General features: G+C 32.4%; 3 protein-coding genes across 4 annotated transcripts in view; all 3 read right to left on the reverse strand.

Annotated features, from left to right (window-relative positions):
* Positions 1-857, reverse strand: part of LOC108905688 — a 7,934-nt gene extending 7,077 nt beyond the window's left edge. The window contains exon 1 of the mRNA XM_023455638.1: positions 782-857. Within this exon, the coding sequence (XP_023311406.1) occupies positions 782-857 (76 nt within the window). The remainder of the gene's footprint in view (positions 1-781) is intronic.
* A 2,531-nt stretch (positions 858-3,388) lies between these two features.
* Positions 3,389-17,903, reverse strand: LOC108905712. Of its 2 annotated transcripts, none has more exons than XM_018708695.1 (6): positions 17,723-17,903; positions 9,204-9,338; positions 7,336-7,497; positions 6,675-6,950; positions 4,746-4,998; positions 3,389-4,026 (listed from the first exon to the last, which is right to left on the reverse strand). In XM_018708695.1, the coding sequence occupies exons 2-6, from the start codon at positions 9,265-9,267 to the stop codon at positions 3,582-3,584; spliced, it is 1,200 nt and encodes a 399-aa protein (XP_018564211.1). In that variant the 5' UTR covers positions 9,268-9,338; positions 17,723-17,903; the 3' UTR covers positions 3,389-3,581. The 2 variants fall into 2 exon arrangements, with proteins under 2 accessions (XP_018564211.1, XP_018564212.1); XM_018708696.1 differs by having other exon boundaries at positions 9,204-9,341.
* A 1,219-nt stretch (positions 17,904-19,122) lies between these two features.
* On the reverse strand, positions 19,123-59,537 carry LOC108905714. The gene is made up of 3 exons (XM_018708697.1): positions 59,405-59,537; positions 22,655-22,910; positions 19,123-21,690 (listed from the first exon to the last, which is right to left on the reverse strand). Exons 1-3 carry the CDS (start codon positions 59,475-59,477, stop codon positions 21,120-21,122), a joined length of 900 nt encoding a protein of 299 aa, XP_018564213.1. The 5' UTR covers positions 59,478-59,537; the 3' UTR covers positions 19,123-21,119.
* Between the last annotated feature and the right edge of the window lie 12,552 nt (positions 59,538-72,089).

Consider the following 72,089-nt stretch of genomic DNA (forward strand, 5'->3'; position numbering starts at 1 on the left):
TTTTGAGCGCTATTACTTCAGGATAAGGTAGATCAATCATAAATGAACAAAATTGTATATTACAGGGGAGTAAGATTAACAATTTTCAAAATACAGCGAGTATTCAATATTAGGAAGTTTCATCACAACGTGACAACAGCGCTTAACCTAATGTTACACAGACTTGCCCTATGGAATAACAAAAATGGAAACAACTATTATTATGAAACGTTTAGTCAACTTCAAGACAATTGTTTTCCAGTTTTTAAATAAATAAAATAAAATGTATCCATTTTGTAGTACGAAGATAGTGTTGTGCTTAAATTAAATTAAATTATGAATCCAATTTTCGCACACTCGCTAGAAAATACCCGGATTTATCCTTATTTGATGGGCAGCGGCAAAAATTCGTTCTCACAAGTCTTCGACTGTCAGATTTCAGATACCAACTGAATTGCGTATTGTTGGTTGTGGATATCTTGGTAGATACCTCTTGTTAACCGCCGCGCCGTTGTCACATTGCTCGACATGAATTTGATCGAATTTTAAATTTATTACAACGCTAATTATTTTTTTAGAATTAAGCTTAAAGAAGTTCAAAAAAGTGATATTTTATGGTATTCTTCGCAGTTATGTCAATATTCCTTAATTAATCGAACACTGATATATATTTTTTTCTCGGAAATGGTTGAGTTTAGGACCCATGTCATATAAGGTTTTTTTGTTTATTTTAATGTATTCTATCGTCTGTTAAAATTAAGACAGTCAAACTTCTAACACCCTGTATAACTAGTTTGCAAACCTTCTAAATCATGCACACTCTTGACTTGGACGATCAAGACACAAAGAACAAACAGCAACAGATGTCTGAAGTACATAACTACTCAAAAGCTAAAAATGTACATCCATGTTTTTAACAACTAAACAATAGAAGTTGTCAACGAATATTTATTCTTACATAAAATTCATATTAAGATAAATTTGTTATAAAAAGGAAATTGCTTTCGATAAGAAATAATTTCAGTTCGGTTTCGGAAAATAATGTTAACGATATACAGGTGTTATCAGAAATTATTACATCAAACCATTCTTTAAATATATTCCATATTTCTTTAAACTTAGGAGATTAATAACTAACCTATATGTATTTAATATGGATGATAAGAATTTTGACAAATAATAACTCGTTTTTGTCTAATGTAATAAAGGTATCGAAGGTCTCAAAATTAAGACAAGATTTAAATTTTGCCATTGTACTCAATTGTTTTCTCAAAGTATTTGTATTGTTGTTGCATTTCGTTATAAGGCTGTGGGTACACAATTTCGCAAGTGACCCATTTTTAAGCATTACGTCAAGAGCGCCGCCGGACGCACCAACGTTCCAGGAAGGGTCTACGGCGGGCTGGCGCCGGCGACCCGATGCGTACTCGTATACCTACGACCGACTCCACACACAGGGACTCTCCAACGAATACTCACCCCGTCAACACGTCTTTTTCTATACAACTTAGTTTTCAATAAAATACTTTATTATTACCGTTGAGAGAGCGTTTTATTCTTGCTGTACAGCGAAAGCAACCCTCAAGGCTTTACCTTATCCTCACTATTTCACCCTATTTTAGGAGATGTTTTAACGGTTTACCAAAAAATTACCAGAATTTCTTTTTGCGATTCTGTTGCTTTATCGCCATTAATTTTAAATTAACTAGAGCATAAAATTATGTAAGCATTTCCATCTCGAGATGAAATACTTTTCTCCACTCGTGAACAATTAAATATACAGACATATGTAGGTATAACAAAAATGGAAAATATAGTGGGAAACAAAATTTTATCAATACCAACTTTATTAAAAAGAAATACATTCCATTTTTTTAAATTACAAGGTTATGTATGAGATAAGAGTATTGTTAGTAAATTATAAATAGATGACAGTGTTATTAAAATAGTTGTCATAATTGGCCACGGTGGTGAGCGGATCATCAACATAAAATAATGTGAACAATGATTATAAGACATATCATTGTATCATGTGAAACACGTAAATTGTTTCTAGATGAGATCCCTTATAGATCGCATCATTAGGTATGTTTATACCCTTGTTTCACGGCGGAACAAGGCGGTGATAAAATATCTTAATCTGAAGAGAACGATCGTTTGACACCTACTAATGTAATATTTGCGTAATTAAATAATCTACTTCCAAGCTTGTCCGACATGGTAATTTCCACTTAGGGTTATATTTATTCCAGTAGGAATCAAATGTTTTATTATTTACTATGTCAAATGGTAGGTTACATGCAATCAGTATTAAGATTAAATCAAACATAAATTGAGTCTTCTGGTTTTCGCCAGTTTTTTTATACGTGTGTTGTGCACTGTTTAATACTTATTACTGTATTAATATTTATTATAAACGTTTTTGTACATATACAAGTATGTGTATACTGAATTACATTATTCTGTATATTTTTTTAGTAAAAGAAAGTATTGTTCATTGTTCGTCATTTAATTTTCCCTATGATCACATTCACTTGAAATAATAACACTTTGTTGGACAAATTTACTACTGACAAAACTGTGATGCTAACCTGAGTACTTCATAATTTATTACTCTTTGCTTTTTTTATTAATTTTATAAAAAAAAATTGAAAATCAAATATTTAAACGAAGGGAGCAGCTTAAATAGGTATTTTTAAAACCCGTTGGTTTTCTTTCCTTTCAGAAAGTTCTTTTCTATTCCAAAAAAATAATATCAACTGAATAGTTTTTATATGTTAATTATTTTATAGCTACTTACCGGTAAATTTGTTTTTTTTAGTCAGTATAGCATGAATATTTGCTGTTTTTAGCACTAAGTACGCTCGACATAATTACACACATTTATGCATCAAAAGATAACTAAAATCGTAAAAAAATCGTTCGACTACACCGACAGCTATAGTAGGATCGTATTCGATGTAAAGTAGAGCAAAAAGTTGTCAGTCTTTTATCAAAGGAAAATCGTGTCATTATTTTTAGGAGGCGTAGGATGAACCATTTCAAATTTAAAATGAAATTGAATGTTAAATCTGAAATACCGCTGCATACGCACTGTGTTCTGGTAGTAGCTGTAGTCGCCCAAGTGCATCGAGTGTACGAAGTGGTCGGTTATACGTCAAATACTAACCTGGCGAGCTTGATCATAAAACAGACAGCGCCTCCAAAAAACAAGTAAACAGTGGCGCGTACAGAGGTAAAATGCAGTACACATGTGGAAATTAAAAAACAAATTGGATTTATAATAAATTACATTTAAAATAAATAGTTTATGAGAATAAAGGAATTTTTGTAGGAACAAGGGTGCTAGACGTGAACTGATCCCTTCGTCCCTTCATAATATATAAATAAATTATTCAATTTCTAAACCCCTTAAAACCGTACTGCACTGGGTCCCTTGACAGACAATGATTTATTACTTTGCATCGAATATGATCTTACTATAGGCAGTTCGCGTGGTTGACAGACGACCCCAATGGCTAGCGGACCGATTGTGATCGCTCTAGTTATTAATAAGATATATTCTATTTCACTTTTCCCTCATCATTTACGTTTACGCTAGCTTACGGAGAAGCTATTCCACGTAGTACGCCTCTAACGTTCAGACGAGGAGTAGTATGAACAACCTCTATAAATTTACTTAAGTCACAGCAGTATGTATACCCTCGACTAGCGTCATTCCAGTTGACCGTGCCCCAACCGTACTGGTCACAGATATTATCACAAAGAATATCATCCTTTAACAACTTCTTCATAAATGGATTATTTATAACGATGATGGCAATTCCCAACTGAGTTTCAGGATCATACACGATTTTCCAAATTTCGCGCGGAACAGGAAATTTGTCTTTAGATACCAAGTAGATTGGCTTGAGGTTTCCTTTGTTATCGGGAAGAGTTAAAACTCTGTAGGTGCCTGTTAGAATCCTAAAAGTACGATTGTACCATTCTGCAGTTTTCCTGATGCTCGCTTCCACACTCTTCCAGTTGCCTCCATTGATAACTTGCCTAGAAATAGAAAAATTATATTGGAAATGAAAGAGTTTTTGATCTATTATTTTTGATTCACCGAAGCCGCAGATTTCAAATTAATATACAGGGTGTCCGGGAAATGTGAGAAATCTCTCGGGTGCAGATAGGGCTTGTACGAAAAATTTTTAAAGGAACTTGCCATCTTATTTTCCCGGACACCGTGTATATGATATAATGCTGTCCGTCATAACAGCTTTACATACCTACAAAAACAAAGAGTCACTTTTAGCATTAACGGATGTCAACTGTGAAAAAAATTAGATTAGAGAATGTTTATTTCAACAAAAACTGTTGTATGCCTTCTTGAGCTTTTTTCTAAAATGTATAGTTCATAAGTACAACAGCATTCTACTCTAAATTCTCAACAATTAGAGGTACGTAATTAAGAAAATTAATTTTTGTTAAAATTTTATATGAATGTTGCTAAAATGAGACATCTGTTCTGTATTAAAATAGAAGTTGTGTTAAATATGGCGCAGATTCAAACACTGTCTTTTTATTTATTCCTTAATTGTTACTCTTGACAATAGCAGCTATATTTTTAACATGGTCAACTATTATTCATTGCCGGAATCCAGAAAAATACAATAAAAGAGTACAATAATAAAGTTAATGCAAATGTGTGAGCTGTATTGCATTGGTAAATGTCTGCAATTCTTTTTAAGTACGCTTATAATTATAACGATGGATCTTACCATTGTGGAGTTGTATTGATTAAATAGAAAGTTGTACGTTTGGAAGTTGCGAGTAGAAAATCGGCGATAGGCGACAAATGGCCTCTTGCGAGGTATGAATTTCTGTTTATATAATACGAGGCAAACCGCGCTGAACCTAGCAGACTACTGAAAGTTGACTTTTGAAAATTTTGAGTATAAGCCAATGAAGCTGCGATGCCAGGTCCTAGCCCATCCGTGCTAAAACCAGGACGATCAGTGATCCTTGCAGAATCTGAAATATATTTTAAAGTGTAATTTGAACTATATTTGCACATTCAAAATTTCTTAGTAGATGCATGGGAAACTAATCAAATAAAAAAGAGCTATACCTACTGTATACCGTTGAAAGAAAATTAAAAATTAGGTATATGAAAATTAAAACAGATCGCGTTTATTTTGTTAAACGGTGAAAGATGTAACTCAAATTGCTCTGTAAATTTTGATCTTTGTTTACGTCATTTATGATATCTGTAACTACGAAAACAGGCAAAAACAAACAAATTTAAACTCAAAAACAATTAAAAACGAAAGGTTATTATCAGCTCGGAAAACAAAACAGATTGATTTTCAAAACTTTTTAATATGCGCGTTATATTTTTATGTGTTTTATTGTATTTTGTTTTTGTCTGCTTTTTTGGTTAGTCCGTAGGTGTATCAGTTGGGACTTGTCACAAAACAGGTGCATATACATCCGAATAAGGTTTCTGTTATGCAAGAGTGCACAACCAACGAGTACAATATTGTCGATGGTTTAATGAACATATAAATATATAATATATAATTTATTGGACCGGACGTTTTATTCCGATGAGGTGTAAGTAGGTAGGTACATTTATCTGGTTATGTAGTAAACAGTTATTAGAATTATAGAGCTTGGGCTGCAGAAAATCCGCATAATTTTATTGAAACATCGTTAAATCCTCAGAAGACAGGTATCTGAGTAGGAGTTTCAAGAAGATGGATAATAGGGCCCTTTTTTTCGGAGAAGCAATAACTGGAGACCGATCAATGCCGTAACATTTTACAATAAGCCCTGGAATTAATACATGACGATGAACTGTAGTATGGGCATGAACAAGATCGAGCTACAGCTCATACTGCAGCAGAACCTATAAGATATCTTCAGGAATTTTATAGTTATTATGGCCTGCTCAAAGCCCTGATCTCATGCCTTTAGATTTTTACCTATTTGGCCATATCAAAAATAAGATATTTAAACGCCCTCTCCACACACTTCAAGAATTGGAAGCAGCAATTGAACATGAAATAAACATAACAACAAATGAACTTGAACGCGTTTTTGAATCCATAAAATGCAGAGTAAATTTGAACATTTATTATAAATTTTGATTAATTAATTAATATAACAAGTTTTTGTTAGCCTAATAAAAAATGTTGTGTTCATGTTAGTATTGTCATTTAAATTAATTTACCTATAATTTATATTTAAATATTGAAAAAAATATAACAAAAACTTTTTGTATTTTATTAACATTATTTTCATTAGTATCTGTAAATGAAAGTGGAGTACAAAAGAGCAATTTTTTAAAGGATAACCTTCCTTAATCAAAAAATACTTTTTTAATATATGTAGAATGGAATAAAAATTCAAAATACCTTAGAGGAGTAAGTATGGTTATAATGTAGGTAAAAATGTAAAAAAATGATGTTTTTCTATTGAAAAAGAAACATATTTTGCAGATTAAAGTTAAAAGTTTGTAAAATAAATCTAAAATCTATTCAACTGGTCAATGATCTATCTGTCTTTAGGGAATTGTGTGTTAATCATTGACTTCATTGTATGTTTGGTTGCCTAACAATAGCGGTCACGTGTGACTCGGGTATTTATGAAGGTTTTTACATCATGTACGATTCACTCACGGGCTTCCTCATCAATTAGGTACTTACACTTGATTTCATTTCCATATAAATTGTGCGCAGTATAAAAAGTTACTCCATTGTCGTCATCGTAGCAGACTTCGATCAAGGTAAACCAATCATTGTTTTTTATCTGATAACCGATCTCTGTAATGTAACCCCAACCATTAGCACATATTGTCCTAGTTTTTCTAATATCTCCTCTTATATCTTTATTGCACCGCAAATCGTCAAAATATATTTTTTTCCGGAAAAGCCTCAATATATTTCCACTTATACACGTAGCGTACGTTGAATTTGAATTAGCTGAAACGTGAATTATGATATCATAAAAATTATACGTTTATAATAATGATGTAAGTGTAATTATATTTGAATGTACTGCCAGTATGATTTTCTGTCAAAAATTTCTTATTTGAGATACATTAAATGAAAAGTTACGCCCTAGGATATATTTGAAAAGCATTAGCATGAAAATAAATATTTATTAACTTAAAATTATGCCAGCTATAAGCAAAAAAAATCTAATTGAATAACAGACTAGGAGACTGACAATTGAAGGTATCACGGGTGTTATAAGATAATAATGCCCTCGGTCAGCATATAGAACGACAAAGTACACTGTCGACTTCGATGCGTTTTATTCATATAACACTCTCAATGTCTTAAGTACAATTTTTATCTTACGTACTTTCAGTCAAATAATTTTTTTTTCCAGTGCAAGCCAAAGTGACGCTCTCTCCTGTGTTTAAATGTACTTCTCCCATTTCGGGTACCACCAACTGAAAGTACGTTGTGTAATTGTGAAACACCAAAGGCAAGTATTTGTCTCTGTTTGCGTTGAGCCTGCATCCTAAAAAAAAAAAAACGAAAAAACTGTTACATCGGGTAAATTTTGAATCTTTTAAAGGAGATTGAACACTAAATATTTCTTCCAAAATTGTTGCGTCTTTTTACTTATAACTAGTATACCATTTTCGATCAGAATTAAATAAATTTTTCAGCTTGTTCATTTTCAACAAACAACTCCGGGCCACATTAGCTCTATTTTACTTCCAACACGGATAAGACGCCCATGAAAATTCATATAATTAATTGTAGCACAAATAGTTCCAACTAAAAGTTGCCTAATAGTATAAAAATGTGACATTTACATACTGATTACCTTATCGATTGTGAAAGTATTACAATACAGGGTGTTAATGAACTTATGTCAAAAATTTAAAGGGGTGAAAAAGGAGCAAAAACTGAGTTAACTGACGTCACAAACTTATATCGGAAGCTTAAGCTCACAGAGAAAAAAGCTAATTAAAATTGTGTTTAAAACTGTTTTGGAACTGCTGAAATACATGTATTTTATGGCGGCGAGTACTTACAAAAAATTCTGTAACACTTTTTACGAGTTTGTAGGTTTCTTATGAAGCCGGACTGTATTCGAAGGTCAGTTTGTAATACATTGTTGTAGTGATTGCTGTGCTGTTTTTCGAGAGTACATTTAATAGCCGTATTTCCAAGTTTTCTTTTGAAAATGGCGCATTTTTTTAGCTATAGCGAATGTTATGATATTCTCATAATTTATGGCGAAGCAAACAAAAATCCCCACAGAGCTTGTCAAGTGTTTAAAGTGCAGCCAACGGAAAAAATACACCATGACAGGTGACAGTTCAACGCGTTTTCATTGTTGACAGTTTTGCTGTGAGTCCAGGAACATCAATTCAGCGCCGTGGTCAAGAACTGGACATTCCGAGAAGCTCTCTACAGCGTATTTTCACGAAAGATTTGCATCTTCATGCTTACAAAGTTCAATTGACTCAGGAACTGACGACGCAGAGCGAAGAAAGTTCGTTGAGTGGATTTTGGAGCAAGTGTATGCTGACTTTTCGAACAAGATCGTCTTCAGCGATGATGTTCACTTTAATTTTGATGGCTTCGTTAATAATAATCGATAAAATTGTCGCATTTGGGGTTCAGGAAATCCACTAGCAATTGTTAAGAAACAAATGCATCCACAACGTGTCACTGTTTGGTGCGGATTTTGGGCTGGAAGCATCATCGAACCATTCTTCATCGGAAATGCTGTTGATCAGGCAATAACAGTTAATGGTGCTCGCTATCGCGACGTGATAATCATTTTTTTGTGACTATATTGCAAGATATTGTTGTAGATGGCATGAGGTTGCAAAAAAACGATGCCATATGCCATACAGTCCGAGAATTCAATTACTTTGATGATCAGAATTGGCGTCCCAGATCATGCAATTTAACGTCGTTGGGTTTTTTCTTTAGGGCTTTTCGATGTCCAAGGTTCATAACAACAAGGCTGACGACACCCACGCTTTGAGGGAAGAAATGGAGCTCTGTATCAACGCTGTATACTTTATGATTAATAAAAAATTACAATTGTTAATTAAAAACCTGTGTTTTCTGTCAAAATTATTTCTTGTGTGAATATTGGGTTTATTAGTTCACTATAATTTTTAAAGGAAGAAATTGTTCCGTTATTTAGCCTATTTTAAAAAACCCTAAATTAAATTTTAATAAAAGATTAATATTACAAACCTTGACAGTAAATTTCAGCGGCAAACAGACCAAAAACTAGCAGCAGACAATATTGAAAGGACATCTTGATCTTGATCTTGAACTAAAATCTTACTTCGAAGCATGTATATTGTTCATCCACTTCGTCAACAATTGCTGCTGATAAAATTTCCATAATTTAATTGTGAGAAAACATTAGGAAAAACTGGTAAAAGTTAGGAGGGACTAAATTCCTTATTTTATTACGATTATCGAACTACACTATAAAGGGCTTCGTAACTGCGTAACCATTGTATACAGTCCATACAATATCTGTTGAGATAGATTTCCAAGGAAAGAACCGAAGAGACATGTCTTCGTAACTGCAAGACACAGTATGCATTGCAAGCTGGTACGGTGAACGCCACGCCGCCAATGTCTTTCTACCTCGGGTACCGAATGCGTTTAATTCCACGAAACTCACGCAGGGGTCTTCTTGGAATTCTATCTCAACAAATATCGTACGGACTGTCGCTGTAGATATGTTACAAAATTTTCTGATAAATTAGAATTTGTTGAGGTTATATGATATTCCTATATATACTAAATGTTTTGTAGTTATAATGCTATTCTTAAACTTCCATTGACATATCGATTCGACAGAACTCCCTCTGAGTTACCTTTACTCGCAAGATAAAGCAAATATATATTCGTTCGGAAGACAGTTATTTGTTATATTACGTGTGCAATATGGTTTCCTCGCTTCGTCGACGTGGTCCTAACGCAGCGGCAGTCCAGGTGATGGGGCCGCAAACCGTATTAGAACACAAAATAACATTAATCGACAGAAGAACACCAATGTTACGTTACATGCATTGTCACAGAAAAATATCTGCAATTAGTACATAATTTTGTTCGCCGAGATTGAAATGGATATTTCTAAATAGATTCTTTTTTTAAAAATGCAAAGCCCTAAGCGTAGTCTAAAGCAAAAAAAATGTATTACATATCTTAAAAAGTTACAATATTTGTGAACCATACGAACACAAAAGATGTGCAGGCATAAAGTAAAAACTAAATGTCTAAAAAAAGCATATATTGTTATAAATCTTAATGATATTTTAACACATTTTTCTATTTCCTTATAATTCAAAATAATTAGATAAAATGGGAGCACTGAAATTAAAATAAAATATTTTGGCAACAAAATATATTTAACCCCTAAAGATGTAAATATATTTGAAAAGGTTTCTGCCTTATTTATTTTTCTGTGAAATCTGAAAACATAGGGAAATAAATGCTACACATTTTTCTTTAAGTTTTGTAAAAATGTTACAAATTGAAGAACATTGCATCATAGACATTATTACAAAAATATTAATGGCAGCCAAAAAAATGTGACACTTGGTAAAATATTTAAAATTTATGTTTTCATCTCTAGCTTCTTTCCTCACTAGAAACTAAATATGCATCTTCACATGAAAAACATCAGATGAAATACGTTCCAACCACTCTCCTATAGGTCAAACTAAAGGTTCTTAAAAATTGAGCATACTATACATTTTTGCACTATTAAAAAAGACTCTTAAAGAGAACTTTTCAGCAATATACAAACTCTGTATGAATTAAAAAATCTATATCGTTTTGGTTTGAATTGCATATGGAATTTGTACACTCAAATAAATATCAATATAGTACAATAATTAATTGTAAAAGTGTTGGCAAGCATAATAAAGGTAATTGACTAATTGGTCCATTGATAAATTGACCAATGATCGTTTCAATAAGCAGAAGTATTTGGTACTTCTGTATTTGGTATTTTCAAGTATTAATAGAGTGTTCCTTTAGAAAGAAAACATTTCGTGTTCTATAGGACATATCATGTTCGATGAGCTTGTCCTAGTTGCAATATTGATGTATGTGACTATCCCAATAGTATGTTACTATTATCTACTTGTACTAGATGGGTTAAAGAAGAGATGGTTTATTTCTGCGAATCCAATGGATTCATTTCTATGGAAGTACCGTGAATGTTTGGTACATTCAACCGCAGTACTAAAAGGAGATGAATTTTTTAATCGAATTCATTTCCAGAATCGTTTAGGAACTTAGTAACAAAGTGAAAGTGAAGAGTATTAAAGACACTATCTATGTCTATCCCAGACTATTTTCCCTAGTTGTCTCAAAATATCTAAAGTTATACCTTAAAAAAAATGATACCAACAATCCATCAAATTACAGACCTATATCGATCATCCCCTGTTTTGCAAAAATTTACGAAATAATATTGAAAAACCAACTTCTTGTATATCTAGAAAATAGCAATCTCTTCAGTCCCAATCAATACGATTTCAAAAGTAATATGACAACTACACTTGCAATAGACAAATTGACTACATTCACAAACAGTGGGTTTGATGAGGGTAAGTATGTGTGTTCGATATTTGTTGACCTCACCAAAGCCTTCAATTGCATCTGTCGCAATATTCTTACTGATAAATTACAATTTTATGGTTGTACTCGCGAAAGCATATCACTTATTCAGTCGTACTTCTGCCATAGACAACAATACGTGGCTCATAACAACTACAAATCAAAAACATTAAATTTGAATTACGGGGTGCCTCAAGGTTCTGTTCTGGGACCACTATTATTCCTATTATATATATAAATGATTTCCCAGCTTCTATAAGAAACGACGCTTTCGCAATTCTTTTCGCTGATGACACTAACTTATCCATAGCCAATAATGTTTTGGATGATCTGATGGTTCATTTCAAATAACTTATACCTAAAAACATCTAAGACCGAAAACTGACAGATTCGTACAGCAAATGTTACATGAATACTTGACATTATTTTTTACCCCATCTAAATACTCCCGGATAAATGCCGAGAAGCCCTGGAACAATACGGCTAAGATTATCCGTCAGGAGAGTAGTTTGTTTCCCACAATTTTGACCATCCAAGTAGATAAACCTCTGTCTGGTGATTCTTCTGACGAATGATCTTAGCTACTGCAATACTAGTCGGGGTATATGTATAATAGCCCGTGAAGTAGTAGTTCCCCACAATATCATTAATTAAGAAGATATTCTTTTTTGAATTATATTTTCATGTTTCTTTTTTAATGTTCGTTCAGTTCTCGACGAAATAAACAATGTGAAATATCCATGATTTAAAAAAACCTGGTTATAGGTAAGAACTGAAAATGTACTCCATCTTAAATCATAAAAAACATGTCCAAATATCACATTTTTTGGAGAAGCATCCGGCCTAAAAATATCACCCTATACGGACGGAACTAATTTGAAGTTGGCGGAAGGATACATTTGTCATAGAGTCCCCAGCGGGCCATGATCGGGTCGGATGAAGTTATGAGAGCCCGAGTGCACTAGATCACCTCTTGCCGGGCTAAGCGAGGACAGTGGGAAGTCCACGCATCCTGCGAGGCTACGCTCCGCAGGAATTACGATCCTTGGCGGAATTTATAAATCTATAAATTGGAAAATAAACGGGTACAATTTTGCTACAACAGTTTTTCATTGAGTTTATGATAATATAGATGTTTTTAAGCAGCCTTCAAACAACTTGCAGTTGACGTTTCGAGAGGCATATAGCTCTCTTCTTCAGAAGGATCCATTAAACTGAAAATTAAATCCTCTGGCTGACATTTTATTTGCCATGTGCACCGATCTATGGCGTTCTGGTACTTGACTTGTGTTGTTCCAGACTTTGATTTTTGGACATGAGCTGTCTCCAAGTTTCAGGTAGATTTAGCGACTCATCTCCATTGAAATTATCTCAATTCTTCCGAATTTCTATTGCCGACCTGTAGCATATTAACCAAAATATTGTCCCTCTCACCAAAATCCTTGTGTTAGTTAGGACATTCAGAAACGGCAGGATGCTAGTTTCTTCCACCTCCATGGTGGTGCTGAAGTCTGGATGTATTGAGGAATCCATCAAAACCCACTAGGACATCATCTGGATCTAGATGAATTGATCTTGTCAATCAAATCTCCAGCGTTTTGATATAGTGTGGCATGTACCGAGCTGGTGGATGAGTGAGTGATTCAACTGCGTGGACTATTGCCCAGAGTAATACGTTTGGCTTGTGGATCTTTGGAAGGCAATAATATCGGAGTGTCATTAAATCACTCGGAATATGGCCCCTATGTAGCTTCTGAGGAATGTGAGTTGCTCGAATGGTTGTCGCCATCTCTTTCTCAGCTTTCTTGATAGGGATCTTCTCCGGATCCTGCAGGAAGGTGTCCACTTTGGATATGTACTCTTGTGTCCAATTCGTATTTTCTTCGGCGGTTGGAAGTATCAAATTTTTATCAGTTCCTTGATCGTTAGAACTTTTGGTTTGAGAGCTTGACAATTCATATGTATGCTGCTTCTTATCTTTGTTCTTCCATAACTCCTTGGAGGAGGTGTCGAGTTATGGGTTTCAAGGTGCTGATGATTTCCTCTTTAGAAATATTGTGGGTGCCTTTGATATAGAGGTTGAGACTTCTCTAGATTTGTTGGTGTGTGGTGGTTCTTCGAGAAGCATTTTCTCAACTTGTCAACTTCAACTTCATGTAATGGAAAACAGTCGAATATCGAGTATGATTTTAAATCTGAATGCCTTCCACCACAAAAAAAAATAAAAATTAGTGTAGAAGTGTAGAAGACGAACATCACTAAAATAAACGAATCTGAACCCATTTCGCCGAAGATTATTTCTGATGCTTGAAATGAACATGAACTACCTTCTTTGCGTTCGGCTGTGCCGAAAACATGCGTAAAAAATATGAGTCCTATAAAAATTATTACATAATACAAGAGACGTGCGAGCACACGTCGAACTCTGCAAGAAGTTCGTAGGGAGCGGCAACGCGCCCCACAAATGAGAGTCAGCCCGCAATAAACTTATAAATCGCGTTTTATGGCTTTATGGTCTCTCCACGCAGAACTAAATTGGGCAGAGAGGAACCCTCGCGCTTAAGCAAGGTATTCAAATCACAGTTTTACAAATTCTCGCAGCTTGTTTGCGTGCCCGCCGTTATCAAGTGGGCCTTGTAAACGGTCCGGGCCGCGTTACGCGCGGATATCATGATTTATGTGCCGCGGTTGGGGGGGAATTTTTATGACGAATTGAGTGGATATATTTTTTTCGTTGTAACATCCGATTTACTCAATTGGAATGCTACAAGTTTCGTAACAGAATTTTACCTTGAAATAGGCTATTGTTTACGCCGAAATCTTCGTAAACAACAGGCATTCCCAGGGTTCTCGCTTCCGACGGCTTTGCAGATGGGTGAATGGGGTTGTCGGACGCCTTTCTCATAGAACCATCCACTACGAATGGTCGGGGAATACCTAGACACGCTAGTGGGTCTGTCTCCATTTGAATAGGCTGTTCTGTTAAGAAGTTGGCAAACTCTACTGCTTTTTAAGCTGGGCTTTAGCCCTTAGGGTATTTACCACAGACATGGAAAGTCGTGAGTAAATTGGATGGTTAGGCGGCTGGTCTAATTCGAACGGTGAGCTCTCAGCATATTTTTTACAATGTTCTGAATGGACAAGAGATTTATTTTTGTAAGTGTATACAATATATGTCACTATGTAGTTAAAGTTTGACTTCCATCTTCGAATCCGGAAAAAGTACTTTTGATTTTGGGTCTTATTACCTCGTAAATAAGCAAGGATGACTTCAAAATAATGAAAGGCAATGAATACACTTCAATTCAGATTCTGTACTCACTCTGGCTAAAGACCCTCTCTGGTTACAGAACTGCGAGATACCAAAGTCGACGTTCGATCAAAGGTCAGGGTGGCTCCGCGAATTCTCGGGTACTACTGTTCGGTTTGGATCCTGATATCTCTGAACTCGGAACATGGCTGTTGATTTGACTGAGGTAACTCGGTCGCATGCCCCAACTCGAATTTCATGGCACTCCTCTCGTTTTCGCGAAAATTTGTAAACGAGTAACATTTTGGTGTTAGACAATCAGCTGTATCGAACATGAGGTCCTGATGGTCATGGCAAAGCTTATGGAATCTTCTTTGCAGGGAAATTCAGCTCAAAATCATTTTGTAGTATTTTACAGTCGGATTGAAAGTCCACTTTAAAGTAATGTTTCGTGTCGTCTACATACAGTAAGCACAATTTCAATAGCAGTCTAAGTAAGTAAATGTGTAAAGAGTGGTCCCAAGGTAGAGCCCTACGGCACTATAGATTTTATGTTATAGATTTGTTATTTCACTAAAGTACGATTTGAAGAGGCTTAAAAGAGTGATAAAGATAAACCAGCATTATTTTGTTACATTGCGATAATTAGCAAGTGAGAAATTTTAGTTCTAGTGACTTCACTGCAAGATAATGCGTTATTGTCAAATAAAACGGCGTTTTCTTTTATTTTATTAAATACACTTTCTCAAAAGTGTTGCGCAAAGTATATAAAATGCATTTTTGGTTTTTGGATCATTTTATTTAAACAAGAAGAAATTTATAATTCCGAGAAACGTAAACAATTCCAGCTTATGATTCGTGTCACTTGAGTGAGCCTATTGCTCAGTGAAAAATTATGTAGCCCAGTGACTGATATACAGGCTGTTTCAGAAAGACCTCCCGTAAATACAGGGGATGATAGTACGACAAAAAAAATAAGAATTGTTTGTCTTATGAACTATATGTCTATCTCCTCTTGTTTTCGAGATACAGAAACACAAAATAAAATTTTTTAAATAGAATAGTCACTAAAATCACTAAAATTTTGATATAAAGTTAAGTAGAGTTCAAAATATTACTAGGAATGTATGCGTTGTTTATGAGACATCCTCGATAAGCTTTGACATAAGCCTACTTTGAGAAAAGTCACTTATACACCGTAATAATATAAGAGTTTAATTAAAAGCCTTTCTTTCTCGAAAACCGTCCACATTAGGAAGTTCTAACAAGAGTACATTATTTTTAGAAAATAAAATTGTTCATTAGAAATTGGAGCCTAAATAGTAAAAAACCTAACCTTAAAAAAAATAGAACTTAAAATGTAATAGGAATGTACCATACAACTAGCGCCCTCTATGAAATATCCAAAAAATAATTAGACTAGAGTATTTAGCTTATTTAAAAAACCCTAAATACCAAATTTCATAAAAATATTTCGCACCGTTTGGGAATTTTCGTAAAAATTCTATTTAAAAAATTGTATTCTGTCGCTCTGTATCTTGAAAACAAGAGGAGATAGACATAGTTCATAAAACAAAAAAATTTTTGTCGTATTTTCACCCCCTGTATATGTCTTTCTGAAAGAGCCTGTATAAGATGATAACTCGCTTTTTCAGCAAAATTTCTACGCCTCTAACTTTAAAAGAACTGAGTTAAAAAGATTTTTTTATTATTCATCCTATTTGTAAGAATAAGATATTGTCGTTTCTATGTTTACATTTTGAAGTTATTCGGTTTTTTATAAAATAAAGCGATATGTGAACAAAAAATTGTATAAATAAAATTGTATAACTCGAAAATGAAACGCATTACGTAAAATGACAAGAACATTTTTTCAAAGTAAATATTCAAAAATATTTGTCAGAATCGTAGGAATTAAAATTTTTTCTAAATTCTCTACCTTCGCAACAAAGTATTTCAGAAAAAAATATATGGGGCTGTGAATCCCCCATTATTACCATGAATTCCACGTGCTCTCCAAGTTTGTTCGTTCATTTTTGTTGCCCCTGTATATACCTACGTTTATGTATTATAAAATCGTATAATATTTGTTATTTTAATAATAAAAAAATCGAATTTTCTCTCAAAATATGCACAGGCCATCTACCTTTGAGTAGAAAAACTAACTGTGTGGGTTCATAAACAGTCTTTGTATAGCCTGCACGTGCTTGTTATCTTACCAATTTTAATCGAAAGAGGTCGCCTCCTGAATCAAACGTTTTTAATTATCTATTTTTAATCCAGTGAATCATGATTCGTTGTAGCTATTTATCAATTATTTGCATTTTCTAAAACTTGGCAAGAAGAATTACTGTCCAGGTGTAAAAATAAATTATTATCTTATTTATTCAGTTATTTACAATATTCCAGAACAATAATACAGCTATTAAAATTAAAAAAAATTAAAATTCAGTACCAAATATCAGCATTGTAAAATTGACTTAATATATCTAAGATTACAGTTAGTCATCTGATTTAAGTGAATTATAACTGGAACATATATCGTACAAAGGAAAATATTTAAGTATCTTTATTTGTCCGCGGTGAAATAAATTATTAGGTATCTACTTCGAGTGTGCAGCGACGGAGCATACAAATTTTATCTTTTCTTATATATGAGGACAGTCAATTTTGTTATTTAAAAGTTATTTATATTATATCATAATAAAAACACACAGGAATGACATTTTCCTCTGTTTTCTAGATTTGAAACGTTAAACCTTTTAAGAAGATCTCCTTAAGGAAAACCTCTAAGTGTGTGGGATATCTTAATAAATAGTATAAATAAAACTCTTTACATTATATATGACATTTACAAAAAAATATTTGAAAATCTTACCTCTGCTATATGTAGATCAAACGCATGCACTTTTCACAGTAGTGTATGAATGAACATTCGCGTATATTAAGTATGTTTATTTAAACATTAGATACGAAAGATACAGTACAGAAGTCAGAGCAGTTAGTTAATTTCATTAACATTAGTCAGCATGAGTTTGCCTGCAATTTACTAATTTCTTTATTCATTGTTATCTTAGCATTTTCTAACAATGATCATTATTAAAAAGAAAATTTAGCCACCTTTTGAAAGTTCATTGAATATTCGGAATTTCTATTCGGTGTTACTAAAAAAAAAAACAGAATTCTTATTATGCGTATAGAACAGGATTTCTAGTTTTCGTAGTGGAATATAGTGAAATTTCAGATCCGCCCAATAGATGGAGCGTGGAGATGAAGTTTAATTTTAGCATTAGTGAAATATATAGTTTACAAGGTGTTAATCTAATAAAATTAATTCCTAAATTACTTAAAAGTCATATAATCTTTTTGATAAGAAATATCTAAAGAAATAATTTCATAAATAAGTTACTAATTAATATAAAGGGCCTAGCCGGATAAAATAATGAAAATTGCCCCGGAGTGTATCGAGACGAAAAAAATACTGGCATGTTCAGCATGAAAAATGGTAGTTCTATGAAAATTTTCAGCCCAGCAAATGCAAACCTTACCTCAAAAAAAATTAATTTGTGCTTTTCCGTATTTTAGCCATATCTCGGCTCACCAAATTTAACGTTTTTGTTTTTAAATTAAACATTTTGTTTGGCCCTACAAGGTGATATTCCCTCTAACCCACTAAAAATGTGGATTTTTTTTCTCTTTTATATTTATTGAAAAAGTATTCTGAATGTTTTTCATGTTTTTAAAGTCGATGGAACGTGAAAATGAATCACAATGACAACGATAAGACATTTTAAAGGGCAAGACAAATCTTCCTCGACTGTGCTGCATAACAGCTGGGTTTCTTCGTTTCTTGTTAATCAATTTGGAAAAAGGTACGTCTCTAGTCATTCTACTAAAGAAACGATCTTGTCTCAAATAAAACTTGATGAAAACAAAGAAAATACCTTGGCCATTGATGAACTCAAAGATGGAGTCGGAAGAAAATTTCATTTCTAAAAATTAACATCAGGTGAAATAATGGATTTTCCAGAATTGGCCGAGGAAGACCAAAATTCAAATCGAAGTAGTCTCTGAAATAATTCTAATGGGCCGTCACAGTGAGACACCCTGTATGTACCAGCAAAACCGTGAAGGCAATTTTCTGATATACTATTCCATACATAACCCTAATCAATAAAAAAATTATAAATTTTAATTAAAACCTTTTGTATCAAATTCTTTGTATGTTCTCCAAATGGATAGGAACTGAAACAGCTTTTAAAAAAATATACGTTTATTTATGTCTATAATGTTACAATTTCGCTACAACAACATTATATTTCCTAACTAGACTGGTAACTTTTTAACTTAAACATAACTCTTAATCTATCTTTCAGTCATTTAAAATATACCTAGTATATTTCTAAAGTATGACATTATAATCGAAATACTTAACTAAATGTTTCCCTAGAATGTGGATATTTTGGTAAATTTCGACTTTAAGAAAAAAATTTGTTAATTGTACCTACTATCTAATTTAAAATCCATGTTTTACATCCATTTTTTAGAGAAGACAATTAGTTATTTAAACATCTAATGCTAATAATTTACTAAAATGCATAATTGAACATTATTTATCGGTACTTAGGGCAGTGACAATTATGCCTTGTTTTAACTGATGAGAACAATACAACTAACTAGGGAAATATGTTTTGTTTTCTGATAAATTAATAATAACTTGTCAAGTAACCACAATAAATTTAAAAGGGATAAGATTATTGAAGAATTAAATCAAAGAAAACAAAGCAAAATGCAACCGTTGATGTCTTTTTTTTAACATTCTTTATTACAAAATATCTGCTTATTCATTACTTTTAGCGTGGCTGCATTTGCTACACATGTGAATTATAATACTGAGAGGTTACAAATAACTGCAAAATCACAACAAAATCGATTGTTTTTATCATTTTTATTTATATAAGGATGACGCATGTGTAGATTTTACGGGGAGAAAGATTATTGTTATTTCAAAATTTTTAAGCGCAGAAAATGTACGAAAATGTACAATTTTAAGTAGATACAAAAATTATAAATTTAAAAGTAAAATATTCTGTTTATTGTGGAAAGCTTCTTTTGTAATATTAACGCAAGGAGATACCAAAATTCAGTACCTACTAAGCAATACTTGGGAAACAATTGCTCAAAACAATGTCGAAACTGTCCATTGCAGGCACTGAATTTATAACATGATTTACAAATTACTTTTTAACAAAAAATTATCTAGTCACCCATGATTGACCACAAGCCACTGTGACTGAAACAATATCTTTTGGTGGAATTCGATTTAAATATATATTTCTACTTCCTCTTCCTCAATTATTTTTTTCTTCGATAACGGAGAATGTGTAAATTACATGAATTGGTAATGAAAGTAAATCTGATAACATTCTAGTGTCTTTCACAGAAAGAACAAAACCTGTATGAATCCAAAATTATTACCAATTTCATTAGGTATAGTCGATGGAGATGGTGAAGGGGGTGAGGTCTTCAATTAAAATATATTTTTTTAATGTCACTAATTTTTTAGACATTTTTTTAATCCAGCATACCAACCTGTCACCCAAGGAAATCGGATCATAAAAAAGTCAGATTGAATGAAGAAGCCAAAAAGCAGCCAAAAATGTTAAAGAACATGGATGAAACATGAATGAAGAAGCTGAAGGTCTATGTTAAAAGAAGAAGGTGATGACAATGATGATGGTGATAATGACAATGATGATGACAATGGTAGAAGGAAGATGAAGAAAGCTCTTTTTTCCAATAGTGCTACATATTTGGGCAGATACAATTTGTAGTACGTATGTCACAGTGGCAGGTGTATGTTTGAATACGTTAAAAATTAATGTTGTCAAACAACTTTAAAATCTGTGTATTCAGATTAAAAAAATTATGTAACCTTTATTTTTGAACAGAGTATTGCTCGAATCTGTTTCTACCTTAGTAATGTATGTAATGAATTGTTCCAGGTTTTCGTTGATTGTCAAAACATAACTCATCTAAAATAACGTTTTGTAAGATATTACCTAATTGTCTTTGGAAAGCACCACATAATGAGAGGTCTATTTACTATACACTGAATTGCCTACTCCACTAGTTGTACTTACTAGCAACCCTACCAACATTATTTAAAACAGCAACAACACAGAAGAAAATAACAATCCTTGGACAGAACCTGTCACATCTAGTTCCGTCGAATTATCAGAGAGCTAGTCCAAAAACTAAAAAAAAAACTACTATTAACTAAGCGCAAGCAGAGGTTCGCTTAATTCTTTGGTAAGATTCTCCTTCTTCGCCAACTTAGCTCTGTGTTTCTTTTCTGGGGGCAGCAGAGCTAACTTCCTTTTGGACTTGGACATCTTCTTCTCTGGCTCAGGCTCAGTTGTGGTATCGGATTCCAAATCCAACAGAGCTAGGCTCTCTATAATATTATTAGGCTTGTTGTGTATGGGTTTATTCATAGGAGCCGGTTCCTCAGTACCATTCTTGTTCACGTACACAACGACGTACTGGGAGTACTGCCTATCGGAAGGAGTATTGATGTCGGCGAAGTCCTTGAAGTTCGCGAACTGCTCGTGCTTGTACGGCTTGGGGTTTGGACGTCCTCCGTAGAACGAAGGCCTGCCGTGCCCGTTGTGGAAGAACTCGCTGAAGTCGCTATAGGCCGTTTGTTCAGCTTGTTCGGCGTCGTTCTCGTTGTAAAAAGTGCCTCCTTTTATCACGCCGAAATTGCCGGATCCTAGGAGGTCGTGGGTCTTTGGGGCGGGGTTCGAGGCGGATTGGTGGTAACCTTCCTTGAAGCCGGCAAACCTGAAGATAAAAAACAAGATAAAATATCTAAGTAAACTGTAAACGCTGTAAGAACTTCAAATAGGGACCAGAATAGTTCCTTGCAGTACTCAAAAAATCTGTTTAATAAAACAGTGAAAACGATTTAAAAAAAAAAATTAGTCTAGTCTGGGAATGGTTCTACTAAGAATCTGGTGTACGTATCCTTAATCAGCATCACTGGAAACCTCTTTATCTCAAATGTCATTAATTTATAACGGTTTTTCAGGAAAAATCGGAAATGCCTGAAGATAAATATTCAATTACTGACATCGGTGATTATATTTGGCAAATAATAGAGTTTGTCAGTCGGTCTAAAGATGTGATAATATTAGGTTGTCTGAGATTATAAAAGCAAGTTATATGCAGATTCTATCATTTACCAATCACAATGGAATAAGAGGTAGAGGAGTTAAACTCAAAGAAACTATAACGAAGATGCAGTAGGCATCCAATAATGAAATTGGAAGAAAGACCTCGAGCAAGATGTGTTCAAAACTTGTGTAATGGTACGTGAATTGACAGATACCAATACAATCTGGCTAGGTTTTGTTCAAGTACGTACAACGTCTTTCCTGGGACCATAGTCAGCTTTTGGCATTCTTTATGGAAGAAGAACATTGCAAATATTGGAACTCAGTACCACGAAGGCCCGTGCTAGTGCAAATTTTGACCGTTTCCCCGCAAAAGTTATCTAATGAAAAGCTAAGTATAAACTGGACCACAGCTCGAAAAAACTCAACACTACGATTGAAAATGAGCCTCACTTTTGACTTTGGAAATAAATAAATAGACAGTGAGAAACACAACAGACCATTATTGGTCCCAGTACTTCAAAACTGTTTGGAGAACCGACCCACGAGAAAGTACAAGAATAAAGATACTTATCTTTACACCTCTGACATAGTATTCAATTTCCTTTTACTAATTCTACTCAATTTATTACCTAACAGGAGCTTCAAACACTTGCTGGAAGGGTGGTTGGGCTCTTTGACTGTATGCTCCTTCCTGGTACTCTAAGAATGGTCTCGAATGACCCAGAGACTGGCTGAATGCAGGGTAGAAGCTGTTCTCGCTCTCCTGTTGCTCTTTCTGCTCTTGCACGGTGGACCCTTGTGGTTGATGGTCCATATCCTCCATGTACATGTCGCTGTCATCTTCTGTGTATGATGACTGTTGGGGAGATGAATTGATGTTTGATCCTGAAAAAAGAAATATAAATGTAAGAGTTAAATGAAGTAAGTTTTTATTATATACATAGTTAATTTAATGTAATATACATTTTTAATTTTATTTATAGCCAGGAGGAACAGATGACATTACCTGCGATGGGTATTAAAAGAATACGGATATGCCTAATTGAATATGTATTTTTGTATTTTTTAATACATTATCTTATTGCTATGCTACATACTAATAAGTAGGTATATTGGGTGATTAGAAAAACTTTTATCTTACTTTCCTCTAAAATGTTTTAGATATCTGAATAATTGTGATAATATGTATGTAACAACGTACAAAAAGCTTGGAGGCTATAGACAAAGTAATATACCTTTATTATCGAAAACAACTTAAATCGGGATTAATTTTTTTATTTGAAAGTCAACGATGAGTAGTGGAATTGTTTTTTAATTATAAATAAGTTTTTTAGTACAGAAAAGTACCAAAAATAAAAAAATTGCAAGTAGGGAGAAAAATTCTAGTTTTCCAAACTCCCATATTATTAAAAAGTAATAATATTTATTAGCAAATTAACCACAGCTAAATACGTTGATCATAAAAACTGCAAGGTTATACGGAGTATGAGTAAAAATAATGCTTAATTGATTTATATTCCATATTTATGACATTACAACAATGTTATACAATATCCAGTGGACAAGGACATGCTAAATCCTTTAGTATCTATTAAAACGTAAGGCTTAGGTTAAGGATATTGCTTAAATTGCAGCATAAACAACATTAACAGTAATTTTAAATACGTGCCTAATGAAGTATTTATATCTACATAGAAACATAGAGGTAGTTGTTGCAAGATATCTACGTAATTAATAAAACAGACTTTTTATGACTTATCTGTTAATCTAAACTTTGCTGAATCAGGAAATATTAGCCAATTATTTTACGTTTTACGGTATAAATAACAGCTAATATTTATGTGCAATAAAGTATTTGTATCATATTTTCTGTTTAGAAACGTTTAATAATCAAGTCTTACATTTATTACCAAACTTAATATGGAAATATGACTATTTAAGGAATAGTCTCAATATTAAAAAAAGTAATAGAACTACTTCAGGATATATTTAGTGTGAAGTCGTACCCAATATCCTGATAAATATAAAACTACTACTGTTTAGCCAATGTTACATCCAAAACGCCACAACATTTTATACTTATTTCTTCTAGTTCGAATATACACCAGGTCGGATCTGTTTTGAGGTGGATGTGAGAGGGGGCAAACAAATTTTTTCTGGATTACCTTCAGTGCAACTCACATAATAAAACCAAAACCAATTAACGGAATTTAAGTTTTTTAAAAAAAGAAGCGTCTTTCTGCGTACTTTAAGATGATAATTTTTGAATAAAACTAAATTGCAAATTAATAAATGTAACCTAACTGTTTAAAAATAAAAAAAGGGTTAACTTAAAAAATTTACTGTCACTGACTTAATCAACCAATTTCAATTTTTCAAAAACCATTTGAAAGCCTGAGCGTTCTTTTCTATGTGAAAAATTTTTCAAGTATCTAGATGCTTTATTTGAAGCTGTACAACATTTTGAAAATTCGAAAACATTTTTCTAAATGTTTTTAAAAAAATTATTTTGCGAAAACTGTAGAACCGATTTTAATCAAATTTTATGTGCTATTTTATTATACTCTAAAGTTTTTTATAATTTTAAAAAATTATCTATAAATCTTGATTATTTTGCCTTTTTTCATCAATTCTTGCTATTTTGCAACATCGGTAATAAACTTAAAAACATTTTTAACTTACAGTATATTGTGCAAAATTCAATTATAAAACTTTTTTCCTTCTCAATATTCTTCCAAAATGCATAGGTTCCAAGATATAAGTAAAAAAATCAGATAAAATAGATACTTTTTTAAATTTTTGCGATTTTAAAAATGTTCCGGACCTCGCCCAGACCTAGGGATCTACGCTTTTATTATGTGAGTTGTACTGAAGGTATTCCAACAAAAATTAACTTGCCCTCTGTTACATTCAAGAAGTGTGATATTTTGACAGATTCGCCCTGTTCTAATATGACAAGAAGTGCTCGTACTTTCGAGTGTACCTACATTTGTTCAAGGTGCCTTAACAAAACACAACTTTCATCATGTTGTCACTTTAAAAAACGTTTCGTGGATATTTACTATTATAATAAAATAACTAAACTATTACTACTATTTGTTTGTCAAGATTTCATGATTTTAAAATTCAAATTTTTTTATAGTCTTCGCTTTGCAAATCGAAAGCAATAATCTCCAAATTCCCTCAGGTAATTGATCCAACATAAGCAAAAACTGCTACAAAAATATATAATAATAGAATTTAATCAATTAATATTGTTATCAATCACGGTTTCATCACCCAATTTCTCATTTTTGTCGCTTCAGTAAAAAAGGAATCAATTAACTCAGAATTAGAGAATTATTTGGACTGTTTGTACTTCATGCACTAGTTGTGTGGCTCGTCCTAGTTTCGCAAGCTACTCTATTACGTATTCAAAAGGAAGAGTTATTGTTTTAAATTAACGTTACAGCAATAAAAACTTGAAACACAATACGATGTTGCGAGACTGGCATAGTGGCTTCACATGTTCATCTAAACGTAAACAATTTTTAACACTACCAAAGTGCGATAGTGTCGATTAATTTTTCATGCATTTTTAAGGACGCTAAATGAATAATACCCTACGACTTCTTCCAAGTATACTTGAGGCAAAAAATATTGCAGAAACTGAATGTGATGCTAAAATCAACCGAAACTGGTTTCATATAAAAATTTGGAGCATACGTGGATGTAACATTTACTACAATATTTTCTGTGGGCGGTTCAAACTGCTTACAAATATTTTACATTAATAACTGACAAGAGAGAGTATCAGAATCGCACAAGTGGAAACATACATGAATATTTGAAAGTAAATAGATCGTAAGACAAAAAAATTATAGATCTCAGCCGCCTATTGCTAGTTTTTTACGAGCAAAACTCGATCAATGCCACTTTCACTATTTACATTACATTGCAATGAGTGATGCTGTAGAATATGCAGTTCTGAAAGTTTCATATGAAAACAAAACTACAATACTATTTTTTTAGCTACAAACTAAAGACATAATGACATATAAAGACTGTTTTCGAGGAAATTGTTATATCAGTAATGAATACAAACATTGAAAGTATTTCATTTTCCACAGAAATGTTGATAAAATCAGTAAAGATTTAATCAAACATTTTTTCGGTAAAAAATATCTTGTACACTTTTTTCGAGAAAGAAATAATTTTCGAGATATTTTCAACTAGGTAGGTTTAATTTTTTTTTTTCAACGTACACCATGTAAGACGATAAACAATATTTTTTTCTTAAGGTCAACGTTTCTTAAACTAGTTTTACTGAACAAAATCAGTTATTTAACGTGACAGAATGAAAATAAATCGACACGCAGCATTAAGAATTAATTACATTTCTTCATAATTAGCTAGGCTAGCGGTTTTTTCTTGTGATTACTAGAGAGATCAACGCATATAAAAAAAAACCGTCCACAAATTCGCTCGAAAATTGATACTTAGACACGGAATACTTTACAGCTCGACTGTTTACTTTTCCATTTTTACCGGCGTTGCTAAATTGATTCACTTTCTCAATCTAGTTGGTTGCGACAGCTAAAAGCCAATTTCATTTGGTCTAATGGCAAGCCGGTGTTGCTATTTATTACGAGATAAAAAAGACAGGCATTGTCTGGTGAAAATACTATTAAAAATTAATTATTTGTGACAGTTGCAAGTCTGCTCTTTAGAAAAGCATATTGATTGGGCGGGAAACTTAAGAGGGTAAATATTGCTGATATCTGAAGCGACATAAGATTAGTTCATCCTTGTTTCCCGTCGAGAATGTTTGTTTGAGCAAAATTATTACAAAACTGAGGTGTATGGGCGAAAACCGACGTGTTTGGCACTTGGAAATCGCACTGTACCAATTGTGAAGTCTTAAATGTACACTGATTCTTGAGATCAAAAGCTTTGAATTACTTTTAATGTTTGAAGAATCGCAGGTAGGGGAAATCACTACTCTTCTTTTATTTATTATACTCTTTGTCAAAGGAATCAATTCTGAAAGTTAATGGCATCTCAATGTAGTTTCATTCAGGTACTAATATCTTCTGGAAAAATAACTTAATATTTACAGTTTTTGAATTATGAAACATAGACAAGAAATAAGATATTTTTGCACGGAAAAAGTGTTTATTTCTATCAAATTAGTTACATTTTTTTACAAAAATATTTCAAAATAATCCAATTAAGCTGTAACATATACATGCACATGTTTGGGATGAAAACAAATGAAATCCGTATCATGTCCCAACTGCGACCAATTTTACATTACATAATTCGTAAGTCAAACATTGTCTGTGGTTTTTTCAATTTTTTTCGTAGTCACGCTCTTATTACAAAATTATTTTCTGGTTTCGCTTTAATAGTTCCTAATTGTGCCTTAGAATTAGCTGCAGAAAATGATATGTAAATTTAGCACGGCTTTTACTTTTCTTGTTACTCTTTGCGGCTTTTGGATATGAACGTGGTGGAAACTGATATATTCAAAATAATTGTTTGATGCAGAAATAGAGACATTAATTCATTGTTATTAATAGAATAGATAAAATACAAAGTATACTTAGAAGTAATGAGGAAAATTGTAGAGGAATACTAAGACTTGAACAACATTTAAAAATAACACAATCGCCAGTGAAATTAGTTTACTGTTATAGAATGATCATCTCCAAATGACAATTCAAATGTTCTCCAAATTTTAACAGCGTCAGTTCTCTCCTACAGTAACTTTAGTACAGAAATGTATGTAAGTTAGTGTTCTAATGCAGAAGAGATTTTCCCTTTATGCCTCCTCATTAACAATTTTTCTTGCTTCGCATTTAACTTGGTTACTATCTTCACTATAGAGCACTTGAAACGTTTTTCTAAAAGCTAAATAGCTTCATCTCGCTTTTCCGAAAACTTTATATGTCAGCATTCGTGTTTTCTCCTTCTGCTTTCTCATTTCTCTTGTTTTGCTTCCTCATCTACATTTACCTCCATTATAAAGTAACACGAGTATTTTTCTAAATTTAGCCATCTAGCCAAGACTTTTACAGGTTAAAAAGTATGTCCTAAGCGAAAATTAAGTTAATTGTTTCCAATTTTCTTTATGCCTTCTTCTTTCGAATTTTTCTTGCTAAACATTCATCTACAGCATAAGCTAACAGTAGCAACTTAAATATTTTTTTGGTTTGACAGCTTCACTTCACTGTTCAGAAGCTTTCTTCGTCGCTTCATATCCTCCTTAGTCGTTGTCTTAAATGTAGCAGCATCAGTTCACTTTGATAATATATTATTATGGAAACGTAATTGTATATAATTTGTAGAAGCTGTCGAGAGGAAACGGTGCTAATTATTCCCATTTTCTCTTTGTGTTTTTTTTTTCATTTTCCTCTCCTTACTCTTTTTGGTTCTTTCTTTGTATCCTCTTCTATCACTGTGCTTATTATTATATCCAACATCTGGCAGCTTCAGTTAACTTTTACCAAAACTTTATTTAAATTTGTGGAAGATATCTTAAATGAAAACTATATTTCTGCCATCTTATTTTCTTTTTTCTTGCTTCATATCCATATCTGTCTTCATTACAAAGCAATTCAAGTAATGTTTTCCTAAGATTAGCAGGTTCAGCGTTTACAAAAAATTTATTTCAACTAGTAGCTTCAGTTTTTTTTTCAAATAGTTTGTGTAAAAATTGAGCTAATTCTTCAGTGTCTTCTTTCTGTCATTTTATTTTATGATTGTCTGGCTTGTATCCACGTCTATCATTATCTTCATTGTAGAGTATCACAAATCTAGCAATATCAGTTTCTTTTTACGATAACTTTATTATTGTACGTAGAAATTTGTCTTCACAAATAATTATATATTAACCACAAAGATTTGTCTGAGTGTGTCTATCCATACATAAATCATTTGTTAACTTTCACATCCTGGTAAACATCTTCGACGGCTTCAAAAATTTTACAAAATTGCCGTCATTATTTCCTTCGACAAACGCGTTGTGTAATTGAGCCGGTGCAAAACCAAACTGTTATTGTTTCCAGGTTGAGGTATGCGTTCGTAGAAAGTTTGTTGTTATTGGTATGTTATCGATATTGCATAACTGGAGAATCATTGTAATTAACCCGTGCTGTGCCCCGATATAATTTTTTATTTATTACAGATAATTCGTATTGCAATCGTTGCACCAAAAGATTTTGGTCACCTTGAAAATTCCTTAAAATTTTTCAATGGGCACTAAACTATCCGAAAAAAAAGTTTCTATGAAATAGTTTTGCCTGGGTAACCACCACTCAACAGATTTTGAGATTATAAAACAAAATATCGAAAGAAAATATTGTCTTTGGACCATTTTTCCTTTTAGGAGCTTCGATACGAGTATATTGGCCCACTTCTCCCATATCTTCTGCTCTTTTCCGAGGTTGTCCATTTCTGTTTTGTTAATTTCTCAATTTTTCCCCCAGGACCTTGATTTTCCTTATTCAATTTTTCGTCGTTCTTTCTTGTGTTTTCTTGTCTTCGGTTTTCTCAGTTATTTTCCTTAAAAAACGGATTCTTATAAACTCAATACAAATGCAATATTATTGTTAACATATTTTTCCGTTTTCGCGGTGTTGATTACTGAGTTTGATTCTCTATTTCTGTAGACAATTTATTGTTTTTATCTTCCAGTTATTTATCCACAATGAATGACTCGTGAAGTGCTTTGTCCAGCAATAAAATTTTTATTATATCGAGGTTGACATTTTAATTTCCTTTTTACGTCGGGTGTTAAATTTACCACAACCGTAATTAAACGATTTCAAAATGCTTTAGTCTGTTATTTACTTTCACACTGTTACTGTTACACATATATTACTTGTACCAGTAAATTATTTTGTACTTCCTTAAATATTATAAAATATGTATGACGGCTCATATGCTCATTAAAATAAATAAGAAATGGTACCTCATTTCTTATGCACTTTGAGAATAAGGTAGTAAAACAGGAACTTGTGTGGAGGAGGGGTTGATATATTATTACAATGATCGTTATCCACTTTGTCTCGTTATCTGTGTAAATGATTACAATCAAAAGAAATACTTCCCAGAGTTTGTTAAATACGTATTCCCATTATACTATGTGTACCGTTTTTGGAACAGATTGCTGAACGACCGCTCACAGACGATATTCACTTTTACTTTCTTCCGTGTGAAGCTCTCTCTGTCTCTTTCGCATCTCAGCCGTCATATGCCAGCCGTTATGTATGTATGACACGCATGAAAAGTGAAATTCTTCTTAAGGAAGGCGTTTCAAATTCGACAGTCGTTCGGATTTGGTTGATTTTACAATTCCAATTGAAGATAGACCGTTCACTGTGCTGTTATATCAATTAACATACAACAACTGTTTCCTTCGAGTTTATGTAACTGCAAATTGAAATAAATTAAAATATGTAGCACAGTGTTCTATGTCTCCTGATGTATGGAATCACAGTGATACGATTTTTAGGTGAATTGCCAACAACTTATTGCAATTTTTATGTATCATTTTGAAGCAAAGGTGTATTTCTTAAATTTTTTCACATGTCGGAAATTAAATAATATACGAAAATAATAAGAAATAAACATACAAAATATTTATAAATTGACGTAAGCTTTAGAAATATACGTTTAACGCAGTTGCAAGTGAAATTAGAAATAATCATTTTGAAATAAGAAAACATGGAGTTTTTTTTTAAGAAAAAGAGCAGGTTATGTTTACAATCTAATGAGTAGAAAACCAACGGTAATCAAAAGTTTTCTGATTTTTTTTTTTTTTCAAATAATTATGCCAACAATTTTAACCTATGTTTACATACTTCTTACTTTTAATTTATTTATTTGTAATTGTTATTGTATATCAACTTTGTCTAAATTTAGTTTTCCTCAATCTAGTAACTGACTAACTGATCCATTAACTGATTGACTGTAAAAAAATACTGTTAAATCATTATTGTGCTATTTACCTCAAAATCTGAGAAAAACGAAAATTTGGCAAGAAATTTTTTTCATAAATACGTAGTCTTAACAATGTAGGCACAAATATTTTTATAAAAGAAGCAAAGATAGAAGTTACGCTTCAACAAAGTGACTTACCCCATATCTACGGCACTGACAATTGATAGTCAAAACAAGTTGTAAGTAGCTACAAAACGTAGATATTATTACTCTATATACTTTCATGAAGCCATCATTGCACATTCCTGTGATTTATACTGGGTGCTAGAAGCTTAACAGACGATAGAATACATTAATATAAACAAAAAAAAAACCTATATGACGTTGGTCCCAAACTCAACCATTTCCGAGAAGAAAATTATCAACATCTTCAACTTGATGTACAAAAGTTCGATTAATTAAGGAATATTGACATAAACGCGTGCATAGAATGCCATAAAATACACTGTTTATAACTTTTTTAACTTCTTTATGCTATTCTAAAAAATAATTAACCTTGTAATAAATTTAAAATTCGATCAAATTCATATCGAACAATGTGACAACGGTGAAGCAGATAATCCGAGGTACTAAGCTGTCCAGCAATACGCAATTTAGTTGGTATCTGGAATTGGACAGTGTCTGAGTGTTTTTTGCGTACCACTATTTCCACATCCCTTATAGTAGACCCTGAAAACGTGTTTATTTGTAGATGATAACTTTCTCAAAATATCAAATCCTTCATCTGCTACAAATTCTTCAGGTCAACTTTTTAATAATTGCCTTGGCAATTTTTTAATCCGAAATATAATAATACCAGTCGTTATTTTATACAACAATTTCTTCGAATATTTGCCACATTATTTAATGATTTTACAGCATAGTACAACTTTCCTTCAATAGCGAACATTTTTCCTTTTATTACAAAATTCCACAGAATATTTCAAGGCGAAGTGTTGGAATTTGAAGTAATAAACAATACTCAATTACTTTAATGATACCCAAGGGTCAACGAAAATTGTTCATGACTGAGAGAGGACAAGCTCGTATATGAAGATGATTATATTCTACCTATTTAACTACTTACACTGGCAATCTCATGATCATTACCAAGCTCTTGTCTTGGGACGTAATCGTTTGATTTCGACATAGGAATGTTTGTTTCTATGCGAAGGCGTTAACATTTGCCGTTTAGACTTGCTTTGTCATCAATGCTTTAGGTATTTAACATATTCATTTTACGGCGACAAACGAACGTACAAAGGAAACAGGAGAAAATGTAAAATGAAAAACATACCTCCTCAAATGTTCAGGCATAATGCATAATGCATTTTTTTATTAAATTTAAAATGAATTATTATAATGAAACATCGGCACAACCAGAGTTATTTCCAGTGCATTCAATTTTTTATAGTTTAAAACATTTCACTTGGTAAATTTCGCCTTTCCCATTTTTTTTTTTTGGGTGCGCCTCTGCATTGAAAGTATAGAATCTGTAATTACATTTTATCAACTCTTTTATTAGCGATTATTCTAAGCATATTAGTACCTACACACATGTTTTAAACAATAAGAATGCTATTTGCATTTAGTAATAATAAATATGTACCTACGTATATTTTATCATACTAATTGACGATAAATTTAATATTGGAAAGGGTATATCTTCCACTACCTGTGTCCTACTTTTGTATGTGGTCTTGAAATATTTAAATTATTTAGAACCTCTTGAAGATATCTCCAGTATCTTATATTATAATAAGGTTAAACGAGCCACTGTATTCATTCTTACTTTCGATTTTTTATTTGAAAATGCTGGAAATAATCTGTATCTATTATTTCATAAGTTCAGAGTAAGAACGCGACTATCCGACCCGATGATCTGCTATAGATGAACAATACTCTGGAGTAACTTCTTTGGTAATTGCGATGTTACGATAGATATTCTTCTTACAATTGCAAAATGCAAAACAAATGGAAGGTATATCGAATTATCGTAATTACTTCTTACCTTTGCACGCACACCTTTCGTAACAACATAATGGAAAAGAAGATAAGATTGATTTTTATTTAAAATCAGTAATTAAGGTACTAACAGCTACACATTGTTGTTTTATTGTCTTATATTTTCCATATTACATTTGATGATGCCTAACTAGAACATATCTTCATGTATTTAAAAAAAAAACGAGTTCAGGACTTTCAAGTTAAACTAGCGAGTAATTTTTAAATACCTTGTATATTTAATAAATATTTTATGGAAACAAAAAAAACAAAAATAGAAGTTTTTCGTATAAGACTTTTCTATTACAATTATTGTCAGGAAGCTGTAGTTTAATTTTTATAGATTATACACGCCACACCGTGTATACGTATTAACAAAAGGAAAATTGTTCATCATGAAAGAAGTTATAAAAATACTTTTATCCAACTATCTCTAAACTACCGATTAAGAAGATTTATATTATTTTTTATATTTATATTTATAAAATTAAAAAAATTACTCTGTGATTCTCTTGTTTTAAGTCATACAAATTACTGTGACTTCGTTTATGGACCCTGCCTCTCTGTTTCTGATTCTAATCGCCTGCAAAAGTTACAAAATTCGTGCTTACGCCTTGTATATGGAATAAGAAAATTTGATAGAATTTCACATACATTAGAAAAAGCCGAATGGTTGAATATGTCAAATCGTAGAAAATTACATGTATTAACATTATTTCATAAAATTATAGTAAAAAGAAGCCCCCTTTATCTTTGAAAAAAAATTACATATCGTACAAATATTCACAGTACAAACACTCGTCAAAAAACTGTTATAGATATTCCTAAATATAAAACTCAACTATTTAAAAACTCCTATTCATATCAGATATCAAAAGAATATAATAACATTCCTGTCTCCCTAAAAGACATTTCTTTAGCCTCATATAAGAAAAAAATATTTAAAATTATATTCAATGACCAGTGCTCAAAGTTAAGTGTATAATATTAAGTTTATATATCTAAATTTAAGTTAAGATTTTTTGCACAGGTTTGGTTGTTGTTTTTCTTAGATATTATACATAAAGGCATTGTATATTTTTTAAATGTTTTATATACAGGGTGGTCCGAATTTTATGCAGGAAACTTCGAGGGCAGATAGACCTTTTTAAAATAGTAGGTGTTTGCCTTATAAACATAGGTCTGGAACGGCCTCGTTTTAGAGATACAGGGTGTTGAAGTTGTTAAAAAATATATATTTTTTGTTTATATCTCCGGAATCCATCGACCGATTTCAATAAAATTTAGTACAGATAATGTACGATAGTAGGCCTTCTATTTCCTAAAATATGAGCTCTACAGATTCAACCAGTGGTGTACAACTGGACAGGGTCACCCCCATTTTTATAAGAATAACCTACGCCACTGTTTTTCTTGCAAGCTATTGTAACGAATTTATATTATAATATACAAAATACGTAAAAAAGGTAACTTGAATTTTTTCCCTAAAGTTCACCGTTCTCAAGTTATTCATACCAATACAATCCCCCTGGGGCAAACACTTCTAACCATAATATTACAAGAATATTTATGTTTATGCTTAAAAGTAAGTGCAATTTGTAAGCACATCAACAAAATTCTTTACACTCATCGCTTTCATATTTTTGGATTAAAATAATATTTGGAAAATCACGACAAAGGAATGAAAGGCACAGAAATGAAATTTTAAAAGCATTTGACGATGATCCTCGGCTAAATAAGTACACGAAAATTTGAATAGTTCTATGTAAGGATGGCAGAAATCCGTACCATTTACACTGTGCAAAATTTACTTCCAGGAGATGCAGAGAGACGCCTGAATTTTTATCAGTGGTTGTTTGAATTCTTACTAGAAATACTTTGGACCGATGAGGCTACGTTCATAAGGCGAGGGGTAGCGAATTTTCACAATCTGGTTATTTGGTCACAAGAAAATCCTCATGAAATTCGGAGTCATTGCTAAACTTTCTAAAAAATCATCTATTTGAATTATTAGAGGATGTTCCATTAAATATACGACAAAATAGCATACAAATGTACTGCGTATTTTAGGAGAATAATACAAGAATGGCTTAATGAAAATTATATGAGATGATGGATAGGTAGAAGACCAAATGCCAATGTCAACCATAATGGTGCAGAGGGTCCAGTGTCTTGGCCAGCCAGATCGCCAAATCTAAACTCTCTGGACTTCTATGTTTGGGGTGACCTACCTGAAAAGTTTACTCTACTCCAATAGATACTAGACCACAACTACTGCAGCGAATTGAAGACGGGTGTAATGAATTAAAAGAAAACCATGATAACATGATACTAGCTTCAATTAGTTCCATTATTGGAAGATGTCAGAAATGTATCGATGTGGGTGGTTCGCATTGCTGTAAATACGTAACGTTAATTTTGTTTCTTGTTTAGTTGCTATTGCTTGGTAAATGTTTTATTATTATTATTTTGATTTAAATTGTTCTTATTTGTAAAGATAATGCCCCAGGGAAAACTAAAATACACCAGGAACACTACCTCACAAGTGATGTGGAAAGAATTTTGTTGATGTGCTTACAAATTGCACTTACTTTTAAGCATAAACATAAACATTTTTGTAATATTATGGTTTGAAGTGTCTGCCACAAGGGGATTGTATTTGTATGAATAACTTGAAACTGGTGAACCTCAGGGAAAAAATTCAAGTCACAAGTCACCTTTTTTATGTATTTAGTGCATTAGAATATAAATCCCTTACAATAACTTGTAAAAAATACAGTGGCGTAGGTTTTTTTTATAAAAAGGGGGTGACCCCTGTCCAGTTGTACACCACTGGTTAAACCTTTAGAGCTCATATTTTAGGGAATGCAAGGCCTACTATCGTACATTATTTGTACCATATTTTATTGAGATCGGTTAATAGATTCCTCAGATTTAAACAAAACATATATATTTTTTTAACACCCTGTATCTGTAAGACGAGGCCGTTCCAGACCTATGTTTATAAGGCAAACTCCTATTATTTTAAAGAGATCAATCTGTCCTCGAAGTTTCCTGCATAAAATTCGGACCACCCTGTATACTATTTCTATTTTGGGTATAGATTGGGAAAAATGTAAAAAAATACAAATTTTATTTTTCTAGGTCTTTGAGGAAGAACAGCTTCAACTGATCAATGACCTATTGACTACACTAATTATAGAATTATAATTTGTGATTTTGGTCAATTATTATTATTTACAGGTGCCAGAAAACAAATTATCTTTCTTTATCTAAATAGTCTGGAAACTTCAAAGGTAGGTACTATGAAAAACGACCTACATTTAAAGCATCACATGGAGTGGAACATCGTTACTCGTGACTTCCCATTCCAACACTGTGGAGTCCACCAGACCTAGTCATGCGGCATGAATCGTGATCCGATAAATGAATTGCGAATGGCAAACAAAATTAGATCGTCTTGTAAGCCTTCAAGTCGGATGCAGCTGCATTTTCCTCTAGAGAACTGGACCTTTCACCCGTCGCTTTCAACTAATTGCAGCGCCCATCGGTAGAGGCGCCAATTGATCCGAATCAATTGTAGAGTGAACTTAAAAATTTGGGGCACGGCGTGCTGGATGTGTCACTTGCTTTTGACTGGCGGCCTTGGTTCGTGTTTGATGATAGGTATTGCAATAGGCTGGCGTTGAAATCATGTCTAGATATGGTTCGTTTCGGAAAAATAAGAAAACAAATTCTAAATACATAATAAAAACACAAATGCACAGGAATTATTTCACTTCCGTGCCGTCCTCAAATGGCATTCCCTTTCAATGCTTCCTTGAGCTGTTCTATCGAATGACTTACGTGGAAATAAGTCTGGACCGTGTGGAGGACGTCAAGGCAACTAGATCCAGTTTTTAAGGAGTTGTGATAATTGCATTGGATTTAATGTTGTCGTTAAGGACCACACGTTTCGGTATGATTGACCAAATATTTAACTATTGTAAAATATTTCTACCATTGGAAATTGAACTAATCATTTCATTGAACCAAATACCAGTATAAACTACTTTTGGAATTCGTACATGTTCTTCACACTCATCATTTAATATTTTTCGTAGTGTCGAAGAAATTTAAGATTCCTAGTTGCGTTGAATAACTTGTGCTGATCATCATTTGGTGTGTTAGTGACTCTATATTTTTAAACTCCCAAGAAATATGCGAAATTGCGATTAATATTCTATACAGTCAAATGCTACTACACTCTTTGAAATTCGAGATGGTACAATATCGATTTTCATTCATTCCTAGAACCATTTGCATGGTCAGAACTTTACAGATGACAATGAAGCAATTGGGATGCAAGATGTTGCAAAGCTGCCCCTAAAGGAGCATCCGCAAGCTTATGGGTAGGAAGATGAAGTTATCAATGTTACAAAGCAGGTGCACTACATCAAAACAACACAAACAATTTCTGTTAGCATTCTTGTAACAACATTATTAAATAATTCCTATTATTTAATAAGTGTTCTTTGTATTTTGCATCAGTGTAGTCAATATATAATTTATGTTTAAAATTATTTATTCCTTATTGCAGCTTGTCTGCGTTTAACAACACGACGAGTAGCATTATCTTCATGTAAATGTGACACAATACGACATTTGGTAAGTATAGAATTACCAACTTCTGTTCTGAAATGCTTTGTGGCTTCTTTCCAGGAACTGATTAAGCAAGTGGTAGCAATTACAGGTAATAAATAGACAATTGTGTATACTCAAACGTAAATCTTGTGAATGCAATAACTTGTCGAAGAGAATCACACAGTTATAGATCGTACTCCTACGAGCAACTCTACACTTCCTAGTCTGAACATCTAGGCATTTTCGCCATAGTGTGAAAGATTAATAGCTACCAGAAGCGTGGATTTAGAAACCACGTGAAGCTATTAAAAACGCGGCGTTTCCTATATCTTCGGAAAGTTGCGGATTATGCGGCTAACGGTTGCATCATAATATTTATTGAGTTGTATCGACCGTAAACAAATGATTTCTAATGTGGATTAGATTCCGCTTATCTCGTTTAGAAATACAGATTTGAATATAAATTGGATTTGTCGCAAGTACACATTTACATAGCAATAATTTTGTGCGTGTTTAAGAAACATCCTGCCCCAATATTTGGTGAAATTATTAGTTTTTCGTATATTGCAATAATGTGTTACGTGTTTCTGTACTTGTGTAACAAAAAATATGTATAGTTTTCTTGGTGAAATCATAGATGGGTAAGCATTCATATTTAATTATATTCTAAATTTAAGTTCGCCGTTTGTATTCACGTTTCACGAGTCGCAGCCTAGTCTATTAAAGCAGCCAAGGAATTAAATCTACTTTACTATATTAAGTAAATAACTTACACAGTACACAGGAATCGCCATATTGTTCCTGTTTAAATCCATAAAAATAACTATTTATTATTCGAGATGGAAAAATTTACAATAACTCCGCCAGAAATTATTGAATCAGCAAAACAAATAGAGTGTAATTTATTACCAGAAAAATTGAGAAAGATATATCAGCAAACATATAAAAAATTTATTGATTATCCTGTTGAGAATAACATTATCTCTTTTAGAAAATGTACTATTCGTATATTTTTCTGAATTAAGCAAAAGTATGAAGTTTTCTTCATTATTGTCAATATATGAGATGCTCAGAGCAGTCTAAAGGACTGAGATCGGGGCTGTTATCTGAACAAGATTGCTAATAATATTTTTATAGTATTTGTTGACGGGACTCTTCCTACAAAACACATTTGCCGTTTTTCCTGCCGAAATCTTGCAGCGTTATTGCAATCTTTTACGTTATTAAATACAAAATATTCAATAAAAAATATGTGATGCGCTACATTGTTGTTTTTCTTCTTCTTCTTCTAGTGGTTGGTCCTAATAAGTCCCATAGCACTGCGGCCTAATTAGGCCTATTGTGCGTCCCACTACTAGTCTTATTCAGCAAGTAGATTTGTCCTTTACAAAGTCCAAAAGTTTCCTTGCTAACACTTCTCTCAATTCCTTGGGTTCCAAATAGAGTTTCCCAAAGAGCGCCATTCTGCTACGTGCAAATCCCGGGCACTCGCCCAGGATATGCAGAGAAGTTTCATCCGCCGATTCACATCCTCGGCAGACCGGACTGTCTACAAGCTTTAGCTTGTGTAGATGTTTCCTAAAGTGACAGTGTCCCGTTATGAGTCCTGTCATTCTCCTGAGCCGGATTCTGTTCAAGCTCAGTAAATCATTCTCTCTTTCCTTCGAAGGATATTCCATGAGCTCCTTAGAATGGCTATGTCCTGGCCTTGAAGTCAAGTATTTCCTGTGTTCTATCTCAGTCCATTTGCCCTGACCACACTGGGCGATATGCCACAGAAGGGCTCCGGGCCAATGAACTCTGTCTCGGATCCCTTCCTAGCAAGTTCATCCGCTTGTGCCCTGGCACCCAACACAGTCTGACTGTATTGTTGGTGGCCAGTTCAGTCAGCATTTGTAAACAATCCCACACCAGTTTTGAACTTATCTTGTGTGCGCCTAAAGCTTTAATTACAGCTTGACTATCGGATAATATATATATGAGTTTACGTTTATAACCTCTACGTAAATTCTCTGTCAGACACGCCATTATTGCGAAAATTTCTGCTTGGAATACGGTGGGATACTCTCCCAGACTGTAGCTTGCACTCCATCTGGGTCTGAGTCCATATATTCCTGCAGCCGTCCCTCTGGTCATTTTGGAGCTATCTGTAAACCATACTAGGATCGACCTTTCCTCCCATTTGCTTTGATCCTCTATCCGAGTCTCAAATGGCTTGTGGAAGTGAAACCTTGGAACCATCTTGTCACATACCATCCAAAAAGTTGGTTCCGACATAGATGTGTCTATGATCCTGGAATAGGAACTACCCCTCCAGTCGTTGTTATTCTTGAGTCGATATGCTGCTAGCCGCGCTTCTCTTTCCACCACTATATGCAGCGGTGGAAGGTTTAGCATGATTAATTGTTAGTTTTAATTGTTTTTTAGAATAATTGAAAAAGTTAACTGTAATTGATTTAGTTGCAAGACATAATTAACATAGATTAATAAATAAATTAATTGCAATTAATAGTTCAATTGCAGTTAATTTTAACTGCAATTAAATTAATCGGACTATCTTTTTAAATCAATTAATTAATTGATTGAAAATTTAATTGATTAATGCCCAACACTGCCTCCCACTAAATACTCAATAAGAACCGTAAATTGAATGATATATCGCACTCGCATCCTTTCACATAATTCACTTTTACTTTCATAGAGAAAAGTGATACGATAGTTAATAACTGTCAAGCCTTTCGGACAAATTTTTTACTGCGTTTTACGCTGGCTTTCTACAGATAAATACGACTACTTATAGAATATTATAATAAGCATCCGCATTGCTGAGGAAAAAATCAGGTATAGCATAGCAAACAATAATTAATTTCATCGAAATAAGCGGGTATACCAGGAATAACTTGAGGGGGATTTCACTTTCAGGTCGATAGCTTCCAGCACGTATGCAAAATATTCATGAGAGTCTCGTAACCAATATTTATACACAGGCCGTCAAACTTCTACAGGGTGTTTCTTGCTCAAAATTAACACAACACACGTTCCAGTGAACTAGAGATCAATTCCGACTTGTTAGGAAGGTAAAAGATGACCTTTTAACACAATGTTTTGTTTTCAATATCTTGTAAACCAGTTGAAAAAGACAATGTAATGAAAGACTAAGGCAAATTAAAAATATATTGCTCTTGAAAAATGTTGTTTTTGAGTAAAATTGAAAAGTATGTCATTATTAGAGTGAGTATATTGCAGATTCTTTATTAGCTTATTCGATAGTAGATATTGGAAAATCTGTCACATTTTTTTGTAATTCAAGATTAAAATTATTTATTCTGTCATTTACTTTTGTTCGAAACATTGAGTGATCTATTAGTCTGTTAACTATTAACCAAATATAGGTAACTTTTACCTTTTACTTCGCAACATATTGCCCTTTGTTTTAACTAATGTCTGTCTTCTTTGTCATGATCTGCGACAAGGAATTTATGGAAAAGCATTATCTCGACAGTACTGCAGGTGCGTTTGCATAGAATGACTACAATCAAATACATCACTTTCATTTGTTTCCGCAACAATTGAAGGAATTCCGCAGCCGTCTTAAATCACAGTTCCTTTCGTCAGTGCTATCTATGCATAGCAAATGTATTGGAGGTTGAGATTAATCTATGCTTAGTAAACGTGTAATGACGAACACGCTCCTATTGTCTACGACATTGCTTTTTAATGGGACTCCATTTTATTGTGGTAATTCACAATGCAAATCAGTTTATAACGGCTTTCATCGTGGTAGTATAAACAGGTCGTTATGTACTTCATAAGAAACAAAAGCGTAAACAGGAAAAGATTCGCAGTGAAACTTCAAACCATAGAGTGGTGAATTAAGAGAAAATTTTTTAATAATACGGCATCGGCATATAGAAACACAATATACTTCCTGATCCCCAGTGATAGTAGTGATGCCACTAACGAAATTCTAAGAAAATCAAAGTTTATTGTCTAATAATTGTCACATTTTCAGAGCTGTCAGAGAGTAAACATCTTCACATCATTCGTTTTATTGTGCAAAAGGGTAATGCTTCTGCAAACTTCAAAGGAAGTGGCTGCTTTTCGAAGACGCCAGGTGAGGCTGAGCCTCATCAAGAAAAAGAAGCCTCCTCAAAATATTTTAAGGAATTAATACTCAATCAGTAATTATTTATTTTGTAATACATAATAGTACAGTTTACTACCTTTAAATGTTCGAGAAGCAGACACTGATAAATTTTTAATCTGCTAGAAACTATTTTGATAATTTATCTCAATTGAATAAAACGATCGACTTATTACCTGATACTATTATTTGTGTTATAGCGAAAAAATATGTATATGAAACTGAGCTGGCTCTCTAGCACATTGTACTATATCTACACAACGCTAAAAAAATAAGGATAGCAGTAGGATTGGCAACTGGACATTGCAGACTTTACATTAAGCAATATTAGGCTGGTGGAAGACAGCCTTTGACAGACAATCAAGTTTGTCAGAAGGAAGAGGAGATCGCTACCATGCGAGAGCAAAATAATAGCAAATATGTGCTATCTACTATTTGGAAGAAAAATGTAGGACGCTGGAAGCAATGCGAAAAAGACACTGTCGCAGCAGCTCTGGAGTCTGATTAAACACTAAGATTGACTGGGAAAGTCTAAGATCGTGGTCACAGTGGAAAAAGGTGTTGTATCCACTTCATTTACTTACTGTCTTACAATCTCGTAATAATGACTAATGTCTGACAATTTGCTTTGATGAAAATTATAAAACCATGTGGTACACCATGACATTTTGCTCATTTTTTTATCAACTCTTGCTGCATTGTAGCAGTTAATCTTTTTTAATCGGAAATTCTATTGTATTACGTTTCATTAAAAAATCTGTAACCTGTATTAACCTGCCATTTGTTCTCTGGCATATGTAAAAGTTGATTTGCATTTTAGATCAATATCAATAAATTACACCCAGCTTGATGTATTTGGTAGGTTTCATTTCACGACTTTCTTTATTCAGCATGATGTCTCTCATAGTAGGGCTATTAAATAAGTTATTTATTGTATAATGTTTTAAGTAGCATTTTATTTTTAGCGTTTAATATTCTTAAGTGGATAAAACACCAATGCAATATAACGTTTTATCCATAATCACATCAGAATGATATTTGTGGAGTCAGAATTATTGGAATTTAATAAAAAAATATTCGCACGACTTGATATTTCTTATTAATACTCAATGAAAGATGGTAGGTCTTGTTATAACTACTGGTTGCTATGGTACGTTATTTATTATCAAATATTTAATAATCAGTTCTATCTGAATTTGGTAAAAGTGCAAGAAAGTAATTGTGTTCCTGTGGCTGTTTTTGAAGAAGCTCAAGAAGCAATTTTCCATTTATTGCCAGCGAAATCCAAGAAACATTATGAAAACGTGTTCGCCGAATTTAACGAATGGAGGGAAAAAACCGGTAATAAAAAAGTAATGACAATAAATGAAGAAGTCATGCTATCGTATTTATTAAATTTGAAGAAAAAATATGCAATTTCATCTATACAGTCGAAGTATTCGATGTTGAAAGCTACTATAAAGGTCTACAAAAATATAGATATTGGAAAATATAATTGCTTATTTGAAGAGAGAATCGACAAGATACAAGGCAAAAAAAAGCTGCAATATTGGAAGGGGCACGTATTGAAGAATTTTTTACTAGGGCTTCCGATAAAGAATATTTAATGATTAAGGTAATATCTCTTTACCTTTAACATGTTGTTAGGGGTGTGGTGAACTTTGAATTATTTTGCACTAATAATGGGGTTTTCTGGTGCACGTCGATGCTGCGAATTGACACATTTTAAAAATTAGTGACGTATAGGACGTTGAGAGTTACTTACTTATTTCAGTACCTGACACCAAGACGGGCATTTCAAGAAAATTTGCAATTATAGAAGAAGGATTTTGCGTGAATACTATTGAAATATGCAGAAAATTTATTTCTCTGCGCCCAATTCGCCTAACACAAGACAGATTCTTTTTAAGATACATATTTTACATGCGGGAGCAATGTTTCTTTTTAAATCATCACTCAAACAATTTGTAGAATGAATAGAAATATGTAGTATTGAACAATCTTCTCTTCAATGACATAAAATCAAAGTGTTGTAAAATATTTTAGGAAATTAGTAGAACAAGGTGGGTACCCAATACTAAATATTTCGTAATTTTTACGTTCTAACCACAGAGGAAATACTTAGAACAATGTAGGCTAGGTAATGACGAAAGATCTTAATTGTTATCACAAAACTGCAACCACAGTTTTGGTATTACTTTTTTTATCAAACTTGGCGTTCTACGTTAGAATATAAAAGGTATTGTTTGCATTTTCAAGCTTTCGATATTATAATTAGGAAGGACAGGTTTCTGGTAATTTAAAACCAGAACCTATGATCTATTTCTATAAAAATGGGTTTATCGATCTTTTAATTGTTGAAACAATTAAGGACATCAACTAAAGTTTAACTCCTTGACTTGAAAAACAAAATATGACTGAAACCACGCATAACAAAATAACAACTTGAATAAAAAAAATATGTGGCGCTATACCTGTTCCTAATTCTAATCTTTGAACAAATTGATCCGTGTAGTAATGACAAATAAAATGTGTAGTACCATTCAACGTTAAATATAAAACTACTGACCGAAATGAAATATTGTGGCAGAGTGAATTGTAATAAATTAAACGAAACCGGAAACAAGTATTATATAATTTATTCGCATCCATTTAATTCCTTGAACTGGTCTGGGCGTGTGTATTACATAGGTAGAGTTAAATGTCACCTCGGTAGGCCACAGGTTAGACATGTGTTCGTCTACACATTTCTAAAATATATGGAAATGCAAGTAACGTAAAAAATGCATGATTTGCACCGTGCCTACTTCATCAGAATATTTATTTTTAGACACTTCCTATCCGTATGGTTATAAAAAACTGGTCGGTGGTATGCGGTTCTATCTGAAGAGCAGAAACATTTTTCAAACAAGCCTTTTATCATTGAAGATAACAGCTGTCTATTAATAACTTAGTAATTAATATTATTTCTCTAACAATACTGTCGTATCCCTGACATTTTGAGGTAAGTGTACTCATTGTATTACCTAAACACAGAAACAAAACGACGTTGTATGTATCATAGTTGATAGTTAATAAAAGAAATTTTAAAAATCTTGTTGAATATAGAAATTGTTGTTAAGTTAGGCAGTAGGAAAGCATTAATATAGTTTTATCACTTGCAACGAATATTTTTTTGTGAAATTTGATACAAATCCAATTGAGAAATTCAGTGGCGTAGTCAAATTTTAAATAAAAATATCGCTAGCCAGTTTTAAACACAAAATTGAAACCTAAGACTTGGTAAGTATGTAAATAGTTATTTACACCGAAAAGGACGTAAGTATTATTTGCCCGTCGAGGACGATTTTGCGCCCGAGCGGAGCGAGGGCTGGCAATAGAGTCCGAGACTGGTAAATTATACTTAACTGCTGCGTGGTGCATAACATTTTATCTGCCACCACAGTTCTTTATGGTTCATGAAATAAAGATTAGGATTTATTTTTTGACATTTCTTAATCAATTCATTTTGACATTATTCGAAATCTTGTCGCCTTGGTTGTTTGGATTTTATCGTTTCTAAGGTGTTTATATACAAAGTTACATAAAAGTTGCAATTTTGCTCGTTTTGAATTATTATTTCTAAATGAGTGATTTTCAAATAGAAAGTGCAGCAAATGCTGCCTGCGAATTTTTATTGCCCGAGAAGTCGAAAGTACGCTAAGGACAAGCATATAGAAATTTCAAAGAATGGTGCCAGAACAAAAATACTGATAATGTGTTGACGGTCTTAGGCATTGCAGGAGCATGCCGTTCTGATGAGTTATGCAAACTTACTTTGGACGTCAATTTAAAAAATTTCAATTATTATTGTAGTTACAATTCCAGATTCTAAAAATGGTATATTACGTAGGTTTTATATCAAGCAGGTAGCTGTTACAACCAACCAGTCGGCAAGAATACCCTTTCTATGATTCCTAATAAGATTGCACAGTTTTTGAAACTAGAACATCCTGAAACATATACAGGCCATTTATTCCGAAGAACATCGGCAACGGCTAATACAGCAGTTGATGTATTAGCAGTCAAGAGACATGGAGGGAGGAAATCAGCCACAATTGCAGAAAGTTATGTTGCTGACAGTTTAAGCAGTTCAAAAATGAAATAGCCAACAGGATTCTTTACGACACTTCAGGTTCTAGTAGTACGTCGCGTCATGTTGTTTTAGTGGATCAGTCAGATAATATTGAGCCTCCGGTGACTGAAATGGAGCGATCAAATCATTTTGAAAAAAATGTGACAATTAGTAAACGCGAGGGAAATAATTATCCAGATTTTATGAATGTTACTAAATGTAATAACTGTACAATTACTATAAATATTCATTCATAATAATTAATAAAATGTAATAATGTTCATTAAGATTACACACATTACACATTACGTTAAGATTGCACACATTTTGAAACTAGAACATCCTGAAACATATACAGGCGATTCATTCCGAAGAACATCGGCAACGTTACTGGCTAATACAGGAGTTGATGTATTAGCAATCAAGAGACATGGTGGGTGAAAATCAGCAATCAATTGCAGAAAGTTATGTTGCCGACAGTTTAAGTAACAAAAATGAAATAGTCAACTGGATTCTTTACAATGATACTTCAACCCCAGGTTCTAGTAGTACGTTGCATCATGTTGTTTTAATGGATCAGTTAGATAATATTGAGCCTCTGGTGACTGAAATGGAGCGGTCAAATCATTTTGAGAAAAATGTGACAATTAGTAAACGCGAGGAAAATAATTATCAGATTTTATAAATGTTACTAAATGTAATAACTGTACAATTACAATAAATATTCATTCATAATAATCAATAAAATGTAATATTCATGAAATATTTCTATTTATTTGTTTATATAATATTAATTTGTAACTCGAAATCCATTTTTTCCCTAGGGAAGTAAGTAGTACCTAGCAACTTCTACTTCTACGGTAAAATCTACTTATCTCCTTAAAAAAATTTATTAATAGTCTATTTACTATACTTAGTAGGAGCAGATAAAATAAATTATCATATACATCTTAAAAATGAATTAAATTGGTGAAGAAATACTTTTGTTACAATTTAAATAGGCCACACATTCAACTCAAGTATTTCAAGAAATAAAAATTAGTTCCCATGACAACGGCTACAAAAAATTAGCTGTGGTTATTATATCAAGAAATGGCAATTAAACTTGAGTGTTTATTAGGTACACTTCAAACTTTTTGCTTATTCATCCTATATACAAGCCTCATTGACATTTGGATATTTAACGATAACTACGGAGAAAGCAAAAAGCCCAAGAAGGATGTGCAGAAGAGCAAATTATTCATAATTAAATTATCTTACGACGTTTCTTATATAGCGATTAATGATGCCACTTACGTAACAACAGTCGTAAGCTTGCAAATAGCAGGAAAGTGACAAATTTGAATTATAAATTAGTTTTATATAAACACCGTCATCACAAAAACTCGCGAGAGGTTGCCGACATCCAATAAAAAGACCTCGTCGAACTTTCTAATTTTTAAAATCATAAACAGCTGTAAAGTCGGAACGATCTTTAACCCGTACCAAAAAAAAAAAAATGAAACAAACCTACCGGTCGTTACATAACCGGTACTAATATAAACAATCGTAATTTTTTGCCCTGCGAATGCAGGATCTGATAGTTATCAAAATGAAAGACACGGATTATATCCGTTTGGAACTGGACCGATCAGTAGACTGCCAGACATATTCTGCATTTGCCCGACGCGGAAGTCGTTTTTTTAAGTATCTGGTTGTAATTCCTGTGTTAAACCGTAGCGAATATGTTTTTAATTGTCTAATTGGTTGAAAAATACTTCTTGCTCAACAGCACTTATTTATTTAATATTTAAGAGTTACGAAACCATCCGTTTCTTTTGATTAATGGTAGTACATCCTCCGTCACATTTCAATATAAACAAAATAAAAGCAATACGGCGAGCGTGAAGACCTTATTTGTTATAAAAAAAGGTCAGTAAAACGTTCACAGTTGCGAATAAGGAAATGTATCTATTTTATATTGAATATAAAAGAAACTTTCCAACGGAGATGCTGATGCTGGAGCAAGCTCATCTACAGTCCTAGAAGAACCTTCTGCGTGTATGCTATGTTATTAAGACACTCCTTGATGAGATATAAGGCCCAAAAATGGTGGCAAGAAGGAACTACTGGATAGAAGCAGGCCAAAGAGTTTTTAAAAAGGACATTGTGGCGTTCACAGCGGACTACTTAATCAAAGTCGCAGATCAATAAGGATGACAGTTCTTATAGACTCAGGAAACATCTGAGTATTATTGGTTTTGGTAGAGGTAGATCCTACTAGAGGTCATGGGTGTGAATGTCTCTTTCGAAGAGAAAGTCCTCAAACTGGAAGCTATGCGGAGGAGCTACTGTCAAATATGTAATACCCAATTAGAAAACTTAAGATTAAAGGAGATAATTGAAGTTTCTAAAGGCCTATGGTTGGTCGTATTGAAAAGAATGGTGAATCGACTCCATATATTTCTACAACAAAGAAGTTCGAAAACAAATGCAGACAAAAACAAAATAACAATAAATGAGAGACTATGATAAAATGAGTTTTCCATACTGATACTGCGAGTCAATTCTAACTGACAAACACATTAAAGGGAAATACGAAAACAGTTGTCCAAAACAAACACCTTACTTTGTATAGTAGAAAGCTGCTGTATAAGTGTATAAGGATTATTGCTAATGTGCAATCATGCGCTTTGTGTCAAGAAGAAAAAAATTGTGTAACTATTGTGCTGTCAGTTGTTTCTATTTTTTATTGGATATTAGATACGTTTCATTTAAACAGTGGCGTTTTTGCAAAATGTAGGAAAACAAATGAAAAAATATGCTTGATATATTGAAATCCAAAATTTCAGAGAAAATGTCTCCTGTTTTTGTTTCCAATAGCCAAACCACTTTGAACAAAACCTAACATCAAATTCAGTCACAATACATGAATTCATACATTTCTTTATTTTAATTACTGAATTTTAAAAAAGAAATCTTTAAACTGCTAAAACATATTAAAGGATGTACCTTGGCTGAATGTTATGCGGATCTTTTTCCAAAATTATGTTGTAGAAGCTGTTAAATTATATTTAAAATTCATTTGAGTTACCTCTAAAGAAGCGTATAATTTCAGTGTTTCCTGCAATCAATATAAGTCAGCAATTCTCCATATTTGCCAAACGCGGAAATATATTTTTATATAAGTACTGTTACCGTTCCGTATTGATCTAAGATTAACTGACTAATTAATAGAAAAATTCCAATTCTTACTTAACCCGATGGTACGATATATATTTATTCAAGAGATTAATAGTGATGAAATCACTTATTTTATTTAATTAATACGATACTTCGCATGTTTATATCTTAATCCACTTACAAGAAAAGTTAGTGAACTAGATAAAGATTTCTGCTGATATGTTTACTATGAAATACTACGTTTATGTGTCAGTCAACAGGAAAAATACTTTACGTAACTATATAACTTGGCACATACCAATATTTATACTGACATACAAACTGAACATTGTAATAAAAAATTTTGTAATAATAAGGGGAGTAACATAGAGAATTTCTGCACATCCAGAACAACCTAGACTTCTGGTGTCGAAGAACATTGTTAGACTTGATGTGATAAGATTTTTTTTAATAATTTTTTTGAATTAGCTTAAGAAACTTCATCAGAAAAATTATTTAAAAACTTGTACCTACATGTGTTCTCTTGTAAAAATTCTTGTTTTTTTTACAATTATAGAAGAAGGATTTTGCGTGAATGCTGTTGAAATATGCAGAAAATATATTTCTCTGCGCCCAATTCGCCTAACACAAGACAGATTCTTTTCAAGATACATCAATAAAAAATGTACTTCTCAACCTGTTGGAATCAACATATTGACGAAGGTACCCTCAATAATTGCTTCATTCCTGAATATCGCAAATCCAGAATAATATACTGGCCATTGTATGAGGCGCACTTCAACAACTTTATTGGCCAATAAAGGTGCTGATCTTACAACCATCAAACGGCATATATCTGACAAACTTGATATTGGAAGGAAAATCCAGGGAAAATATAATATATGTTCCTTATAAGAGGAGACATCCGCAACTTGTGCGAGTTCTTCACAAACTTCGGCAGATGTTATGCGTTCCGAAAATGATGGAAACAATGCTACAAGGGTTATTATTAACGGAAAGAAAGTTAAATGTGATAAAACAAAAAACGAAATGTCTATTACTATAAATGTAAATGTTAATGTTAATAAGTAAATGAATTAAATATTTATATACTTTGCGCATTAGTGTGAAAAACATACCGCACTAGACATAACCTTCTATTAACTACCCTGTATATATTTTTCCTGTACCGCTGCGTTATAGCCAAAATTGGCAAACGATCTTGCAATTATCCACTTCATATATCCTGTCTCTACAGTTGCACACATATAAGTTAAACAATAGTGCTACGGAAACCGTATGTAATTGGACTAAATATACAGATTTGTCGACTGAGGTCACAGCGAGACAATGTCATTGAGCGCCGCGAGCGTTGCATCGACTGAATGCAGTTGTCTAAGCAAAAGGAACAGAAAGAGATAAGCGAAAGCTAAGTAGGTCTTGATTAATAGAGGAAGTATTAGAAAAGCTGATGGTAATTAATAATTTCAACTTTAAATATAACGTTTGATGGCTATTATGTGAATGTGTAATGACTTAAAATTGGAAAAGACTTGAGGAAATAGAGCAAACAATTGCTAGAAATATTTACAGGTACTTCAATCTTAAAGGTTGAATTTAAAAAATAATAAAAAAGACACGACATATAAATATATCAACAGTAATATTATAGTCTATCTACTTATATCTAAAAATATTTTTTACAGGACCTGCCAGAAAATGAAACATAAATCCTGTGATAAAACAGTTATAAAGATTAGAAAGTTGAGAACAATACAAACAAAACTAAAAAAAATAACAAATAATAAAATATGAACCCAACAATGTTTATTATTAAGTGTTATATTAGTACTTCGACTCGAAACCATGACCATAACTTACCATAAAATTTACATAAAATTTTATATTAGGTACAAGATTATTCGATATGATTTTGAATAACACTAAAAAACAACAGGTTTCGCAAGCATAAAAAATAAAATGCAACCTTTGTAACATTAATCAATCAGTCAAAAATTTATTTAAGGAAATAAAAAAAATGAGTACTGGTCAGTTTCATTGATTCGAAACTTAACCTTGACCAAAATATTATGTGCAACTAATTTTGGATGTATTTAAAGAATTTATTTGTTTTATTTTTCAAAACCCACAAGCAAATGGAAATAATCAATAGTTATCACCTCGAGCATATTCTAAAGAAGGTCCAACCCTGTTTTGGCTGTTTAAGGAATTCAAGACATAGTATTAAGTAAAGGAAGCTGTTAGGAAACCATCTCGTTACGGAAAATATCGCAACAGACTAAAAATACATAAACAGGATTAAACGGTTTTTACATAAGCCCGTTGCGACTAAATTGCAGAATTGTAATTGCTTAATTTAACACTTCTTAGTGGTAGATTAAGTTAATTTCAACGCGTTACCTAATTCGAATGAGAAAATTGTTGCGAGAAAGACCGTAAAGAAAAATAATGCGTTTGTTAAGCAGAGACAATTAAAATATTGAAGAATATTTAGCTTTGTGCGTTATGGTCTTGTCCAAAGTTACAACCTTTTTGACGGTTTTAGTTTTCTCCTTTATTTATTTGGATATTTTGCTACCTGTGACAAAACTGAAGGGATAAGATGTACCACAAGGATCAGATTTGAGCCCGTTATTATTCGTAATGTTTATTAATGAGATTTTCTGAGAAAACCTGTTTTTTTCGAGTAAAACCGTCGTAAAATATGATGAAACTGTTTTTCGGTTCACCAATTTCGTACATCAATAGAAGCGCTTGGAAGTCCGTTTTCGTGTTTTAAATGATTTTTTTGAAATTCTGTGGGCGCCATCTGAAAGAGCATCCCCAAAAACATGAAGTCTAGTAGGTTTGGCTTGACTTCTCGCCTGGGAGCTCGTGATTCAAAGATACACCCTCGCAAATTCTTGAGAGTAATAAATTAATGAACAAAATTTAAGTCAAAGTTCCTAGACCTGCTGCAAGAACTAACGTTATGAAAGCGTCTTCTTTATATCAGTTGTCTTGGTTTTGTATTCTGTTACTGGGCGAGTACAAGATTCAATGCTGCGGCTGATATTTAAAAGACAAGGCGCAGCCGAGTCTATTAAAGCAGCCAAGTTAAACAAAGATTTTTTCAGCAGATACATTGAGGACATAAATCATATTTCTTTAAATAATGCTTTCGTTCACGACATAATGCTAACTAAGCTGTCGAAACAGCAAAAGAAATAAATAAAAAAAATATATATGTAGAGGTGTTGTTTCTATTATTAGTCTGTTAGGTGGCAACAGCCTCGAGTATAGGTGCATGAGTACCCCCGGTAACCGCTGTTTACACCTACTTTTGTTACTCCGTGAAGGTTTACCAATCTTTGTTACGGTAGGTACGTAGTACAATTAACTTCCTTCTGAAGTGTCGACTGAACTGAGCTGAAGGACATCTGGTAGGCAACAAAAACGTTCTTTCCGTATCGGCAGCTAATTGTTTCTATTGCGGTACTAGAAGAAGCATAAAAAATGACGGATCTGCCTCGCCTGGTCTGTAGATTCCGTACAAGAATAAAACGGAATGCTAGACGAAAAAATATTAAGAGAGAGCTATGTTTTTGCGGTAACAATGAAATCGTTCCGGTTTTGGATCGAATTGTATGTACGGGGTGGTACTTTAAACTCTGACCACTACTGGCATTGAAATAGTAACTAAGGTGCGTCTTAATTTGTATTAAATTTTAGCTCATTTAATGATTTAGCAATTTTAACACTATTAGTATTTGATGAATAAAGGAAAAATAACAAAGCTCAAACAGATTGGCTTAGTCCAGGAAATATTAGTTTCCACAGTCATAGAAATGGGGAGAAGATTGTTTACAGGCTGGTTAATTGTATAATTTTTACGCAAATTCGGGTTTTCGCTTATAACTTTTTTCCATTCGTTTGCACGAGAAAACAGTAAAGTACTTTTTTTCGTCTTCAAAAGACCTACAAAATTAGCCATCGAGCGTCAAAAAATATTGATTAGGTCAAAAGTTATAAACAGAAGAAGTTTATTTATGACTTTTGAATTAAACGTTTATAAATTGCGTTATTATTAACCAGAACGTTTTGGCATCGCATCCTCTCATTCCCTATCACTGTCTAGTAACTCACACGAAATCTGGAATCAGTAAGTTGAATAGTTTACAAGTTATGGCCTTATAAACAAATTAACTAATTTTTGTCACAATCGCACTGATTTTTTTTATGGTAGATTTCATAATAATACATTGAAATCTATCATTTTTTTTATATTTCAAATTTGCAACCTGGATTTTTTAATTTTTAGCCTTAGTTGCAAAATGAAATATACGACGCACGAGCGTGATATAGTAATATATTATTACATATTCGGAAAGCTTATAAAAAGAGCTTTAAGTTAAACAAAAAATCGTCAAGATTCGTTGAAGAACAACGAAATTACGGACTATCAAATATATTATTTTCAAGCGAATTTCGCTTATTTACGGCAGGACTATGAATATTATTATCATTTTCTTCGGACTCGCTGTCGTTCGCTTCCCTCACCATTCCGCCGCGCCACGGCTCGCCGAAAATCAAGCGACCCACTGACTTTTGACAATATTTCTTATGCACTTAACATACTTCCACAAATCAAATATTTTTACCTGGGAAAGTACTCGGGTTGCCGGTTATGACAGTACTTTTTTTGCCGCTACTAACCTAATTTGTTTAACAATAGGCCGTCAACTTTGACAGTCTGTAACTCCGTTGTTTTTCAACGAATCTTGACCATTTTTTTTAACTTAAAGCTCTTTTCATAAGCTTTCCGAATATGTAATAATATATAACTATATCACGCTCGTAATAAAAATAATTCCAGGTTGCAAATTTGGAACAAAAAAAATAATAGATTTCAATGTATTATTATGAAATCTACCATGAAAAAAATCAGTGCGATTGTGGAAGAGCCTCGGAATCGTCCAGACTAATCATTAGTTAATTTGTTTATAAGGCCATAACTTGTAAACTATTCAACTTACCAATTCCAGATTTCGTAAGTTATTAGACAGTGATAAGGAATGAGAGGATGCGATGCCAAAACGTTCTGGTAATAATAACGCAGTTTATAAATGTTTAATTCAAACGTCATAAATAAACTTCTTCTGTTAATAACTTTTGATATAATCAATATTTTTTGACGCTCGAGGGTTAGTTTTGTAGGTCTTTTGAAGACGAAAAAAAAGTACCTTACTGTTTTCTCGCGGAAATGAACGGAAAAAGCTATAAGCGAAAAATGTGAATTTACTTAAAAATTATAAAATTAACTACCCTGTAATCAATCTTCCCCCATTTTTATGACTAATATATTATTGTACATAATATTTAACATCTATAGTGACAAATTCAGCTTGCCGAAACAAAAAGTTGCGAAATGGTAATTTTCCAGCTTATTTTCCTGGCCTAGGCTGTTTAATCAAAGCTCCAAGTATTTTAAAATATAATTTGAATTTAGATGAGCGTTTTTTATTAAAATATGATTATTTTGTCCGACTTAAAATGATGCAAAATTGTATAAAAAGCGTCAGTTATTTTATAGGTGCTGTAAATCAAGCTTTCTAACAAAAAACTGAAATATAAGAAACTTACTTCAAATAAATATAACTTTGTGAATGTCTCTACTGTGGTGTTCTAAACATTTATTTTATGATTTATATTTTTTGTTAGAATATAATAAGTTAATGGTCCTCATGCTTCCTAGAATAATCACGAGTAGTTGCGAGTCACGAGCTATTTTGCATAAAATTCTTAATTGAAATTTTTTTATTATTATAAAGAAAGAAATACCGAATAACATATCCTGTGATATCCATAAAATTGATATATTTAAAATTTCTTATATTTTATTCAATTTTGTTCTTTAAACTCATCAAGAGGTATTATTTTGAAAGAAAAGTCAAGACTAAGTGTCAAATATCACCAGACAAGTTTTTATGTTAAACAGAAGTACCTAGTAGTAAAGGAATAATGTGAAACAAAGAGCTTCTACCTAATGCTCTAAAAAGATAATAGTATTTGGTTACAGTCGAACTAAACAGAACCCAAACTGCGTAGTAAATATGCGCTACTCCCACTCTTTCACTGCTGCACGATGGTAGCCATGACCACTGCTGTACACACTTTGCAGATGTAGGAGCGAGCTACGAGGTATTTAAATATTAGTTTAGCAAAAATCAGCCATCTAGATATTTGTCTCAACAACTAATTATAATCCCGAAAAATGCATTGCCTTAACGTCAAAGGAACTCCTGTTGTGTAGTAAAGTAGCTCAAAGTAGTCACTAGGACTAAAATGGTCATCCTCTTTGACTAATTACAAAAATATTTAAAACTTTCACGAAACATTTATTAAGTTGCAATTCTTTTAGTCTGGGGCAACCCGTACAATTTTTTAAGATTTGCGACATCACGTCGTCCATTAACCTTCAAATTTTCACTCACTGCAACGCGTTTTGCAATTCGGATCTAGTTACTCGTTGATTTAGGCGATAACCTCAATTACAATAGTTTTAGAAGTCTTCATTCGACAGTCGTGAAAACGAATAACCTTCGCCAATACTCAAGGACCTCGGTTTCATAGTACGCAACATCAAATATCACCTTTTCGTTTAAAATGTCACAATACATCAAACGGAGTAGGAATTTTTCTTAAATATTCGAAAAGGTTATGATGGTAATACGAATTTACCAATAAAATAAAGAGCATATTTAATAAAAGATGTTGGTCACAAATTATAAGGTCAATGGTCTGAAGAAGATAAATATCTAAAGCAGACCATCCACGTAAAAATAATAGTTATCTGCCATTTTTTTTACAATCGAGATGTTTGTCAATTTAATGTTAAACAAGTCCATATCGGGTTTTCTAAGTCCCTCGTTAAATTTTTGCAAAAATTAAAAATATAAGTATGAAGCAAATATACTATAAAAACAAAACAAAACATTAAATCTTGCAAAATTTGAATGGAGTTCTTAAAAACAAGGGAGTGATTAATAAAAATCTGTGTTTTTAATTATAATCTCGACACCTTGTATCTTGCAAAACACGCACCTAATTATTTTTGTCCTAAAAATGTGTAGCCAATAACTTATATTATTTATAACATGCTGTTGCTCAAGAAATTATTTTAGGGGTAGTTAAATCTGTCCCTGTTTAAATAAAATTGAACTTATTTATTTATACTCCTATTCCTCATTTGCGTTCTTTTAGGGAGGTACTTAGTAACAAAATATTTAGTTATCATCTAAAACAGCTGAAACTAATTTCCTTAAACCGAAAGTTGGACAAATTAATAACTATCGTAATTGTACCAAGAAGTAAATCAAGAACCTGATATTTCTGCTGTATGATTTTAAATTTGTTTTTCTAATTTTATACTCTGAATCCTTCTTACATGCATCAGTGTTTAGTGCTGTCCTTTTACAATAGCACATTTTTGGGATTAAATATCATCTGTTGATTGTATATTATATCCTTGTAAAAAAATTTCATGGTGTCAGTCGCCGAAACAGAATCATATGGTATTATTAATATTACATAATTAATCTACATTAGCAACGAAATCGATCTGACCTTCCAAATAAATTATTAAATTTTAAATTAGTTTTTTTTTATTTCATGAAGGATTTTCCTATGTTTCTTTAATTCACGAATTAAATTACTGCTTTATGCAAGTTTTTCTGCCAACCCACTTTTAATGTTTGAGTAACTCAAATTAACTTTAATTACCAAGTTATTATTTGTTTTTTATAAAATATTAATAACGTTAACGAAATAGTTGTTAAAAAAAGTTTCGTGTTTACATAATAAACAAATGTGATAATTTGAACAATAACCAGTTGAATGTCAAGTATTCTGAAAAAAAGTAAGTCTGGATTGAAGTTATCAAGTAGGTTATATTAAACATTTACTATACGAAATTGCAACAGCTTTGTTTTCGGATTAAGCCATAAATGTATATATTTGTTCAGTAAACTTTTCAAATCAAAATTTTGGTGAAATAATGTACACAATTTTATTTCAAAAATATAGCCATCTGGACTACAAAGTCATTAATTGTTAATATTATTTATCTCTCTCTAATTGTTCTCTTTATAGACCGATAATGTCTCGCTCTATTTTTTTATGTAAAGAAGGAGAAAATCGGAAAGCAGTAGATTGTTCTCAGTTCTAAATAACCTTATAAACATGATTACAAGTTAAAAAATAGTGTCCTAAAAAAAATCAGTGGTTCACCAAGTTGCTTGATGTTTTTAACCTGAAACTTTTTATAAATTCGCTACTTGACTAAACCAATAATACAAGAAATTTAAAAAATTTCACAATAGATATATCATTTCATAATATTTAAAAGCTTTAAAGAAAAAAGCTGTTCAATCCTCTATTATATGTTTTAAATTTTTAACACAGTTCTGAATTAGAAACAATTAAGGTAAACAATTTTAAAATTATTTATTTTACTAAAATTGCCACTGAAATTTGTATAACTAAATATTTAGGAAGATGTGATGACGTTATTCCAAAATGCAATGACAAAAGATCAATATAAATTTTCAAATACTTGGTATACCTATAACTACTTGGCTTGACTTGATTTACAAGTTAAATCGTATCAAGTACCTTAAGAGTCAAGTTAAACCATGAATCCCTAAACGGTTAGTATAAACGTGAAAAACAAATTATAGAAGTTAAAATACGTTTTTTTTTACAATTTTTTTGTTTTATCATTTTTGGTGAAGGCGCCAGTTTTATAATACTTTTCAAATGAACCACCAGTATTGAAGTTCCAGAAAATGTATTTATTTACTAATACCAATAAACCAAATTATAATCAGAAAGCTAGTGTCTTGACACAGTTTTTGCCTTGCTACAGTATTCGTTAGGTCTAAAGAAAACGAATTTTGAGTACTGTATCAGGATTGCGTAGGTTGCGAACAGGTAATTTGGTACATTTCTGAACCTTATCTTGTACTTAACTTATTTTCTATTGCATAAAAGCAAAGCTATCAGCGATCTTTTTGATGAATTGGACACACTTGTGTATGGATTGCGAAACCTCGATATTGTTTGAATTGAATAAGCGGCTGAATGTTATTATAGAAAGTATATATAGTTCATAATGTTAACAATAACAGTTGTTGTGTGGGATCAAACAGACCTTATTATTATATCTGTAACATTTTGAAATGTAAATACGTCTAAATATATTCAATATCGAATTTGATCGAAGTCCAATTAGAAATGTAGCGATTTATTTTTTTACAAAAGAATTTTTAACAATTTACAGGTGTTAAAGACAATCAAATGATTTGCAGAATTGCCAATTCCTATTTACTTTATAAAATTAAAGTCAAATAAACTCTATGTAATTATTTATTTTTGGTTTCCACACCAAGAATTTCTTACTTTGAAATAAAAAAATATGTTAAATTTGACTATTTCAATTCAAATATACCAAAAAGAAAAATTGAAACGGTTGGGAAACGACGCCTAATATGTTACAAATGTTTTTAGTGAAATCAATAAAAAGTACCTACCTTCTAAATGAGAAAAGATGTATAAAAAAAGTACCTCCACTTATCCTATCGGGATAAAGGATTATTTGTAAATTTTTTTCAATTTTAGAATTTTTTTCCACGTCAATATCACAATAAATACAATTATGTACTTTAAATGCAAAAATATTCAAGATATTACTGAATATGAGCAAAATTTTCAAAGATATATGACAGACTACGTGCAAAATTTTTTGTTAATTAATTCCAAATTAAAAATAATAAAATTTCTTTCAATAAAACACTGAATATTTTTAGAAACATGGCATTTTTTTAAATTTTGCACCACTTTTCTAATATCTGATCCGAAAATCTAAACAAAAAAGTTTTATTCGGTTCTTTTTCTGTTTACTTTGGTATTATGTTGTCTATGAAAAGATTTCAGGATTAATTCATTGAACCTTTACACAAAATGGATCAGTCAAGGATTGTTTTAATGAAATATTTTTACATAACTCACACAGAAAAGAGCGAATAGACAAAAAAGTAGCTTCAATATTTATTTTACAAAAAGTGATGTATTGATGCAATTTTTGTATCTCTTTCTTTCGGTGTGACTTTTTGGTAGACAAAAATAACTTATTAAAACCAACCCTCGACTTAATTTAATCAGTTATGCCACAAATAACTTTCAGACGAAATAAATAATAAGCCATCATTATTTTATGTATAACTGTTCATTGTCATTTATAGGTTAACTTTCGATACGATCGGAGATTAAGTCTGTTAAATTAACATTCGCTCTTTATTAAAACAAGGATCGGAAAAGGATTGCACTTGCCTGGTTGCCCCGCATCTCCCCTGGAAAATCCCAAGGAACAAACCAAAAATATGGACACTAACGAGTACCTCATGATCTCTCGCACTTTTCTCAAGTTAAAATCAACAATGCACTTCACCGCTTTAGACTGTCTCGCCTGCTGTTGCAAACTCGTAACAGAAACTTTCTATCTGCACTCATATAGTCAATTGCAATCTGTTGCCGTGGATAGGGCTCCCCACTTTGGGTATTGTTATAGTTGAGTTCATCCACCTTGTTGCGCTTCTGTTTTCGATCTAATTGGTTTTTTATTGGGTCACGATGACAGATCGTTTTTTGAATATGTGTCGGGCGAGACTAGACTGACTATGCTTACAGGTGGATAGCATTCTGTGTTGTGCAAAGTTAATCTCAGTTTTATCTAGATTGAATAACTGAGAGGGTGCCAAAATGTTCTCTAAGTACCGTTAAAAGATAATTATATAGTCATGTCAGCCCCTTACAGCTAAAGTAAAAAAACACGAATAGAATTTCTTCTTAAAACAATTTCTAAGGGCTCTACACGGAGAATCTGCTATTATATTTCCACTAGCATCCATGTATTTGATTAAAATACGATTGTATGTAAAATTTACTGGTAAAATGTAGGTGTATGATTATTCATAAATGATGAGAAGCATGTAAATTCAATAATTCAATATTTACTGAAAATGGCAAGATATTAACGTTATTATATTTAATAAAGGGTGATTATTAAAATCATTAAAATATTAAAATCAGATTCATTTTTTTTTCTGTCCATGATCAAACCAAAGTATTGGAATAGAAATAATCCATAAGATTCACTTAATACAGCAGGATAATAAAATTTATGTTAATAAGTTGGTAATAGTTTAATTATATGGATCTAAAATATTTTTATGAAAGAGGTACAGTATTAGGAAACTGGTGATATAGTTCTGTCCAAAGATACTCGATTCAAATTGTTAGAATTCTTGAAGAGAACACTCGACTAAACGAATAAGGTAAAAATACGTTTCATCTGAAATAAGGAAGGGATCCTCTTCCGCGTGCTTTCCATTTAGGCTTTGATGTGACAGATCGTAACTTCCTGGTAACTACTGATCCTCTATTGAAGTTGTTAGAAATAATGTCGTACCTCTAGAAATACAATTATGCTGATAGGAAAGAAAGATGGTATTCTCCAAAGAATTCTTAAAAGCGTAATGTTTAGCAGGTGATTTTTACTTTGTTTTAAAAGTAAAAAGCTTTTTCAAATTAATTCTTAAAATGTTCTCTTATACCAACATATAGTTGTAATAAAGATATACAGGCTGGTTGGAAAAGTTGGTACAAAATTGCTAAAACTGATGGTAGTTAAAGACCCTTATGGTATGATTATTACCTACAACTTTCATTCCGTTATCATAATCAGAAAGAAAGTTATTTCAAAAAATATCCAAATGATAAAATCCCTTTGGAGAGGTACTCAGTAACGGTGCTTCGGAGGACCAGTGTTTATAGGAACTTTTTTTACTATTTTTGTCTCCACTTTCACCCCCTTAAATTTTGTACCAACTTTTCCAAACACCCTGTATAACTTAAGTAATAGACAAGCTAGCAATTAATAATTGTTATTAATGAAAGAAACACACCGGACACCGGACATATGGAGACCACTAAATAATATTCTTTATTCTTTTACAAATCGTCATCAAGTATTTAACCATGATAGACGAACTAACCTGCATTTTAACTATTGGATTTTGTGTCCTTTTTAAATGACGTTAATAGAGGTCTGAATATTAATTAATTTAAAAATGAAACCATCTGAAATAGCAATTGTAATAATGCAGAAATTCGTCAGATCTCATTCATGATGACTAATTGCTTAATGACAATTGTCCAACGTGATCCAAGACCAACAGGAAATTCATTTCAAAGTTTGCATTTTTGAAATATATGATTTTTATTTCACATAACTATTAATTACAGCTTGTGTCGAACAATAACTTTTGAATTTTTTTAAAACTTTTAAAACAAATAAACTTTAGGTACGCTCATTCGTCATTTCGTGTTTTTAAATAAGTATTTTTTTAAAGCGACATAAATTTAAATCAAGTATAATAATTGCCACATATTTAAAAAAAAGCTCTGTGCAAATATTGTCCTTTTGATCGTCATAAGGAAGTAAATTTGCCCATCTTCTCCTTTCTAACGACCCGCGAAAGAGCCACTTTGTTATGGAAATTTATTTTAGTATAATGGGTAATAAGTTCTTCAATAGCGCTATTAGAATGGAAATATGTTAGTTATGCTTTGGGTACTAAATGATATTTATAACCTGCTATTAGGTGCTTATTTCAGCTAAGAAAAAATACAGTAATAAAGCAGTAAAATATGCATCTATTAAAGACGTTGCTGTCTGGTTGGTATGTAGACTGAGAGGAATTTTATGTGTTGTTTTCTTTACATTTTATAATTTAATATTTTATTTTTTTATATTTTACTATTACATATTCTCTTCAGAAAAAATGTGTCGTTAGTTCACAATGAATAAAAAAACTGATAGTTTAACATTATAAAAAAAATAATTCTGGAATATGTCAAGTGTCTTTATTTAATGCAATAATTCTGAGAATCAAAGGAACCTCTAGGGATACGTGTACCCCCAGTTGAATACCACTGGTATAACTAATATACAGGGTATCCTATAATTAGTGTGCTGTACTTTAGCAGTAGATTAGTAGATTAGTAGTAGATTAGTAGATTAGCAGTAGAGTAGTAGATAAAAAATAAGATTATTTGTCCTATAAACAAAGGTCGAAAAATGCTTCCTAAGGGAACTACGCCCCCTCCCCCTAAAAGGGGCCTTAGGAGATGATATTTTTCAAAATATTTCCAAAACTAGTTAACGTATCATTATGAATTTTGGTACGTTGAGCACCACTGGCTAAAATTTTTAAACAGTTTTCGTGTAGTTCGTTTGAACATTCATTGAGTGTCCAACATACCAAAATTCATATTGATACGTTAACTGGTTTTGGAAATATTTTGAAAAATATGATCTCCTAAGGCCCCTTTTAGGGGGGCGTAGCTCCCTCAGGAAACATTTTTCTACCCTTATTTGTAGGAAAAAATAATCTTATTTTTGATCGTAGAATCTACTGCTAAAGTATTGCACACTAATTATGGGATACCCTGTATAGCATAAAAATAACCTTATTTCTTTTTTCCGAAACCGTAAATCTTAATTCTATTGCCACTACATCAAAGGAAGTCCATACTGCTAAAATAAGAAATTTGATTACATCATTAAAACTAAACCTTGAAGAAAACATTGTTTTTTTATATATTTCTACATATTTACGCGCTGTTTGTAAAGTTTCTAAATTTCGTTGTGCTGAGTAAACCTGACAAGGATCTGACTCTAGTTCTAAACAGTTGAATCATCTATGAATTGGACGAATATTTTCTAGAAGAAATTGTCTCTATTTTTTCATTACAGATGCAATATAACGATGAGAAAGTTACGGGTAAAATACATTGCTATTTCCGAAAAAAAGTGTTTCAATGTCGCAGAAGCGCCAAAGAATGTACAAAGTAATATCTTGCGAAAGATAGTTCCATCAGTTTCTGTATCAATAAATTAAATATATCAAAGACACCATTATTAACAGTGAGCAGCATGGTATTTTATGCAAATAATTGTTACGACACTATCTAAAATAAAGTACAGTTACATTTTGCATTGAAATGGTTCCTATTTATACCACACAAACAACTTTAATTTTTGTTTCGAATTAAAATCTCGCATTGTGTATGTAATTAGTTAATGATTTAATGTTATTAAGATATTCTAAGAGTAATAAAAATTGTTAAAAAATATTAATGACTGAGAAATAAGACTCACCAAGTCAAACCACTACATCTTTGTAAATTTTAGAGCAAAAATTAAATAAATCTAATTTGTTGGTCAAAAATTAAAATAAAACATGAATAAAAACCAATATGTATGCAAGTATTTCAATCCCAGTATTATTTCCCAGTGGTTTTGTAAAAATTAATTACCTGTTAATTTATCAAAAGCTGCGGATTTAAATAACTAATTCAGATATTAACTAAATACTCGTATTTCAACGGATTATACAGCCAATTTAACTAGTAACATAACTGAATTAATTAGCCGTTTGTCACGAGATTCTTGTATTTCCGCGCTTGCCTAGTTAGATGCATATGGATATTTTTGTTTTTGTACAAAGTGAAATCGTACTTAAAATTTTAATTCATGAAATATATTAAGTTACATTTCGAGAAAACGAGGAATGGAAAAATCCTTCTGTATATTTTAAGATGCTGAGTTGTATGAAGAACTAATTTAATATTCAACTTGATTCTTTCTAAAAATGGGAATAGGTTACTTTCTAAAAATGGGAATAGGATACTTTCTGTTTAGAATAATACTCTTTAATTATGCTGAGAAAATGACAAAAATTGGATATTTCAAAATAATTGTTTACCGATAAACTTACTTTAAACTCGGGAATTTCTCACATAAATTTAGGATATCTATTTCAGTACTAGATTTATCAATGTTAAAAGTGATATGCAGTTTAAATTGAAAATATGGGGCATGGCAAGCAAAATTTTAAAGCTTTCTACTTAAAATATCTCTATAGAATTGGAGGAATCAATAATAATAAATCAATAAATAAACATGTTTTTTGGGTCACCGTGTATACAGCTGTGTTCCCTAAATTCGTATACAGGGCGGGCTATATTAGCTATAAAAATTTAACCAAAACTTCTCGCTGAAAGAAATAACTGGTCAAACAATTTTTTTTCCAAAATGCTTATTTACAAAGATACAGGGTGTTGAGTTTCAAAACAAAATAGTATGTTCTCAATATTTCCAAGACGGCAGAATACTAAAACTTTAGTAAAAAAAATAGTTTAGATTTACAAAAATAATTAACTGAATAATACCTGTCTACTAAAATGAACAATATTGCATTAAATTATTGGAAAATACATCAAAATTTAAAAACATGGCAGAAAATAAAGAATATTAGAAATAAGGAAATATGGCAAATGTTCGAAGTGCTCATCCTCAGAAGAAATTCAGGCATGATACTGTCGTATTACCAATTTAATTTACAGCCACTATAATTCGCTCATGTAACTATTATCTACTCTTAATTGCTTGACGATAGATCCTTTGCTGTAAAAATGTCCATAAAAATAAATCTAGCGGATTTAAATCTGGACTTCTTGGAGGACATCTCACAGGACCAAATCGACCAATCCTTGCAGAAACTGACAGTTACATTTACTACACCAAATAGCAAAACAATTTGTTAAAATATTAAGAAAATGTTAATTTTGTACGAACTTCAACATGCTGTTTCTTATTAAGGAGAAACAAAGGTTTATTTATCCAATTTTTTTTGCAAGAAGTTTCGTTTAATTTCTTGCACCTAATTTAGACTCACCGTGTATACGGCTTTAGGTAACACATTTGTCCTTTTACACTTAAATAACGGCTTTGTATGGGTAACCTGCGACCTAGGTCAACTTTCACTTGCCGGAAAAGCGACTCTACGCAACCAGAACATGCTTAGCATACGCCGAATTTCGTCAGACGCCACGCTTGAATTATCGGTTTTAGATAATCCTTCTGCGTGCATGACTAATTAAACACATAAACCATTATTATGTTAATTATTTTTTCAAAGCTATTAACAAATTTGGCGCAGCTCTCCCGTCGGGCGCACAAAATTTTTCTAGAAACCGGTGTTAATTTATTACAACAAGAAGAAATTGATTATGCTAATGTAACCGATAATTTATCCAATTTACGCGATGTCTTTATATCACGTTAATCAGTACGTTTTTAAGATAAGAATAAAACGTTAAATGAAAATTCACCCATGTTTCTAATACCTACATATCGAAATCTCTCAAGAGGAGCCCCCATGGCACATGAAATTTCAACGATGTTTCCAAATTTTCTAGTCATGTGCCGAGAACGCAACACGCAGGTCAAAGATGCCGCCACACATCACATTCTAGGCTAATAGTCCAAGCATTCTGTCACGGATTAATGTTAAATTTGCAGAAATTATTACCTGGACAAAAAAAATATGACCGTATAGAAAATTAAATATTAAATTGAGTTTCTTGTTCTTTAAACTGGATCCAATATGGCGAACATGGTTAAAAAAAATCGCAGTTGAAAAAAAAACGGTTTTTCTAAAATAACTAAAAAAATATAGCACGGATTGAAAAATTTTAAATGAGAAAGTTGTAGGTTTTAAAAAGATCTATCGACTGATTTTTTGAAAGTATCGATTGCTTTGTTACTTTTCGAGATATATCGAAAAAACCGTTAAAAATCTTCTCTTTTCTCTTCTTCTATAACTCGTTTACATTTACGTGCCCATATTTGCTATTTACTGCAAGCATAGCCCGCGGCAAGCCAAAAAAGTACATTTTTGAAAAATTTAAAAATATTAATTATTTTTCGAGATATATCGATTTTTTGAAAAAAAGGCGCTCTCGAAAATTGGCTAGATCTTCTCAGCGGATAGCCCTACAGTAACGATTTTCGGTTTATTTTCTTCGTAAAGAGTTATATTATCATGCTGTTAAAAAATGTTGACGATTTTATTAATTTTAAGGATCAAAAAATGACTTTGAATAAGTTGCACTTTTTTGGGTATGTTTTTTTCAAATTACTATTTCAATTTTTATTTTATGAAAATGACTTTTAAAGAAAGAAAACTAAACATTTACGGGTCTATTTTGCTTCTAAGGCGAAAATGCTATAATATTCGTGTTTAGCTACCCCAGATTAAGTACAAAAAAATAATAAAAATTGAAATAGTTATTTGAAAAAAACATACCCAAAAAAAGTGCAACTTTTTCAGTCATTTTTTGATCCTTAAAATTAATAAAATCGTCAACATTTTTTAACAGCATGATAATATAACTCTTTACGAAGAAAATAAACCGAAAATCGTTACTGTAGGGCTATCCGCTGAGAAGATCTAGCCAATTTTCGAGAGCGCCTTTTTTTCAAAAAATCGATATATCTCGAAAAATAATTAATATTTTTAAATTTTTCAAAAATGTACTTTTTTGGCTTGCCGCGGGCTATGCTTGCAGTAAATAGCAAATATGGGCACGTAAATGTAAACGAGTTATAGAAGAAGAGAAAAGAGAAGATTTTTAACGGTTTTTTCGATATATCTCGAAAAGTAACAAAGCAATCGATACTTTCAAAAAATCAGTCGATAGATCTTTTTAAAACCTACAACTTTCTCATTTAAAATTTTTCAATCCGTGCTATATTTTTTTAGTTATTTTAGAAAAACCGTTTTTTTCAACTTTGCGATTTTTTTTAACCATGTTCGCCATATTGGATCGAGTTTAAAGAACAAGAAACTCAATTTAAAATTTAATTTTCTATACGGTCATATTTTCTTTGTCCAGGTAATAATTTCTGTAAGCATTTCTCTATAATGCTTGGACTATAACTTTCGAAAATTCTCCCGCTACAACGACGATGGCTGAAAAGATACATACTGAATTTTCGAAATCGAGAGAGATGCAGTAACCAAATTTAAACAGGATATAGCTAATATAAAGCGAATTATTACTTTAATGTAAAAAATGTTGTCACCGCCGTTCTTGATGGTGAAAATTCGAAATATTTGGAATTATTCAATTTTCGTGGGTGAAAACATACATAGGTATTGTTGTATTTTCGAAACCGAGAGAGTTGCACTAACCAAATATGGACAGAGCATAGCTAATAAAATTCGAAAGATCGTTTTAATGTTGAAAATGTTGCCACCGCCGTTCTTGGTGGTGAAAATTGGAAATATTTGGAATTATTCCATTTTCGTGGCTGAAAACATACATAGGTATCATATTTTCAAAAGCGAGAGAGTTGCTCTGACAAAATTTGGACAGGACATAGCTAATAGAATGAGAAACGTGGCCTTACTATTAAAAATATTGTAACCGCCGCACTATAGTTCATTTGGACTTGTAGAAAAAATATTTAAGAAAATAGCGTTTTAAAGCTTAACTGGAACAGATTAAGGGAAAAATAATCAAATTTCACCAGCACCCCATTTACACCCTCAAAATTGAGCCCCAAAATTATAATTTTGGAAAAAAACACATTTTTTGCTCTCTCGTTTGAAAAAAATGTTGTTTTCAAATGATACAAACCATATTTTTATAGTTATGAGGTGAGGAATAAGAATCCATTGTTTAAATTGAGCTAAAAAAGTGTAGAACCCTTAATTTCCGCTCTTATGCATCGATTTGCTTAAAATTTAGACAGTAGGTGGGGAATAGCTCAAGAAACAAAATACACCTTATGCTGATATATATTTTTACCCTGGGGGTGGTTTCTACCCCTTTGTAGGGGTTGAAAATAAATTTTGTCAAAATAATCCCAGGGATCGATAGGGCAATTCAATTGAAAATTTGAGTTTTTAATCGCAAATAACTCAAAAAGTATTGGTTTATCAATAATATTGCACGAAATATTTTTTGCTTGAAATTAGTTGCTCTATCGATTGATTCCCTGGATTATTTTTACAAAATTTATTTTCAACCCATACAAAGGGGTAGAAACCACCCCCAGGGTAAAAATATATATCTGCATAGGGTGTATTTTGTTTTTTGAGCTATTCTCCGCCTACTGTCCAAATTTCAAGCAAATCGATGCATAAGAGCGGAAATCAGAGCTAAAATCATCATAAACTGAAATATTCGTAAATTTAAGGGTTTTACATTTTGTTAACTCAATTTAAACAATGGATTCTTATTCGTCATCTCAAAAACTGTAAAAAAAATTTTTGTATCATTTGAAAAATTTGTTTTCAAATGAGAGCAAAAAAATGAGATTTTTTTTCCAAAATTATAATTTTAGGGCTCAATTTTGAGGGTGTAAATGGGGTGCTGATGAAATGTGATTACTTTACCCTTAATCTGTTCAACTTAAGCTTTAAAACGCTATTTTTTTATCTTATTTCTATGAGGCACTACTTAAATTTGTCCATACCTAAGTCCAAATGAATTATAGTGCGCCGTTCTTTGTGGTGAAAATTGGAAATATATGGAATTATTCAGTTTTCGTGGCTGAAAACATGCATAGGTATTGAATTTTCGAAACTGAGAGATGCACTAACCAAATTTGAACGGCACATAGCTAATAACGAGCGTTCAAATAAAAACGTGGTCAAGTTGGTTCTGAAAATTTGGACGTAGGGCGTAGCGTATAGCAAATGAACTTGAGCGTCATCTGTCAAAGCGCTATATCGCCGCTATCAAATTGAATATGTTCGTTTTAAAAAGCGTTTAAAATGGTGTTTTCTCAAGAACAAAAAGTGTTTATCATAGAGTCCTACTTTAGAAATGGACGCAAGATTGATGGAATATGGAAGTATTCTATTGAGGAATGTTTCATAGAATTTCAAAATCAATTTCCCGGCGTTGTTGAGTACAAAATTTTTCAAAGTGCAGTTCAGCGTTGTGTTAATGTTTTTCGTGAAACGGGCAGTGTAACAAGAAAAGAAGGAAGCGGCCGACCTAAAAAGCGGACTGAAGAATTAAAAGAAAATGTCCAACAAATAATGGAAAATGCGCCAAGAACTTCTGTACGTGTTTTATCACAAATGGTGGGAGTATCAGTCGGTACCTGCCACACAGTGTTAAAAAAAGATTTGCGTTTGTTCACCTATCGTTTAACTTGTCAGCAAGAACTTCATGAAGTTGATTTTCCGCGACGGGCTGTATTTTGTGAATGGTTTTTAAACAACTACGGTGAACTTCATAATATCACCTTTTTTTCTGATGAAGTCTGGTTTCATTTAAGTGGTTACGTAAACTCACAGAATATGAGAATGTGGTCTTCTGAAAAACCAGATAACTTTTTTGTCGAGGGCCCTCTACACGCTCAAAAAATTGGAGTTTGGTTTGCTTTCAATCGAAGGAGGATTTATGGACTTATTATTTTTAATGGTACTCTTACTGCGCAAAGGTATATAGAAGAAATTATCGCTCCTTTTGTTAACCAGCTGGAAGAAAACGAAATTACAAACTTTTATTTTCAACAAGATGGCGCAAGGGCACATACGGCAGGCGAGACGATGAATATGTTGAGGGAAGTTTTCCAAAATCAACTAATAAGTCTCAATGCTGAACATGAATTTCCACCGAGGTCATGTGATATTACGCCGTGTGATTTCTTTTTGTGGCCTTACCTTAAAAACACTATTTTTGAACTGCCTATTCCTGATTTAAACCATCTGCAGGCTCGACTTATAGACAAGACTCGTGAAATTAACAATACCCCGAGCATCTTAGAAAATGTCTTTAATTCTTTGAGGAACAGGTGTGAAAAGTGCTTGGAACAAGGAGGGGGACACTTTCAACAGCTGCTTTAATTTATTGTTATAACAAGGAGGGGGACACTTTCCGCAGCTCATTTAATTGTTTGTTATTGTTATCACGATTATTCTTTAAAATAAAGTTATATAGTCATTAACGTTATTGAAACTGACAGCTGATGCTATACAGCTCGTTGAGAAATGAGGTTAAGTTGGTCGCTATAAGCTACTCCCTACGTCCAATGTGTCAGAGCCAACTTCGACCACGTTTTTATTTGAACGCTCGTTACAATGCGGAACATCGCCTAACTTTTAAAAATGTTCTCACCACCATTCTTGATGGTGAAAATTCGAAATATTTGAAATTATTCAATTTTCGTGTCTGAAAACATATACAGTGTGATTCATTAATAATGGGAAAATCGAAAGCTGAAGATACTACACGTGAAATGGTGACGAAACATGCCTTAACCGAAAGTTGATAGTTTCGGAAATACAGAGTGTTTAAAATTTTAAATCGTTTTTTTTGCGATTATTCTGAAAATATGTAGGTTAGGAACTTGAAAATTTGTGAAACTATATTTTTTTAAGCGACGAATGAGACGCGTGTTGCAATTTCAGCGTTGCTCATAGAGGGCGCCACTTACGACCAATTTTACCGAAAATTTAGTTAATAACTTTTTACCCTGTATGTCTAATATGAAATAATTTTTCCATTAATTATGTATTCTTGATTGATTTCGGTATCTCGATCCGTTTTCGAGAAAAATCGATTTAACGAACACTATTTTTTGATAATAAGAAATATTAAAAGTGAAACAAGCAAAGTGTTTCTTCATGTTATTACAACAATTAACAGTAAAACAAATGAAATACCTACGTAATAATGATTTAAAATAATTGTTCGAAGAATCCACCGTTCAGAGATGCAGTAAACAAATTTGGACAGGACAGCTAATATATTGCAAAACATCGCCTTACTGTTAGAACTGTTGTCACCGTCGTATCACTGTTTAAGCAACCAACTAGAGATAGTAACACTGTTCATTGATCGTGACTTTGTAGGATCGTACCATCCAGAATAATAATAAACCAGGTCGCTATAATATTTCTGAAGAACTGTATTCGGAATATCTTTCAACTTCCACCGAAAAAATTAAGCAAAAAGAGTACAGGCGAGCAAAGTTTGAAAGAAGAAAGCCAGATTCTAAAGTAACAAATAAACGGTTTCATTCTTATATAATCCCGTAGAAGAGGGATATTCGCTGTTGCAATTATCGTTACATATTTCTTCTAAATGCGCGAAAGTGTAGAAAATGTTAATTTCTGAGCATGATACTAGGAAGTGTAGGAAACTAAAGGCCTCCGAGGCCCTATTGGACCTTTATACTCCACAAAAATTCAAGAGTGTTATTACATAAACTATTCACCAAATGACCAAGCTGTGGAAGATCATAACGTAAGCCAAAAGAATACCTCCTCTCTTCATGTTCTCTTGGAGACATACAATGGCATGTACTTCACTTGGTTGTGTTGCTTTCCAGCTTGGGAAACTTTCAGAGGCAGAGGATTGGAGAAAAATTACATAATTTGGTAGGCACGTATTAGTTGAGAAACCGATAACTTTCAGATTTCGGTTTTGTCATTTTCCTTTTCCATTTGGAAAGCTTCCGATGAAAAGGTGAACAATCAGTCGAGTATTTAAAGAGTTATATACTCTATACGCTTATATACTAGAGATGTGTGAAATCATATGGTAATGATATAAGTATTGTAACATCTGTGATATATAAAAATGTATGCGTTATGTCATAACATTCTCAAATACAATAGGCGTAAGAACCAGTCCATTCACTGCACATTAGTTGACCCATGTGTCTTCCAAATTTAAAATGGAAATTAAGCCGATACCGATAATACATACCGTAAAACGACTGCTAATGAACTGGGATTCGTTGCCAAACACTTAATAGTGTACTGACACAGTTACACAAACATTGTTGTCTATAAGAAATTCTAGAAAGTTTCGGTTAATATTATGGAAAACGCAAATCAAGTAAAAATCACATTTGCTGTAATATTGTATATTTCTCAGAAACGAAAATATACAAAATGGCAGCAAAAAACAATTGGGAGATTATACCTGAAATCAATAATTTGGATCATACTTTTTTAACATACTGGTTTTATATTCCGAAAAATGCATTCCATGTTTTCAATAAACAAAATAAGTTGCTAAAGTTTCATGTTAAACGAATAAAAACTATTTTTATCAAAATATAGAAATAACATACTTT

Source organism: Anoplophora glabripennis, unplaced genomic scaffold, assembly GCF_000390285.2.
Source record: "Anoplophora glabripennis isolate ALB-LARVAE unplaced genomic scaffold, Agla_2.0 scaffold31, whole genome shotgun sequence".
Lineage (NCBI taxonomy): Eukaryota > Metazoa > Arthropoda > Insecta > Coleoptera > Cerambycidae > Anoplophora > Anoplophora glabripennis.

Bases quoted from the DNA above. Each gene is read 5' to 3' on its own strand.
- LOC108905712 (XM_018708695.1), bottom strand. From the start codon at position 9,267: ATGTCCTTTCAATATTGTCTGCTGCTAGTTTTTGGTCTGTTTGCCGCT. The intron at 6,951-7,335 runs GTACGTAAGATA...TTCACGTTTCAG, and splicing joins AAAAAATTATTTGACTGAAA to CTAATTCAAATTCAACGTAC. The intron at 4,999-6,674 runs GTAAGTACCTAA...AATATATTTCAG, and splicing joins ATATGGAAATGAAATCAAGT to ATTCTGCAAGGATCACTGAT.
- LOC108905714 (XM_018708697.1), bottom strand. From the start codon at position 59,477: ATGAGGTACTCGTTAGTGTCCATATTTTTGGTTTGTTCCTTGGGATTT. The intron at 22,911-59,404 runs GCAAGTGCAATC...TTCTTTTTTCAG, and splicing joins GGGAGATGCGGGGCAACCAG to GATCAAACATCAATTCATCT. The intron at 21,691-22,654 runs GTAATAAATTGA...TTTTATCTTCAG, and splicing joins GTGTTTGAAGCTCCTGTTAG to GTTTGCCGGCTTCAAGGAAG.